The 72,089-nt window shown below is 44.9% G+C and overlaps 1 long non-coding RNA gene across 1 annotated transcript; it reads left to right on the top strand.

Moving 5' to 3' along the window:
* Window positions 1–24,912: 24,912 nt before the first annotated feature.
* Window positions 24,913–51,064, top strand: LOC140622394 (uncharacterized). Its single transcript, XR_012022164.1, has 3 exons — window positions 24,913–25,028; window positions 49,135–49,297; window positions 49,548–51,064. It is a non-coding gene; the product is annotated as an uncharacterized lncRNA (long non-coding RNA).
* Window positions 51,065–72,089: the final 21,025 nt, after the last annotated feature.

Here is a 72,089-nt window from a genome sequence, read left to right as displayed (position 1 = left end):
GGGAGGGAGGGGTGACAGTCTGTACCCCGGGCTCTTTGCAGCCTTTGGGAGCCTGAGCAGCAGCTGAGTGGGGGTCTGGTCTCAGGGACACCCTGGTGGCCCTGGGGGTCATGACCAGGAGAAGGCAGTGCCCCGTGGGGTCAGGCGTGGAGGAGGTGTCCTCTGGATCCTGAGGGGCCAGGCAGGGGGACCTGGGTCCAGGGTTGGGGGCCTCTGTTCTTACCCGCGGAGCCCAGGCATGCTGGTTAGACTATCTCCATCGAGGCCTCAGAGGGAGGACCTGAAGTCCCCATGGCGTCTCCGCGCAAGCCGGCCACTCCAGACGCCAATGCACAGTCAGCCTGTCCCCTGAACATGCTTTTGGTCGAAGCACGACTTTGAGGGGCACCTGGCCGCACCCCCCCACGTGCCCATGTTCCCTGGAGGACACCGCTCCAGTATCCTTCCTCCCAGCGCCTGTCCCAGCCCATTCCCCTCGGTCCACACCCAGGAACCAAGTGCAGTCACTGGGGTGCTGAGGGCAGCTGGGTGCCACACTGGGCGGCACCCCTCCCTCTCCTTCCCGCACACCCTGGGCACCACAGCCGTTCTGCACACAGCCTGGCGCTCCACAGCTCTGCTTCCTCCTCTGTTTAACCAGCCGCTTCCCAACGTTGCATTTCAATGTCACTGTTAAATGACACTGTTAAATGTCACTGTTAAAGAGAAAATTCTGGTGAATAGAACAAACATACTTGTCTTGAACCATTATTTAAAATAAATGACACACTCTCATGGATTTGCAGAGCCCAGTGTAGATAGAAGGCTGATTTCCTCACTTATTTGGCAGAGACCAAAGCTGGAGATGATCCCTGGGCGTCTAGGCATCCTGTCCCATGAGGGTGGGGGCTGAGTGTGGAGTCGTCCACGTAGCTCACGGACACGGACACTCACAGACCTGCCAGCAAGGCTGGATTCCTTGTTCTTTCTAGAAGTGCATCACCAAACACACGGAGGCTGTGGGGAGCTGGAGCAGAGCAGAAGAGGGCGAGAGCGGAGCACAGCGCTGTGGCTCCTGCCCAGGAGGATCTCAGGCTCCACCCAGCCCCGGAAGCCCGATTCTACCCCAGGCCGCAGTTCCTGCCACCCTGAGCCCAGCAGGTTCACATCGAGGGCCCGGGCCCCTGGGAGCCCCCTGCTTTTCCCCACTCAGGAGGCAGACTCTGCAGCTGCGTGAGGTGCTGCACGCCATCCTAAACCCGCCAGCTAAAGGAAGGCCGTTCCAAAGAGCTCAAAATCATCTAGGAGGTGGATTTTTCTTCAAAGTTAATGACAAACCAGAAGGAAATCAGCTAGGATTTGGGTAACTTACAAAGGCAAAGAAAAAAAAAATCAGTACAAAGAAAGACGAAATTATCTTGAAATTGCCCACGTGCATCAAGTCACTTATTGCACCCAGTTCCCTGAGACGCCCACGGCGTGGTCCAGGTTCACCCACGCTGCTGCCTGCGGCAAGACATCCTTCTTCTCCGACGTGGAACAGGGTTCCCCCATATACACGCCACATTTTCCAGGTCCACGCATCTGACAGTGGACTAGTCTGCTTCCGCATCTTAGCTGCTGGGAATCCTATTGCGGTGAACTCAGGGGTGCAGGTGACTCTTCGAGATCCTGATGCAAAGTAGTCACAGAGGGACAAACACTACGTGATGCCACTGACACGGGGTTTCTAAACCAGTCCAACCCGCAGAAACGGTGACTGGGATGGTGGCTGCCAGGGTGGGTGGGGAGTAATGGGAGTGCTGTCCATGGGGGATGACGGTCCGGTCATGCCCCGTCTAGAGACCTGCCACACAATGCTGTGCCTGTGATTAGCGTCACTGCACGTGCACGTAGAAGAGTTTGTCAGGACGGTAGATCTCTGGTAAGGTTTCTCACTCCATAACACATGCACACGCCCATCGCGGGCAGGTTCACAACCAGCTGAATCCACCCCAAGCTCTCCTCCTGGCAGGAGGACCGAGCGCGTCCACCCTGAAAGCCTGGTGTCCTGAAGGCAGGAGGCGCTTGCAGCTGGTCTGAGGGATGCTGCCCAGAGGCGCCGCAGTGGACGCAGGGGCAGCAGACAGGCTGGATTTGGCCCTGGCACCTGCCTTTTGTCCTGGGCAGGACTCGTTTCCCCAGAACTTTAGGGACTATTGCAGACTCTGCTGCTAAAGCCTGGGGTATCCGGGGTGCAGAAGACCCTTCCAGGGCAGAGGATCACTCTCCAAGGAACCAAGAGGTAGGAGCGCCTCAGTGTTCCCGGGGCCGTGGGGTGGGCGGCCAGGAGGGCCGTGCGGGGGACGCGTGCAGTCCAGGCTTCAAGGGAGGCCCGCGGGGATTCGGCGGGGGGAGGGGAGACACTCAGACGGCAGCTTTTCCAGACACCGGAGAGAAGCACGATGGGATGTCTAAAATTGGAGCGTGGCGGTAATTTTGGAATTCTTTCCAGATGCGCCCAGCCATCCAGTGACAGCTTCCAGCGAGGACAGCTCCTCTCCTGGAGCCGGTGCCCTGGGAAGTCTCAGGGCTGGGACACGGCCGGGAGGCACAGCCCCACTTGGCCCCTTCGCTTCCGGACAGCTGTCACTGCTGGGTCGCGAGGAAGGTCAAGTGATCTCTTGGCCAGGCTGTTGGGTGAGGACTCCAGCGTGTCGTGTGAACTCACTCCTGTGTGCATGGGACTGTCCTCGGGACTCTGCGTCCCCGTGACTGGCCCTGCGGGACTGCTTCTGGGTGCTCATTCCAGGTGAGGGAGCCTCCCTGGTGTCTCCTGGCTGCGTGATCAGTGCAGACATTTCACAGATGCCACCGGACCCCTGGCTCTCCTTTGGGCCCTGTCACTGCCGGTTCAGCTGGCCTGGGCACATGAATGCAGATGCCTTCCAGGGAGGAGAAAGAGGAAAAAGGGGGATCTTCTCTGCCTGGATGAAAAGATCCCTTGGGGAATGTCACACTAAATACGCATTGTAGACCCACAGAGAGGCAAAGTACAGACTAAACCCTCTACATTCCTTTACCATTTAAAAGGGTATTTTCACGTCTCGATGCCTCCTGACTGTCAGCTAGCACCAGACAGAATTAGGGGACCCCAGGAAGAAATCCTCCAAGGGCAGGCCGTCAGGGGGCCTTAAACTCTTGCGTCCCTGCGTCCTCGGGAGTTGACAGCCTGCGGTGACCTGGAATCACACGACTGCCCTACAAACCGCTCCAAGAACTAATTCCACGTTAACACACATCTAATTTATTATTTATGTAACAAATTATCTTCCTCCACAGCAAGCAGTGAATTTGCCAAATAGGCCACCACTGTGTCTTCTGGTTTTCTCTTTTTTGGCAGGCGGAGGAGGTTGGTAGTGGGGCACCCAGGGGCTGAAGACCTGGGTCTTGGGCACTTGGGCACCCTGGTCACTCTCAGTCCTAAGGGCCTGTCTCCTCTACATGCTATCTGCTCTGTGGACCTGCTTCCACGGCAGATCCTGCCCTCTGCTCTGCCTTGTGCCTGGTGGAGGCAGCCTTCAGCATCCCCGGAGACCTCCACACCATGCCCGGGTCAGGGGAGGTGCCAGCTGCCCTCCAAGCATCAGGAAAACAATGAAAACCCAAGGCCGATGGGCCTCACGAGCACTTCAAGAGAGCTTCTTGGTGCAGAACACTTTATTATTTGGGAAAAGACATGGGTTTTTTTTTTTAAAGGTTTTTTTTTTTAAAGATTTTATTTATTTATTCATTAGAGAGAGAGAGAGAGAGAGAGAGGCAGAGACACAGGCAGAGGGAGAAGCAGGCTCCATGCAGGGAGCCCGACGTGGGACTCGATCCTGGGTCTCCAGGGTCACGCCCTGGGCCAAAGGCAGGTACTTAACCCCTGAGCCACCCGGGCTGCCCAGACATGGTTTTAAATCTGTGTTACTGAGCGGCAAAGAATGATGGCAGAAGGATGCAAGGCTGCCGCTGGGTGGCCTGGGTGGGTGGGAAGGTAAGTGCTGTGTACCCCTCGCTGAGGGTGTTTTTGGCAGCCTTAGGGCAGAGGAAAGGAAAGTACTTACCCCACATTGGATGTGCACGGGGCTCCCTCAAGCATGGCTCCCAAGAAGGACGCACTTGCCAGGCGCCTTGTCTGTGGTCGAGTAACTGTCCTCCTTATTCCCACAGAAGCTAATTTATGTAATAGTGACCTCAACCTAGCCGAATGGCTTGGCCACTGGTGCACCTGCTTGCTCCAGCCATCTTTGGAAGGATAGAAGAGTCATCTTTGGTTTGGTCTGTGACTCAGGCCGTTGTTATAGGAAAAAATGAAAGCCAATAGACCTTCCATTGTGTGAATGTTCTGAAATCTTAAATCACCTTTGTAAACCTCTTCCAGCTTTACAGGCATAGGGTCTGTATGAATATATTAATACCTGGATGGTTCCCCTCTTTTGTTGAATGATTGATTTATGGCTTTCTGTGGATAGGACATTTCAAGAAAATTAGGAATGATTTATATTTCTAAGTTAAAATGGCAACAGAAAATGATATTTTCACTCCTTGAGGCCATCCTGGTATTATTTAATGACATTCAGCTCCAGGGAATTCGACATTATCTCCAGTCCCTAAGATAAATTCCCAACATTGGATCCAGTGACTTGGGTGGTGGATCTGGTGCAGGGGAGGTGGTGGTTTGGACAGGCAGCCTCATCCAGTTTGATGGACTGCTGGCAAGTACCTGCTCTGAGTGGCTTCTTGGCCAGGTGCTGGGATGCAGAGATCCTCATGCTTCTAGAAAAGTCTACCTGAAGGAAGATGGCAGCAGGGTCTTTGGGAAGAAGCTGCACTGAGCATGTGCACATCTCAGTGAGGCTGGGTGCTCATACCCACCGGCTGCCGTGTGGTCATTCTGCACTCTTGGATATGATTTGTGATTATCTTCTCCCATTCAGTAGGTGGTCTTTTCATCAGTGGTCATTCTGTACTCTGATTATTCAATCTGCAGGTTCCTCAGACCCCACTACTGTTGCCACTCGGGCCGCTGATTGGGGTCTGCTTTAGCACCTCTGAGGGAGGAGGGGTTGGGAATGATGGGTTCTGGGACAAGATTCTGGTGACAACTACATCATCCATCTGTGGTCGTTGACTTTATGTGTCACTTGGTTGGGCCATGGTGCTCAGCTTTGGGTCAAACATCATTCTGGGGACAAAATAGAGAGCCCAGAAACAAATCGGCATACATATGGTCATTTCATTTACCACTAAGGAACCAAGAATATACAGTGAGGGAAGGACTGTCTCTTTCATGAATCCTGCTGGAGAAACCAGACAGCCACATGCAGAAGACTGAAACTGGGCAACTATCTTACACTAGGCACAAAATTAACTCAAAATGGATTAAAGACTTGAGTGTAAGACCTGAATCCATGTAAGTCCTAGAAGAAAACACAGGCAGGAAGCTCCTGGATGTAGGTCTGGATGCTGGTTTTTAAAAATCTGACATAAAAACCAAAGTAATATAAGCAAAAAGAAACTATTGGGATGACAAAGCTTCTACATGGGGAAGGAAACCATCAATGAAATGAAAAGATGACCTACTGAATGGGAGAAAATAACCATAAATCATATCTGAGAGGAGGCTAACATCTGAAATATGTAAAGAACTGATACAACTCAATAGCAAGAAAATCCAACTGAACAATGGGCAGAAGACAGGAACAGACAAGTCTCCAAAGAAGATGTCCAGATGGCCAATAGACAGACGCGTGAGAAGATGCTCCATATCACTTATCGTCAGGAGACACAGAGAGAGAGGCAGAGACACAGGCAGAAGGAGAAGCAGACTTCCTGCGGGGAGCCTGATGTGGGACTCGATCCCAGGACCCTGGGATCACAACCTGGGCTGAAGGCAGATGCTCCACCACTGAGCCCCCAGGGGCCCCTATAAAGAGATTTGTGATGAGGAATTAGCTACACAAGGAAGGAGATGGATGGTCCTATGCTCTGCCTTCTGTGGCTGGAGACCCAGGGAGTGGCTGGTGCAGTTCTGGTCTGAGTCGAAGGGCAGGAAACACCGTCCCAGCACACAGGCACAAGAGATGGTGAATTCCTCCCTCCACATTTGCTCCTGAGGCCCCAAGGATGGAAAGACACCCTCACTCCAACTCCCTGGATTCACGTTCAAATGTCCTTGAAAAACACGCCCACAGACACACCCAGAGGGATATTCAGCAGGATGTCTGGGCACCTTGTGACCGCGGCAGGTTAACACACAAAATTTAGCACTACAAGGTGCAGGATCATTGTTTTCTCTTCAGTTTTCCAAAATTTAAAGAGCCTACAGTATTTTCCTTTTATCATAATGAAAAAAAAATCCAAACTTCTGAATTTATGCTTTTCCCACCTCATTGATGTCGAACTAGGCTGTTCTTGGCATAGGCTCCCTGGATTAGTGAGGGACATCCTAAGTGAGACCTGCAGGGTCTTCTCATTATTTGGGAAAGTCACCTGATGTCTTCAGACCTGTGCTTCCTCTTCTGTAAAGCAGGGGTGACAGGGACCCCGAGGCAAGTCATCTACCGTTTTCAGGAGGAAGACAGAGCAGGAGCAATAATAGGATATGACCCAGCATGCAGATCTCACCGTGCAGGAGACTCCTTCTCTGGAAGCCTTAAAGTTCATGCAAAAATGAAGTAAAGGAAGGTTCGTGGGAACAGCAAGGTCAACAGCATGTTTGCATTGATGCTACATGTGTCAGATGGCATGAAAGACACAAAAAAACATATGAAATAAAAACAAAAAAAATCGTAGAATGCTCAGGCACGGGCAATAGCAGCCCATATGAGCCATGGCAGCAGAGGACGCACCGTAAGGGGCAGACGCTACAGTGAGTGGGCTGGGTCAGAGGGCGGGGTCTCCAGGGGGGCAGCCAGGAGTACAGAGGGAAGGGCAGGCCAGGCCAGAGAGGTGAAGCTGTATAAAAATAATTTATTTAAAAATAGTCTTATTAAGTTGAACTTTGTAGGTTTTTTTTGTTGTTGGTGGTGGTGGTTTTTATTTTATTTTTATTTATTTATTTATTTATTTTATTTTTTTCAGACCTCCTCACATGCACCTGTGCTAACTCAGTGGCTGGGCACGAGATTGTGGCAGTCCTCGGGGCTGGTTCACTTGTGAACACGGCAGCAAGCTTCTTGCACGTGCCTGTGTTGGAGCCGCATGGGGGTGTGTTTGGTGCCTGCTTCTCCCTGCAGGGACCAGCCGCCCACGCTCTCATGAGGATGGTGAGCGTGATGGTGAAGGAGTTCAAGAGAGATACGCCAGCACCAAGCACTAGCCACCATTGGGGATCATGAAAGCTGCTGTACTGCAGTGTTTGATCTAAACTACAGATTCAGAGGGTCAATGCACCCCCATGTTTATAGCAGCGATGCCCACAATAGCCAAACTGTGGAAGCAGCCCAAGCTTCCCCGGACAGCTGAATGCATCAAGAAGACATGGTGTACTTGCAGAGGAATATTACTCAGCTGCCGGAAAGGATGAAATCTTGCCATTTGCAACCCTGTGGATAGACCTAGAAGGTATTAAGCTGAGTTACGTAAGTCAGAGAAAGACAGATACCGTATGATTTCACTCACATGTGGAATTAAAGAAATAAAACAGATGAACATTGGGGGGCGGGGAAAAAAGGACAGAGGGAAACAAACCACAAGAGACTCTTAACTCTGGGAACACACTGAGGGTCGCTGGAGGGGTGGTGGGAGGGTTGGGGTCACTGGGTGCCAGGCACTCAGGAGGGCGCATGATGGGATGAGCACTGGGTGTTGTACGAAACTGATGAGTCACTGACCTCTACTCCTGAGACCAACATCGTGGTGCATGTTAGCTAAAATTTAAATAAAAATAAGTTCAGTTCTGCTGGTTATTGATGTATTGGTATTGATTTTGTGTCTCTGTTTCCCTGTCTGTGTACCAGGGGTGTTAACGGCCTAGGTCCTCACCCCATCGTGGGCACTGCGAGAGCAGGGATAACCTCTGCGTTCAGGACTCTGTGCCTACGGAGCACGCGGGAACAGACTGTGGCAGGCACCTTCATGCCAATCCTTTTATAATCGGCTCTTACACAAGAGGCTGACTGCTCCAAAGGCATCTGGAGTAGCACTTGAGAGACCCAAGATTCTTTTGAGCTTTCCTAAGCACCAGCAGGAAACTTTTCTGGAGGCATCTTGGAAACATATAGTCCCTGGTCCGCAAAACTGGGGGCAAAACAGAGGGGCCCATGAGCACTGGCGTGTGGAAAGAGCACCTTTTTTTTTATTTTTTTTTTTTATTTTATTTTTTTATTTTATTTTATTTTTTTATTTTTATTTTTTGGAAAGAGCACCTTGACGCATCTCCAGAAGTGGTTATGAAACATCAGAACATACTTGTCTCCGTGAGAGTTCTGCTTTCTGATTATGGCCTGGGCAGCCCCTGGCAGGGAGCAGCTAGGTCTGAAGCACATCAGGGTTTGTTCACACCGTTGCAGGTGTACGGTGGCTCGGCTCCTGCCGCTGCTCTGTGCCAGCTGATGTGCTATCGGGAGGCCTCCGGGAGGGTGCAGGGGGCAGGTGACAGCCCGGGATGCCCCTCCGTCAATGCAGACAGGAATCTGCATTGTTTCTGGAGACAAATAGGATTCTGCTTGTTGAGGCAGGAGCCCCGGAAAGCAAGTGTGCAGCAAGTTTTCTAGGGGTGGTGGAGACTGAAGGTCAGGGCTCTCTTGAAAATGGATGACCAAACTTGGAACAAAGATAGGAAGAGATAAATGATGAGCTTGTCAATATAATTGGCCTGACAATTAATTATTGAAGTTGCCGGGCGGCTGCACATCACAGCTGAGTTGCAGGACCCCGGTCCCTCTGTCTGTCCATCTCCGGCTCTGAACTGCATTAGGAGGTGAGCAGAGGAGCACGGAGGGGTTCTAGGGTCATGCTGACCGACCCGTCTGGAGCTCCGGATCGGGAAAATGAGGATCCTGCTCCTGCCCCAATCCCGATCTTCCACATCTGTTCTCAGGCTCACACTCTCTGGGCTTCATGTCTCTGACGTGAACCCAGTTAACCTCCTTCCTTTGTCTCTCTCAAAGCTGGCCGCCCTGCTCTCCCTCCTGTGCTGGCCCCTCCCCTGCTCCCGCAGCCCATCCACGGGGTGATTCTGGACAATCGGGGGCACCCGTCTGCACTGACTTCACACTCTGTCCAGGAGGCCAGGCAGAGGCCAGGTACTTAGGGGGGCCTGCAGCTCGGCGCCGCCCCAGTGATTTCACGGGTCAGCAGGAGGCTCCCTCTCCGGTGGCCGCCCCAGGCAGACCCTGCTCCCTGGGTGCTCACGCCAGGCACTCACAGGGAGCCTCTGGGCAGCTCGTTACTCAGGGTTGCCGTCAGCCTGGCTGAGGCGGCCTCAGGAGAGTGGGGGAGGGAGACACAGACAGAGAGGGTGGGAGGCCCATGCTTTTCAGGGGCGACAGCATTGGAAACAGCGGTCATCCCCAGACCAGGCGTCAGCTTGGCCAGGCACGTCTGGGAGATGTTGTCTGTTTGCTCAATCCTGAATTTTCTGCATTTTCCATCCGGAATAGCTTGGCTCTCCCTAGGCTGTTACTCAAAGTAAAAGTTCTTGGTTTGTGTCACAAACACACTGGTCCCGAGCACTAAGGCTGAAGGGCTTAAAGAACACAGAAGGACAAGCAGGGCTGTGGGACCAGTCCCTTCTCGGGCTTTGGTGCTGGGTAGGGGCCTGGGGCCTGATTCTCCTGGTGGAAGATGTCAAACAGCCTCTCTCCAATTCAAGCAATTATAAAAGAATCTACCAGAATTTCTGCATTGTGAAGGCATTCTTGTGTTTAGTCAGCCCTCTCCCACAGGAAGAGTTTTGCTGAAAAGTTACTGAATTCGATTCCTGGCGACAGCTCTGAGTTGTCTGTGACACACAGGAATCACGAACACACATGCACGCTGAGGCCTGTGAGCGTCGTCCTTTCTAGCTCGGTGCTCCCTGGTCCTCCTGCAGTTGTCGGGAGCTTCAAAGAACAGACCTCTTTAGAGATCTCCTTTAAAGAAACCAGGTTTTTAAAAAAGTTATTATTCTAAGCACTGGTTTATTTACAGCAAATAGTCATGGGATACTTACACCGTTATTTCTCCTAATTGAGTCTCATACCATTCAAAATCACCAAGGTTGGTGATGACAATAAATTGTCATCCAAGACAATCTTGAGCTAGTTATTTAAAAACATAACCTCTTTGCACAGATGGCTGGGTAGTATTTTAGGCATTTTAAGTAACACACACAAGGTGAGAAACAAAAAGCAAAGCCAAAATTTACCCCCAGCCCTGCCAGAGCCCAGCGCCTGGGGTGGGGACACGCTGGTGGGCTGCCCTCCACAGATTTGTAGTAGCTTCTTTGTCCAGAATCCCTTCCTGACTCCTGGCATAGGCCAGCCTCCTTCCTCTGAGCATCTGGCTCCTTGGACACAGGACAGTTATGCCCACCAACCACCATGTTTTGTCCCTGTGGATCTGGTTGGTGGCTCTAGGGATTGAAAGCCCAGTCCGGCTGATCTGATTGTCTTTTACTTGGATTTTTCCATGATGAAGCACGTCCTAATGTTTTAATTTTGCCTACTTATTTGGCCTTTCGGGGTTACTCAGTGAGATGACATAAATCTGAACAAAAGCAGCCAGTTCTCTGTTGCGTGGGGAGAGCCCACTGCTGCTGGGGCAGGCGACTAAAGCGCAGAGAAGGGCTGGTGGCTGAGCCAGAGGAGAAGAGGGTTGCAGACCATGGGAAGCAGGTGGTGGCTGGGGCAGGTGGCCGGGGGTCTGCTCTGCACCCACCCTCTCCTGCTGCCATTCCTGTGTGAGCTCTGGTTGGGTTTCCGTCTCCTAGGGCTCGAAGGTGTGTGCAGGCTCTCATTTGGCTGCTGGCCTCGGGCAGCCCGCATGGCCTGGACCCCGGCCTTGCGTTGCTTTTGCTTCAGCATCAGCACTTATGAAGACGAGAGGCACTGGCTCCAGCGCAAGGTGGGCATGGTGGGTTCCTCGCTGCTCCTGACCATACATTTCTTTCCAGACCTGTCCGTGAGCCAAGCTGCCTCACCACCCAGCTCCACCTCCTCACCTCTGCGGATCCTGAAGGTCCTGCTCACCTATGTTGAGGAAACCCTTCCTTTTGTGGAAAGAGAGCAGAGATGTTTGGTCCTCAAGTTGCAGACATGCTGGCATCCACTCCTGGGTCCTCACACGGAGAGTCTGCAGAACCACATGCTTTACTTCCAGCACACACCCTTGTCCTGCCTTTGGCACCCTCTTTGCCCCGCCAGCAAGTTCTCACACTCACCCAGACCACTCAAGGGGGGTATGGAGACATTGGCTCAAGAAAACAAAAACAAAAACAAAAACATTCCTGGCTAATGGAAAGCAACTTGTGTGCATTTCTAAAACAGACTAAATGTGTTCCCTTGGAGAGCTTGCAGACCCGTCAACGCACAGACCAGATGGGCTCCGTGGGGCAGTCATCAGCCAGCCTCCCCTGTTCTTAGGTGCGGGCCTGGCACCCCTGCAGGGTCGGTCATTTAAGAGAGCTACCCACTTACCAGAAGAAACCAAAACACCCAGGAACTACAAAGTCCACAGAAAACACGAGGTGTCCACCTCCTTGGAGTACATTAGCACAAAGCCTGGGATTTTATTTCTAACAAGGCAATTAAATGCTAGCATATTACTGGCCATTACTAATGGTGATAGTAGTATTAATATTTCACTTTTATTTAGTGTTTTCCTCTTTTCAAGCTGTTTTACGAGAGCCCACTAGATCATGATAATCGTGTGATGTAGGGCAGCGGAAGCGTCGTGTTTTGTAAAATGTTCCTCTTTTATAAAGCTGGAGAACTTCGAGGGAAGTTTACTTTGTGGATGTCATAACATAAGATAGGAAGTTACTAATTATTTTAGGGCCACTGTGTAGAGAAACTGCTTAAATACACATAAAAATAGATCTTCATAGAGAATCCTGGTAATTCCATAAAAAACTCTTGCAAGTATATGGAAATTAAAAGTGGGGTTGGATTAATAGTTGTAGAGTTACACATTCTGGGGCTTTTAATCTTGGTTTCCTTTTTTCTTCTTTGTAATTACACTGCGACATGAAGATAAAGTATACTAATTTTGGTTATGATTATCTACCTCAAAGGAAGCAAATACAATCGCTTTCAGAGTGTCATCTTCTGGTTCTTACAGTGATTTTTATTCAGAAAGGTTTCTGATGCTGGACCCTTCCCAGCGCAGTCCAGGCTCCCGAGGCTGAAACTTTTCAGAGGCACAGAATGAGTCCACACCCACTGGTGAGATATATATGTGGGTAAGAGAGCACGTTTCTGAGTTAGTTCAACCCTCCAACACTTCTTTATAGGCACCTTTCATAAAAAATAGGCGTTTTGAAAAACGAGTCTAAGTTAAACCCTGCATTAATAACACCTCTGTCGGGAGGTGCCCTGGAGCTGGGCCACTGACGCCGGGGCTGCAAGCATCTGAAATCAATAGTATAATCGCCACCGTGGAATTGGATATGCGGTGATAGCTATCGACGTTTAGGACAGGTGGGAGCGTTAATCAAGCTGGAGTCTGAACTTGATGAATCGGTGCTGGAGGAGGAGGGGAGGTTGGAGCGCCGGCCGGGGTGCAGAGGGTGCACTGGGGCACAGGTGGGCACAGCTGGGTGCAGGGCTCAGGGTGCAGGGTGCAGCAGGGCGCAGGAGGGCCAGGGCCTCCCCCCTCACCCGACCGGGGCGCAGAGCACACACTGAAGAGAGCTGTCAGAGGGGTCCTCCACTTTCCATTTTCAGTACCTTTTCTACTCGTCTGTTTTATTCTCTTGGAAACTTCAATATTAGGAAAACAGCCCAGCATGCTCTGTCTAGGGACGCATGTGTCAGGATGGGGTTGTAGGTTGGCTGGGGACCTTGACTCTGGAAGGACTGGCCTCGGAATCCTGTGCAGAGACACTGACCCACAGGAGACGTGCCCAGCAATAAACACAAACTGGGACCCGCGGTCTTAGGTCTGGTGCAGCGCATGCTGTGTGAACACTAATAATTGCTGCAGGACGCGGCCAAGCCATCCACACTCACTTGTCTGCGGGGAGCATTTCAAGCTAAAATGGCATTCCTACTCTCAGAGCTCTTCTGGCATTCAGAACATTTTTTTCTCTTTTGAATGTATTCATTCTACATGGAATTAAAATTAAGTTGGTAAGCTTAGGGTTTTTTGTTGTTGTTGTTCTTGTTTTTCTTTTTTATTCTTTAAGTATCAGTTTACTTTAGCTTCTGAATAACCAGAAGTTGTTACAAATACAATCCAGTGCGAAAACACCTGCTACACTGACTGACAAGTACAAAGAATGTATGCTTGTTCCTTAAAGATGATTGGATTGTGTGAAAAACAATATTTAATGACATTGTTGGAAAGCATGAGATAATTCAGGTGCCTACGTCCAGAAGTTTTCCTTTATCTAAAGAAGCATGTTTTCGCAGCATCCTCGGTGACACGGGAGATGTGTTCTCTTCTCAGCACTCGAGCTGACTCTGGAGCCTCAGCCTCTCTTTGGGGAGGGCAGTGGGAGCCCTGTGGGCACGAGGCCTGACACGACTTTCCCTGTGAGCAATGAGGGGTCCTGGCCCCCAGTTTAGCGAGAGGTGTACTACAACCCAGCGCTGGTGTGGCATACCTGGCAGGGAGGGGGCTTTCCCCAGGAGGCAGGGGGCTGTCCCCGCAGGCTGCCACCTGCTCCTGCACCAGGATGGAGGACAAGCTTTGGCCAGGGTGGGCCAGGCCCAGGCAGGTCCACTTTGCTCTGTGAGGGTGCACGGGGTTGTGGGGAGCCTCAGCTGTGCTTCCCACCTCTGCAAGAAACTCCTTGCCCGACGTAGAACGTGGTATGTGAATCAGTCAGACCCATTCCCCCAACCCTGTAAGAGGGCATCCAGGCAGGAACACAGCTGGAATGAGACTGGATCCTTGGGCTTCAGCAGGACAGTGGGGCCAGAAGCCCCTCGGGGTATCAGGCTCAGCAGTAAGAACAGACGTGGGGACACACCGGGAGATCCCAGCAGGCTGCAGGGTGGAAGGAAGAGGTTGGGGAGATGCTGAAAGGAACTGATGGTTGTCCAGAGGGCTAGTTCAGCTTGTAAATAAAGAGAATATTCCAGAAAGAGGAAATGGAGCAGATGGACTTCGAGCCTGGGTAGGGGAGCCTGAGGCTGGACTGTGTCCCTCTGCTCGGCCTGCACACTGCATGTTCCCTCCTTGGCGGCCACCCCACCTCGCCAGCAGCACCTGCCCGCCTGTCTTCCTGTCCAGAAGCCTGGACACAATACTCAACATGCAGGCCTTGGACTCTGCATCCTTTTCCAGGAAACTCCCCGTGCCCGCTTCTGGGTGCTGGCTTCCCAGCAAAGATACTTACTCAGTTGGACCAGGAGGCCTAGATTGCGGGTGATCACATTTGTTGGGCGGTTGCCTTCTGGCAAGTCCTCTCTGGGGCTTACTACCAGACTCCAGGAATATGAGAGGCTGCTGGAGTTCCACATGTGAACTCCAGAGGACCCTGGGACACATGAGTTTATGCTCGGGTGTTCCCCAACATCCCAGGTTCTCTCTGGGCTAATTAGTTATCAAATGACTAGATATTTATTAAGAAGATTCGGACTGTATTAAGAAGAACCGACTGTAAAATCCTATGTAGGCTGCCAGTGGGGGCTGCAGAATTGTTGGGTTTAGGTGGGACCATGTGACTGATTCCACATGTAGGAATTGGGAGATGGCCACACAGGCCACTTCCAGGCCTGCTCTGTCCCTGTCCCCCTGCTCCAGCTCTTCCTTCTCCCTTCCCGGAGGAAAGCCAAGCGAGAATGCTGGGAACAGAGCTTGAAATTCAGGGGACTGCCCCTTTGCAGGAATTGGATCTCGGTGGGGGTTATGAATACAAAGTGTTTAGCAGATGCAGATCTGAAACACAACAAAACAAGTCTATTTTTTTAATTGGAATTCAATTTGCCAACATATAGCATAACACCCAGTGCTCATCCCACCAAATGCCTCCCCGGTGCCCGCCACCCAGTCACCCCAACTCCTCCCCACCTCCCTTTCCACCACCCCTTGTTCGTTTCCCAGAGTTAGGAGTCTCTCATGTTCAGTCTCCCTTTCTGATATTTCCCACTCATTTTTTCTCCTTTCCCCTTTATTCCCTTTTACTATTTTTTATATTCCCCAAATGAATGAGACCATATAATGTTTGTCCTTCTCCGATTGACTTATTTCACTCAGCATAATAGCCTCCAGTTCCACCCATGTCGAAGCAATGGTGGGTATTTGTTGTTTCTAATGGCTGAGTAATATTCCATCGTATACATAGACCACATCCTCTTTATCCATTCATCTTTCGATGGACACCGAGGCTCCTTCCACAGTTTGGCTATTGTGGACATTGCTGCTATAACAAAACAAGTCTTCAAAGAAAATGCTGAGCTGCCACTTGATCAGAAGAGAAGTGACAGTGATGCTGCCCAGGCGTTCCAGGCTACAACTCTTACACTCCCTGCTCCCTGGTTGATGGACGTGTGGGTTGTTTCAGTGTTTGGTTTTTGGGACTGGCCTGCTGGACATTTGGGCAAGTGTCACTGTGTGGTCACTCCTTTCACTTCCCTTCAGGTGGAGTTACTGGGTCCCACAGTGCATTTCATATTTCGTTTTTGAAGAACCTGACAGACAGTTCCCAAGCAGCTGCACCGGTCATGCTCCTACTAGCCATATGCGTGTGTTCCATCTTCATTGGACACGCGTGTCACTGCCCACCTTCCTGCTTGTAGCTGTTCTAGTGGGTGGGCGGTGGTATCTCGATGGAGAGCAACACAAGGATGTCCATTTTTGCCATCTCTATTCAATATTGTACTAGATGTTCTGGCCAGTGAAATCTGGTGAGAAAAGGAAATAAAGACATTCAGAAAGGGAAAAAGAAAAGATATCGTTATACACAGATGACATAACACTGTATGTGGGAAATTCCAAGTTCACCAAAAAGTCTACTAGAACTAATAATAAATGAGATCAAAATGGTAGCAGGGTCCTGAATCAATGTAGAAAATCAGTTGTGTTTCCGTCCACTCATCATGAACCCACCACAAACGATTTGCAATCCCTGATGGCTACTGATGTCGAGGATCTCTCTGTGAGCTTATCAAGCTCATCTATTTTCTTTGGTGAAAGTACATTTTCTTCAGTGAAATTTCTTTTTTTTTTTTTCTTCAGTGAAATTTCTATTTAAACATATTGCTCATTTCAATTGAGTTTTTGTTGTGGTTATTCCATTGTAATGGCTCTTTACATACCCTGGATATAGATCCCACATTGTATCTATGGTTCCCCTCAGCAGTGGGATGACTTTTCATTTCCTTGATAGCATCTTTTAATGGGTTTAATTTCCATAAGTCCAACTTACCAATATTTTTCTTTTATGCATCGTGGTTCTGGTGTCAGATCTATCACGTCCATGTTTTCTTCTAAAAATTTCCTAGTTTTAGCTCTTACATGTAGATCTATAATCTGTTGGCAGTCAATTATTGTAGGCGTTCAAGGTAAGGGTTTGAGTCCACTTGTTGCATGTGAATGTCCAGTGGTCTTGAATCATCCATAAAGAGAGTTGTCACTCCCTGAATTGTCTTAGCCCCATTGCTGAAAATCAAGGTTTATTTCTGGACTTCTAATTCTATTCCAAATGGTCTGCATCCTCACTGCTATGCGAGTCCACACAATGTTGATTACCTTTGATTTACGGTAAATTTTGAGATGGGGACATGGAAGTCTTCCCACTTTGCCTTGGTTATTCTGGATCCTTTGCATTTCCATATAAAATTCAGAATCAGTGTCTATTCCTGCATCGACAGACTGCTGGGATTTTATGGGAACTGTAGACTTCCAGGATGGTTTTGGGAGAAATGCCTTCCTAACAGGGCTGAGCTGTCTAATCCATGGGCATGGGATGCCTCCCCCCACTTTAAAGATCTTTAAATTCTCTCTGCAGTATTTCATTATTTTCAGTATAGGAGCCCTCCACTCCTTTGTTGAATTTCTCCTGAGTATTTTATTCTTTTTAATGCAATCATGAACAATTTTCTTAACTTCATTTGTGGTGGGTTCATGACGAGTGGATGGAAACACAATTGATTTTCTACATTGATTCAGGACCCTGCTACCATTTTGATCTCATTTATTATTAGTTCTAGTAGACTTTTTGGTGAACTTGGAATTTTCCACATACAGCATTATGTCATCTATGAATAAAGATATCTTTTCTTTTTCCCTTTCTGAAGAATGTCCTTATTTCCTTTTCTTGCCCGATTTCACCAGCCAGAACATCTAGTACAATATTGAATAGAAATGGCAAGAATGGACATCCTTGTATTGCTCTCCATCATGAGGAGAAAAGTATTCAGACTTTCTATACTGATGAGTTCCGTGTGCTTAATATTTTCTTGAGGATCTCTGAGTCCATGTTCATGAGAGATGCTGGTCTGCAGCTTTCTTTCCTTGTGGTGTCTTTATCTGGCTTTGGTTTTAGGGTAATACTGCTTTCATAGAATGAGTTGAGAAATTCCCCCCTGTTCTTCTGCTTTCTGGAAGAATTTGGAAAGACTGATATTATTTCCTCTTTAATGGTCTGATACAATTAGTGAGTAAGCCATCTATGTAAGGGCCTTCCTTTATGTGAAGATTTTTTTAAGACTTCTATTTTTTTTTTTTAGATTTTATTTATTTATTCATGAGAAAGAGACAGAGAGAGAGAGAGAGAGAGAGAGAGAGGCAGAGACACAGGCAGAGGGAGAAGCAGGCTCCATGCAGGCTCCAGACTCGGCCCCTGGTCTTCAGGATCAGGCCCTGGGCTGAAGGTGGCGCTAAACCACTGAGCCACCTGGGCTGCCCTTAAGACTTCTTTTTAAAGAGCAGTTTTAGATTTACAGTTTAAGTTTTCTTAAAATTAAGAAAAATATACAGAAAAAGATACAGGGGTATACTCATACCCCATGATCCCACTTATGCAGAGCTTCCCCCATCAACATCCCCTCGGAGTGGTACATTTGTGACAGTCGATGAACCTACAAAGCACATCATTATTGCCAAAGTCCATAGTTTACCTCTGGGTTCAACTTTGATGTCATACACTTTATGGGATTGGACAAGTGCATAGTGCCACGTATTCACCATCACGGTATCGCACTGTATATCCTACGTACTCACTGCCCCAAACATCCTGCGTGATCCACTCATTCATCTCTCCACCTCCACTCATCTTTTTACTGCCTCCACAGTTTTGCCTCTTCAAGTTGGAATCATACAGTATGTAACCTTTCCAGATTGGCTTCTTCCACAGAGTAATATGCATTTAAGCTTCCTCCATGTCTTTTTATGGCCTGGTAGCTTGTTTCTGTTTAGTGCTGAATAATACTCCATTGTCTGGGTGCACCAGTTTGTTCACCACCTGAAGGACATTCTGGTAGTTTCCAGGTTTAAACAATTATGAATAAAGCTGCTATAAACATCCTTGTGCAGATTTCTGTATGGACATGTGTTTTCACTCTATCGGGTAAATATCAAGAGCTATGATCATTAGATCATATGGTAAGAATATGTTTAGTTTTGTGAGAAACTGCCAAACTCTCCAAGCGACTGCACCATTTTACATTCCCACCAGCAATGAATAAAGAGCTTCTGTTGCTCCGTATCCTCACCACCATGTACTGTTGTCAGTGTTCCAGATTTCAGTCGTTTTAATAGGTGCATACTGGTATCTTATTGTTTTATTATTTATTTATTTATTTATTTATTTATTTATTTATTTATTTATATTTTTAAAATCTTAACAAATTTAAATTGAAGTTAGCTAACACTGTATTTTTGGTTTCAGGGGCAGAATTTAGTGGTTTGTTGGTTGCATGTAACAGTGCATATAACAATCGTGTCCTCCTGAATGGCGTCCCCCAATATTATTTTAAAACATATTTCCCTACTGAGGGTCTCTGAAGGGAGCTGGGTAACTGGGTGATGGGCATTCAGGAGGGCATGTGATGTGATGAGCACCAGGTGTACATAAGACTGATAAATCACTGAACTCTACCTCTGAAACCAAGAATACATTATATGTCAATTAACTGAATTTAAATGAAATTAAAACAAAAACAAAAACACATTTCCCTGATGGTATAAACTGTGGAGTGACTTTTTACACACTAATTAACCACCCCTATATCTTCTTCGGTTGGATGTCTGTGTCTTTGGCCCATTTTTAAATCAAGTTATTTGCTTTCTTATTGTTGAGTTTTAAGAGTTTTTTGTATATTTTGGGTAACAGTCCTTTATCAGATGTGTCTTTTGCAAATATTTTCTTCCAGTCTGACCTGTATTCTCATTCTCTGACATTGTCTTTCAAAGAGCAGAAGCTTTCAATTTTAGCAAGGTGCAGCTTCTCAGTTGTTTCATAGATCACATCTTTGGTGCCGCATCTAAAAAGTCGTCTCCATATCCAAGGTCTATGATTCATTTTTAGTTTACTTTTGTGAAGGGCGTAATGTCTCTATCTAGATTTTTTTTTTTGCATGTGGATATCCATTGTTTCAGCACCACTCTTTTTTTTTAAAATAAAGATTTGTTTATGTATGTATGTATGTATGGATGGATGGATGGATGTATTTGAAAGAGAGAGAGAGTATGCATGATTGGGAGAAGGGCAGAGGGAGAGAATCTCAAGCAGACTCCCCACTGAGTGCAACACTGGCCTGGGACTCAATCTTGAGACCCATGAGATCATGACCTGAGCTGTAACCAAGAGCTGGACACTCAACCCACTGAGCCACCCAATCATCCCCCAGCACTACTTGTTGAAGAGTTGAGCTTTGCTCCATTGTGCTTCTTTTGTTTTTTGTCAAAGATCAGTTGACTGTATTTATGTGGGTCTATTTGGGGTTCTTTATTATGTTCCAGTGATCTATTTGTCTGTTCTTTCCTCAATACTGTGTTGTCCTGATTACTGTAGATTTATACTGAGTCTTGACATAAGGTAGTATTGGTCTTCTAGCTTTGTTTTTCTCCATCAATACTGTGCTATCCTAAGTCTTATGAGAAAATGTTTAATTACTAATTAAGTTACTAATCAATATCTCTATTTGTAGTATGTTTACTCATATTTTCTCTTTCTCGTTGAGCCTTTTGGTAATTTGTACCCTTCTTAGGATTTGTCTATTTCTTGTAATTTGTCTAATTTGTTAGCATAAAGTTGTTCACAGTATTCCACTTATAATCCTTTAAATTGCTATGAAGTTACTGGTGATGTGCTCTCTTTTATGCTTCATTTTACTAATTTGTGTTTTTTTCCCCTCTGCATCAGTAAATTAAAGATTTGTTTAATTTATTGATCATTATAAGGAATCAATGTTTCCTTTTATTGATTATTACTCTATTTTGTCCTGTTTTTTTATTTTTTAAATTTTTTATAAATTTATTTTATATTGGTGTTCAATTTGCCAACATATAGAATAACACCCAGTGCTCATCCCATCAAGTGCCCCCCTCAGTGCCTGTCACCCAGTCACCCCCACCCCCTGCCCCCCTCCCCTTTTACCACCCCTAGTTCATTTCCCAGAGTTAGGAGTCTCTCATGTTCTGTCTCCCTTTCTGATATTTCCCACTCTTTTTTTCTCCTTTCCCCTTTATTCCCTTTTACTATTTTTTATATTCCCCAAATGAATGAGACCATATAATGTTTGTCCTTCTCTGATTGACTTATTTCACTCAGCATAATAGCCTCCAGTTCCATCCATGTTGAAGCAATGTGGGTATTTGTTGTTTCTCATGGTTGAGTAATATTCCATCGTATACATAAACCACATCTTCTTTATCCATTCATCTTTCGATGGACACCGAGGCTCCTTCCACAGTTTGGCCATTGTGTTGTCCTGCTTTTTAAAAAAATTTTGATTGATTTCCACTCTTATCTTTATTATTTGATTTCTTCTGGTTACTTTGGTTTAATTTTCTCTTTTTTAAAACATTTGTAAATGGAAGCTTAAGCTAACTGGTTTGGGACTTTTTTTCTTTTCTAATACAGACTGAAAGCTAGAAATTTCCCTCTAAGCACTGGTTTAGATGCATCCTGTAAATTTTGATATATTGTGTTTTCATTTTTATTCATTTAAAGAATATTTTCTAAATTCTTTTGAGATTCCTTCCTTGACACATGAGTTATTAAAAATGTATTGTTTAATTTCCAAATATTTTTGGATTTCATAAATTTCTTTTGTTGATTTCTAATGAAGCATAATTGTATTGTGGTCAGAGAGCATACTCTTAATCCTTTCAAACTGATTGTGTGTGTGTGGATGTTTTTCTTTTTTCTTTTTTGGCTTAGTATGTGATCTATATTAAAGACAATTCTATGTGTACTTGAAAGGATTATATATTCAGTTATTGCTGAGGGGAGAGTGTTTACTAGATGTTAGTTGGGTTAAGTTGGTTGATAATGTTGTTCAAGTCTTCTGTATCCTTGTTGATTTTCTATCTGGTTTTCTATCAATTATCCAGAGTGGGATATTAATGTGCCCAACTACTATTATGGAACTATTTATTTTTCTAATCTCGTTAGTTTTGCTATGTATTTTGGGCCTCCGTCGTTAGGTGTATATACATCTATAATTGTTATATCTTTTGGTAAATTGACTTTTTACTTCATAAAAATCCTTTTTCTTTAGTAACATGCTTTGTCTTAAAATTTACTTAATCTGATATTAGTATGGCTCCTCTAGTTTTTGTATGGTTCCTACTTGCATGGTATATTTTTAAGTCATCTACTTTAAAATTTTTTTAAAGTTTTATTTATTTATTCATGAGAAACAGAGAGAGAGAGAGAGAGAGAGAGAGAGAGAGAGACAGGCAGAGGGAGAAGCAGGCTCCATGCAGGGAGCCCAATGTGGGACTCAATCCTGGGACTCCAGGATCATGCTCTGGGCTGAAGGCAGGTGCTAAACTGCTGAGCCACCCAGGGATCCCTACTTTTAAATTTTTTTGTGTGTCTTTGAATCTAAAGTGTGTCTATTACAGAAAGCATAACATTGGATCTTGTTTTTCTTATCATTTTGCTTTTAACCTGGTCAATCTCTGCTTTCTGATTGGAGTATTTAATCCATTCATATTTATTGGATTTGTTAACATGGTTGGATTTATTTCTGCCACTTTGCTAAATGTTGTTTTTTATGTTCATGTTTTTCTTCCTCTGCTCTTCCTTTAGTGCTTTATTTTGTGCAAAATAGTAGCTTTCTAATGTACTATTTTTATTCCTTTTTAATGCCATTTTCTTAGGGACACACTACTTGAGGGACTGTAGCATACATATTTACTTATCACAATCTGCTTTATGTTAACACTAACTTAATTTTGGCAAATATGGACACTTTGCTCCAATATAGCTTCATTGCCTTTCACCTTTGTGCTGTGATTGTCCCACATACTATATTTATATATATTATAAAGCCACCAACACAGTTTTCAGTTATTACCTAGAGTCATTGTATTTTAAATAACTTTAGAAACGATGAAAAATATATTATTCCGTCTTTATATTTATGTACGTAAATTTATGACTTTAATGGCATTCTTTATTCGTGTTACCATCTGGTACCATTGCCTTTCAGCATGAAGGCCTTCCTTCAGTTGTTTCTTGTAAACAGATGTACTAGTAGCAAATATTCTCAATATCTGTTTACCTAAGAAAGATTTTTTTTAAATCTTTAAAGCATATTTTTGCTTATTATAGAATTCTTGGTTGACAGGTTCTTTCTTTCTTTCTTTCTTTCTTTCTTTCTTTCTTTCTTTCTTTCTTTCTTCTTTCCTTCTTTTTGACAAGTTTTTTTCTTTTAGTACTTTTAATGTTATCTCAATAGCTTCTTGCATGCATTCTTCCTTATGGGAAGTCAACTGTTAATCTCATTAATGTTCTCTTGTATGTAGTGAATTGTTTTTCTCTTGCTCCTTTCAAGATTTTTCTTTTTGGTTTCGGTTTTAACAATTTGCCTATGATGTGTCTAAATGTGGATCTCTATCTTATTTATAATCTATTGAGATTCTTGGGCAAATAGATTTTTCTTCAAATTTAGGAAGTTTTCAGCTATTATTTTTTTCAATAATATTTCAGGATTTCTCCAATTTTTTTTTTTTTTACTATTTCTTCAACATTCTCTGCTACTTTCTACCTCTTCTGTGAGTCCTATTAAATGTATATTGATATATTTGATGGTGTCCTATAGGTCTAAGAATATTTGTTTATTTTTTTTTTACTCTTTTTCACTTTTGCTTTTCAAGTTGCATATTTTCTTTTGATGTAGTTTTACGTTTGCTGATTCTCTATTTTATCAGTACAAATACTTTGGTGGGTGAGTTTTTCATTTTGGTTATTGTGCTCTTCAACTCCACAATATTTCTTCTAATTTGTCTTTTTAAGAATCTCTATCTCTTTGTTAATGACTCATTATCATTATATTTGTTTTTAATCTTTTCAATATGATTTTCTCAATTCTTTGAGCATATTTATAATAGCTGCTCCAAGGTCATTGTCTACTAGTTTCAACATCTGGGTCCTCTCAGAGATACTCTCCCCACCCCATGTATGAATCATATGTTACCATTTTCTTACCTGTCTTGTAATGGGTGCAGTAATGGGTGTTAAAAACTTGATATTTTAGGTGCTCTATTATAGCAACTCAGGGTTATGATTTCCCCTCTCCCTGGTTTTTATTGTTGTTGCTGGTTTTGTTTGTTCAGCAACTTAGACTGATTCTGCAAATTATGTCACACCTGAAGTTTGTTACTTCTTATATGTGTGTGTTCAGTTTTTAAAAGCTCTTGTTTTTATATTTAAGACTGTTTTCACAGGGGTCACTTCTGGCTACTATAGCTTACTAGTCAGACAAGGATTGGTGAGAGGTTGTCTCGAAGTACCTTGAGCTAATAAAGTTTCCATACTTAGCCAGTGATTCTGTGTGGGTTGGGTTGTGCATTTAAACATTTGGAAGTTTATAGGACTTGTTGCAATATTTACCTTTTTGTTTTTGTTATCGGTGTTGTTGGTTGGTTGTTGGTTTTGTTGCAGAGACAGCTATTCTATTCAATGCCACACACCATTCCAAGTGAAGTCAGTGCCTCCAATAGCCATGATGCTGGTCTCTACTGCCCACCCAACATAGGGAGAATGAGGAACCACCACGCTGTGAGAGCTCGTGGTATGGGGTTGAGGAAGCCCTATAAAGACACCATACACCCCAATGTTCTCACTTGAGGTACAGCAGTGTTTCTTAAATACATTTTTCTACTTTTGATATGCTTTTATTTAATTTCTAGAGTCTTGAAGCATTTTTTTTAGTTTACTGTCCAGTTTTGTCATTGCTTTTGCAGGAGATTTGTCTAGTATATCACTCCATCCTCTCAGATGTCCCACACATCTAGGATAAAATTCAAGATTAAAAATATGTGTTAGTATTTCTTAGTTGATATTGCCACCACACCAGAGAATTGGGGGAGAAATACTGATGCATTATTGTTTATTCTGAATCGTCTTATGACTTCTTGATGTTATTCCTCCTGGAAGTCCAGTTTTATCCAAGACCAGTTCTGGAAGTGTGATGTCATGTCTTAAAGCACCAAGATATAGAACATGCACAGCTCAGAATTCCTCAGGTATCACTATTATTTCTTGGAGAATGTGGCATTGTTAGAAGTTAGAAGTGTTGCCCTGGAAACAAGACATCAAGCAGAAGTTCTTATCAACCATCTCCAAACATTCTCAAGACATATGCTAAGAATCCCACAGCATTATTTCAAAACAGGATGACCTCAACATTGCCGAGACAATTCCCAGTTAGAAGAGCTGCTGCCATGTGTCCTGTGACGGCTGCATTTGCCTACTGGTAATAGACTTCTGTCATTTAATCACCCACATGCCTGATGCAGAACTCATTGTCACACTCAAAGTTATGTACAAATGCATTCATCCAACCTACAAGTGCATAGTGGGAAGAGCTGAATCAATTGTTTATTTCATCAAGGTACAATCTCATGTCCTTGGATTGCTCAGGGGGGTCCTCTAGGTCAGATTACACAGCAATGAGGCCCTTGCCCTCTCTTCACTGATACACAGAGTTGTAGGAAAAAACTATTTTAAGACAGAAGCTTTGTAGAAGTATGATTTCCCCTTGTTTATTTTACATCTGAATTCAAAATGCGGAAAATGAACTCTTTGTATATTCTTGAGTATTCTTATATTATTTTTGAATATTTAGAAATAGAAAAACAGGTGTTAATGTTTTCTTTTCAACTTAACTATTATTTATATTCCCCAAATGAATGAGACCATATAATGTTTGTCCTTCTCCGATTCACTTATTTCACTCAGCATAATACCCTCCAGTTCCATCCATGTCGAAGCAAATGGTGGGTATTTGTCATTTCTAATGACTGAGTAATATTCCATTGTATACATAAACCACATCTTCTTTATCCATTCATCTTTCGATGGACACCGAGGCTCCTTCCACAGTTTGGCTATTGTGGACATTGCTGCTGTAAACATCGGGGTGCAGGTGCCCCGGAGTTTCATTGCATCTGAATCTTTGAGGTAAATCCCCAGCAGTGCAATTGCTGGGTCGTAGGGCAGGTCTATTTTTAACTCTTTGAGGAACCTCTACACAGTTTTCCAGAGTGGCTGCACCATTTCACATTCCCATCAACAGTGTAAGAGGGTTCCCTTTTCTCCGCATCCTCTCCAACATTTGTGGTTTCCTGCCTTGTTAATTTGCCCCATTCTCACTGGTGTGAGGTGGTATCTCATTGTGGTTTTGATTTGTATTTCCCTGATGGCAAGTGATGCGGAGCATTTTCTCATGTGCATGTTGGCCATGTCTATGTCTTCCTCTGTGAGATTTCTGTTCATGTCTTTTGCCCATTTCATGATTGGATTGTTTGCTTCTTTGCTGTTGAGTTTAATAAGTTATTAATCCTTTTACTATCTTTTTATGTTTTTCTTATTTCAGAAATATTTTATCAATGTAAATAAATTCTGAAATTATAAATGAGCAAAGATGAAACTTAACATCAATGCTAATGTCAGCCCCAGAGGTAATTCCTGCTAATTCATTAAGGCATTTTCATAAGGCATTATAATGAGGTGGCAACAACATTTTAATCCGTAACTCAGATTTGTCCAGAATTTGACTTACAATGTTGTATTTTCTCCTAAGAATCTATCACAATCTCCTACAGTTTGCCTTTTTTTGTTTAGCTACTATTTTTCTGTTGGATTAATGCTTTTGTCCATGATAGTTTTCAGGACTTTTATAATTTTTAAAAAAGATTTTATTTATTTATTCATGAGAGAAACAGAGATAGAGAGGTAGAGATAGGCAGAGGCAGAAGAAGGCTCCATGCAGGGAGTCTGATGTGGGACTCGATCCCGGGATTCCAGGATCACAGCCTGAGCCACGACCTGGCTCAACTGCTGAGCCATCCAGGCGCCCCATAGCCCCCATATATCTTGCACTCTTTCCCCTATTATTAACATTTCCATTAGAATGTTACTTCTGTGGACATTGCTGCTAGAAACATCGGGGTGCAGGTGTCCCGGCGTTTCATTGCATCTGAATCTTTGGGGTAAATCCCCAGCAGTGCAATTGCTGGGTCGTAGGGCAGGCCTATTTTTTGAGGAACCTCCACACAGTTTTCCAGAGTGGCTGCACCAGTTCACACCAACAGTGTGAGAGGGTTCCCTTTTCTCCTCATCCTCTCCAACATTTGTGGAAGGAGCCTCAGTGTCCATCGAAAGATGAATGGATAAAGAAGATGTGGTTTATGTATACAATGGAATATTCCTCAGCCATTAGAAATGACAAATACCCACCATTTGCTTCAACGTGGATGGAACTGGAAGGTATTATGCTGAGTGAAATAAGTCAATCGGAGAAGGACAAACGTTGTATGTTCTCATTCATTTGGGGAATGTAAATAATAGTGAAAGGGAATATAAGGGAAGGGAGAAGAAATGTGTGGGAAATATCAGAAAGGGAGACAGAACATAAAGACTCCTAACTCTGGGAAACGAACTAGGGGTGATGGAAAGGGAGGGGTGGGGGTGGGGGTGAATGGGTGACAGGCGCTGAGGGGGGGCACTTGACGGGATGAGCACTGGGTGTTATTCTGTATGTTGGCAAATTGAACACCAATAAAAAATAAATTTATTATTAAAAAAATAGAATGTTACTTCTGTTACACTTAGTGAACTGACACTGACACATTTTTATTAACTAAAACCCGTATTGTATTCAGATTTCCTTAGTTTTTGTATAACTTCCTTTTTGCTGTTCTAGAAGCCCAGCCAACATTCCAGAGCACATTTTGTGAGCATATCTTAGCTCCTGTCATGAAGGATGAAATAGTTTCATCAACAAGAGGAAAGCTTATGGGAAGTTTTAGGAAAGGTCATAGATACATGTCTAGAAAATTGTTGTTAAATAAGATGTCTGGAGTAGATCTACACTGAGACTGAGCACACACACTCAGTCTGGTTTCTGGTATCTGCCCTGTGTGCTGCGGGACCATCTTCCTGGCCTCTACACCTGTGACACAGGTCCCTTGGAATCACCCCACCCAAGACCTTGAGGTGACAGTGATACCTAGCTCTTATCTCTCAGTTTGGGGAAGACTCAATGCTCTTTTGCATGTGAAAACAAAACAAATGAAATTATAATTTATAAAGGCAGGTAGGAGAGAAGACTCCCACAGTGATGGCTGGCCACATGGAAGTAGCAGAGGATGCGCCTGCATGTTGTCACCGTGTTTGCTCATAGTTCTGTCTCATTTGGAAAGTTGTAAAATCTTCAGTGAACATGAGCCATGCCCAAGAGTCTGGGTCCATGTGAGTATGAAGACAGAACCTAGGTCTTTCTTTTTTTAAGATTTTATTTATTTATTCATGAGAGACACACAGAGGGAGGCAGAGACAGAGGGATAAGAAGATTTCTCACAGGGAGCCCAATGCTGGACTGGATCCCTGGACCTGGGATCATGCCCTGAGCCAAAGGCAGATGCTCAACCACTGAGCCACCCAGGCATCCCAGAACCTAGGCCTTAGCAAACATGGTGATTCCCTGATACCTGCTTCTTCTGGAGAAGGGAGGGTGAACCTCAGAGAGGTGAGGTGGCTCCCCTGGGGCCACCCAGCAGCGACCTGCCCAACAAGGCTTCTGGCTCGATGCTCTTTCACATGTGAAAACAAAACAAATGAAATTATTGATTTCTAGAAATGACTCTTTGCCAACTCATTTTGGGTTGTACTTTATCCATGATGTTCATCCAGGTAATAGCAAATGATTGTGCTATGATTTGTATTAAAAGGTTACCAGGCACCAATATTAAGTAACCACTGAAGATCTAACAGGATTCTTACTGTTTGCTCAAAAAGGGAAAAAAGTATTATACTGTCCTCTTAGCCAACATCTTGGATTTCATCTGTCATGAGGATTTTCCAAAAGTACTGTTTAGAAGTTATGTAATGACATAAGCTAATTCCTAAAGGATTCTTGAATCAGAGATTAATATGTTGATTAAAAAATAGCCAGGAAATGTTTGTCCTATTGCTAAGACACAGCCTGTCTCTTCTCCTATCTGCCAACTACCGAGAATTCTCATCTGTTAAAGTCTCGACAGACCATTCCTGGCACACTCTCTTACCTCTGGGAAGAGAAGGGAAATGGAGCAATGATTTTTGTGGAAGTTAGGGGAGATTTTCACCCCTAGGGAAGTGCTGGGAAGAATTCTCGCCCTCACATAGAAGTGTGATGCAGCTTCTCCTTATTCTCTCCTGCACCTGGCTTGTACCAAGTCATTGGAAATGACTTTTAGCTGTGTTTCGACTGTTCCTCTCCCCCACAATGGCTGGGCTGCATGTGCCCTTTGGCTTCTGAACATGCAGTCTCCTGGTTTGCCCTTTCCTCCAGCCATGCCTGGGGCCTTCCAGTTTTCTACACAGGGTCATGCCTATCATTAACCTGCCTTCTACCTCCTCATACACTCGTGAATCAATCAGCTTCTTGTTCCCAGGATCCAACACAGTGGATGGTACATAGTAGGGCCCTGTTGTTCTTTTAAGACTGAACCACAATGGCACACATTATTGTGAGCATCACTGTACCAGACATGTAAGCCTATCATGTGAGTCAGCGTATTATTAAATCCTACCTGCAGTCCCAGATCATCACCCTCACTTTGCAGAGCGGGAGTGGAGGCTTTGCAAAGCTTCTGCCCTGGTCCACCTCTAGTATGAGCCCAACTGGAGGTAGTCAAGCCACTAAGTGTGATGCATCATGCTCTGCTTCCCCTTGGCTACATGATGGCCTGCTCATGTTCCTTTTAGACATCTGGGTCTTCACTCACATGCCCCAAGAGCAAACCATTCCTCAGGGCTCCCACACTCACTGTGCCATGTCTTTCTCTCCGGTGACCATCATTTGCATTTGGCTCAGGGTTACCATCCACTGCACTGTCCTCTATCCTGGCCCAGGTCAGCATCCACATGTCCTAACCTCCCCAAACTGTATCTCTGAGAGTTTTGTCTCATGAGTTGAAGACAACTCTTGATCTTAGTGGACCCGCCCATTCTGCAGTCTAGAGCCCATGTTCTGGGCTCAGCAACTCTCCTGTTCACATGTCATGTTCCCAGGTGCTCTTTATTTCCACCACAGCACTGACAAACCCCAGGACTGGCCAGACCCTAATACTTTTTTTTTTTTAATTTGGAATTGGAATTTTCTTGTCACAGACTACTTAGCATCATCCTTCTCCTACAACCTACTAAAATCAGCACTTCCAGAAGGTTCCAAAAGTTACAGTGCATACTGGGAAATATCTGATTTTAAGGTATTCTGAGAAAATAATGGATTCAGGAGGTGATATGGGATATGGGAAATATGCTGAATTCTATTGTCAGTAGAATGAATTAAGACTAAGATGATTAGAACAGCCTTAGAAAGGAGTACATTTTTAAAAGCATTCAAAATGAAAAACCCTGTATCTGCAGGTTCTTCTGGTGTTGAAGGCTCATGTGGCTGTCTTTCCAGGATGTAATTTTATTAATTGGCATTGGAGATACTCAGTAGATGTTCAGCCACGGCTTGCTCCTTCAAGCTAGGTTGCAATAGGCCCTCAGGCCCTCCAGAAGAAGGACCCAGGTCTGCACTGCAGAAGTCGGCTGCTCATGAGGAGTCCCACAGCAGGATGGCTGGGGTCCCGTCCTTGTTCAGGACCCTCTAGGCTTCCACGCTGCCCAGTGTTCCTCTCTGTTCTCATGACTGCTTGCCCCTCACCCTCAATTCTGCTATTTCCAACCCTCCCGCTTTCAGAGCCTACTCCCCACAGCACCCAGCATTGGCCTCATTTCCCAGTGTTGGAGATGACAGAGATCATCATCCTTTAACACCAAACAACTATGCTGCTCTCTGCTTTGTTCCTGATCCTGTAGAGAAGCTATGGCTTTCCCCACAGAAGTATCCCCTCCATCTGGTTGCAGATCCCACTCTCTCTTATTTGGGTGCCTTGTCCTGTGGATCATCCTCTTTAGCTCTTGACTATGCAGCCTGTCACTCTCCACGGTATCTGTCTGATTATGCTAAGACCTTTCCCACAGCGGTGGTGTTGAGGGGTGCTCCTCAGACCCACACCTCTTTCCTATCCCATTTCCCTCTCTTTCACAGAACATTTCTAAAACATATGCACGTGCTAACCTCTTTCCATTTTCTTATTTCACATTTACTTCTCCAATGAACTACATGTCTTTTAATTTTCAGCATTTTAAATTAGCTCTTAACATCCAGATGTCTTTTATGTTGGCCCTTTAGCTCCATAATCTTCCTGTTTGGTCTTCTTTTTAAAGCATACTGATTTTAAAGTTCTCCTAGATTATTTTATTATATCTATTTCCTCAGGAGTGAATTCTCCCATTTGCTGACTTTGTTTAATGGCTTTTCTTCTTAGTATGTTTATAAGTTCATTTTCAAGACTGTCCCTCTTGTTCTATCCTTCCAGGAAAATTTGTCTTGTGATTGGCTTCCTTTTTCTCCACAAGACCCCCAGTTCAAAGGCTATGTTTCAAGTGCACTTTCTCTTGGTCAAAAGGCCCCTAATCTAAACAGATCTGCTGCCCCACCCCCAGCACATCGCAGTGACACTGCGGGAGGAATGCCATGATAAACCCTCCTGCTCTGAAAAGGGAGAAGGAGGTGCTGGGAGCTACAGGAGACAGTGTTTCTGGATCCTGCCAGGCACATGTCATCACTTCCACAGAGTTCCCACTCCTGCCCCCGGGAAGGAGCCTCCACAGATCTTGTCAGTAAACTGTGTTAATTCATTTAAAAAGTCAGTGGAGTTTTATGTCTCAATTTACAATCCGTTCCATTAGACCAAAGCACTTTCACCGATCTAGTCCAGATAAATCCTTCTTTGCCTTGGCCACATGTGAGGCTGCAGAGAGCAATGTCCTGCAGGGTCTTTGAAGCACTGTTGTCCTTAGGGTTATTTTTGTTTAGTGGAGGCCTTTTTGTTTAATGGAGAGGGTGCATGATATTTTACCTTGAATTATTCTGATATCCTTTTGAAGGGTCTCACAGCTGTGTCCCCATTCAATGAGGCCATATTTTCCTGGCAGTGCCCTCAAATTGAACTTTGCCTTTATTGTGAATCCTTTGCTGGCTGCAAAGACTATCCTGGATGCTTTACATTTTATGCTCACTCTTCTAAAAAACTAAGCACGTTGTCTTCATTCCATCTCTCCCCCACCCCATCTTTTTATAGGCAGCCGGGAGGTGAGGGGTACTTTAAATATTCTCCCTAGAGATTTCCTTAGAAAGAGCATAATGATAATTATGTACATTTCCTACATCCTGTGTTACCACAGGCAATGATGTTGCCAAGTCTGTGCCATCGCATAACAGGGGTTCTTTTTCTTGGTTCCAGTCCCACCTTCCTCACCTCCCTCAAGGTGGGTCCAACAGCCTCATCAAGGCCATTCAAACTTCCGTTGGTATCTAGTCTCAAAACCCAATGCCATGTGACAGGTTTTGTTCTGGCAGCATCTGCCCCCCACCCCAGGTCCATATTCTGTCCTAGTTCTCTATTACTGTGTAGCAAAATGCCCAACATTTGGTGCATTTAAAGCAACAAAAAGTTATTACGGCCACAGACTCTGTGGATCAGGAGTTCTGGAAGGGCTTGGCTCGATGCTTCTCATTCTGGGCTGCTCATGTGCTGTGGGCAGGTGCAGGCTGGAGTGCAGGCATCTGAAAGCTCGGTTGGACTGGGTCTCTATGGTGGCCCAAGGCTGGAAGGTGATGCTGGCTGCTGTGGGAGAGCCAGGTTCATCTGGTGCCTGGAGTGCCCTCAGTGATGTACTTGGGCTGCTCTCAGTGTAGTGGCTGAGTCCAAAAGGGAGCCTCCTGAGCAGAAGCACCTGGGAGTGACTAGAGACAGAGGCAGCAGCTGCACCCTTTCCTCACCCGGACTTGGGAGTCATAGTGTTATCTCTGCAGGTACTTTTTGTTGTGGCGAGAGCCTGGGGCTAGCCTCCAATAAGAGGAAAAGACTTAGACCACAGCTTTTGATAAGAGTTTGTGGCCCTCCTGAATCCATCCATCATAGCTCAGCTCAGCTGTCCCTTCCTAGGGAAGTTGTCTCTGACATGCCTGGGCAGGTGGCATCCGCCATCATGTGCCTGGTGCCCCACATGCTCCCAAGCCCCCAAAGAGCACAGGTGTAATTTTACATGCATTTGGGTGATTGATGACACCATCAGCGTCCCCATCAGACTACCTCCTTGAAGGCCACCACCTTTACTTTCCCCTGACATTCGGGGTCTCAGCTCCCAGCAGGGTGCTCAGCAAGTGTTCAATATGTAAGAAGCATTTGCCGAAGAATGGATGGATGTGCTTGGAAATATGTAGGAGAAGTTCTGAAAATGTTCCTTCCACTCCACTGTGCTTGACTCCTGTCTCTGTCACCACTTCCTGTTTTGAGTGATCACTGGTCCACATCTTAGCCATCACTGTCCTGGTTCCTAGCACCGTGCCTGAAACCTTCAATAGACACTGGCTGAACCTATACCTAAAAAGTGGCTGCATAATACTCCACTCCCTTACACTGTTCAATTTGTGGAGCATTCTCTAAAGAACAGTGCTCTTTCTCCCTACTATTTGTGTCTGGTTTCCCTATTTGCCTTTGGGTAAGTTAAAGTCTTGACTCATCTTACTTGTGAGTACAAAGACGTGAAGTCGTGGTGCCCCCAGAGTACTTTGCAGGTTCATCTTGCTTCCCACCCACCTGCCACGAGCCCACACACACATGCCCACAGACTCCAGGCTGGACCCACTGTTCTTCTCTGTCCACATTTCTATCTCTACTTAACAGGTACAGTGTCATGGTGCAGCACTGGGGTTTTAAACAAATTTGTTGTGAACTCCCATTATTTCCTTTCGGTTAATCTCTTAATAATACTTTATTGTGATTACTTCTCTTGTTGCAGTGACTTCTTTTTCTTGGTATCTGAATGTTATCTTTGCATATCCACTAAGTTTACTAAGGTTTCCATCTATCTGTAGAATATCTCTTTGTTCCTAATATTAGATACGCTAGGCTATAGATGGAAACTTTTGTCTGTTCCCCTCACACTGTCCTAGGAAACATACAGTAACAATATCATCTGATGCTGGGCTGTTTCATAGACTTCCCTCACCAGATTCTGTCTGACCCATTGCTGTGTTGGGAGGGCTGGACAGTGCTTGTCCCCTTTACTTGTTTAAGGGGTGCAGGAGATGCTATTAAGAATGCCATGGCATTCATTAATTGTTGTTGACACTTAAAACCCGATGTTATCTGCAAAATCCAGTTAAGTCATTGAATTTTAGCCTTATATGGAGGTTCCCCTAATAAAGCATAGTGTTCCCTTTTCCTTACCCTATCTCATTCCAGCCCTGAACTTAGGCTATCCTTCCATAATATTATGATATTATGATTCATAATATTATGATATATATGTATATTATGTTTTTATTTATATATAATATGAAATATATATATTCTGTTAATAGCCCTACTTATTATATATAACCTGAAATACATATATAATCCCTAGTTTTTTTACCTATATATTTATAGGTAGTATATTTAAAATCATATAATGAAAAACAATAATATTATATGTGAATAATTAGTATTACATATGTAATAATTAGTATTACATTATTATTATTATCTATTATTATGTATATATATAGAAAACAGTAGAATTTCTCTTGCTTTTATGCACTCTTCACATTTATACAGCTAGGATGTCCCCTGATATGTTTTTGTGAGTTATAAATGAGGTGTGTTTTCTCATTAAACGGCTAGGTGTATTTAGCTCATGCGTACAAAGTTGCACAAACCAAAGATATACCAATAAACATGAACTACTGGAAAACAGTTGCGGACCATAGTGAGAGATATGACCCCTGTAATGCAAACCCTGCTTTATGTAGTGACAGGAAGGGAAGGCCATGTGTCATACTGAGGGCAAGGGGACGTGACAGGAAGCCATCACTGTCCTTGAAATGAAAGTGTGCCGTGGCATTTTGTATTTGTGCATTTAAAACATCTATCTTCTGTTTATATTAATAGGATGTCAGCAGCTATAATTAGAGCCTTCTTTCATGTTTTGGTGGTACACATATTTCACGATAAAACACATATATATAAATATATATAAATATAAATATATTTATTTTCCCCCCCTGAAGAAATGAATGCTAGAGAACCTCAAGTTACATCCATCACACATCCTAGGAGTTGAGGTGGGAGCCGTGTTGCTCCATTTTGTGTGGGTCCCAGCCCTCCTTTTAATTAGAATGTGTGCACTAACTTGTGAGCACAACTGTGCCTCCTGGTCACCCTCCTCGGTATTTAGGAGGCAGAGTTAAGACAAAGAAGAAAGGATGACATCTGGCAAAATTAGTTATAAAAAGTATTGTTTGTAAATCTGAATTCCAAGTAGTTCTTCATACCTATGACCAACCCAAGTAGTTTACACAAATATCTTGTAGCTTACATGGATTTTAAAGATGCATTCATTAAAAAGATTAAAAATAAATGTACATAGGAAAAAAACGAGACACGTGTTATTATTTATTTAATGTCTTCCCCGTGAAAATGATCCATGCTAGTCACACCTGGACCTTGAGGAAAACACCAGCTAATTTAATAAAAATATTACATTATAAAGAAATTAAGTTTAGAAATTCTGCAGCATTCAAATAGGCGGCAGGCAGCGGTCCCGCTCCCAGGGCAGGCTCAGGCCTGGACTCCGCCTCGTGCATCCTCCTCCTCGGGGTGGGCTGGAGCCAGGCCCCCGCCCCCGCACCCCCTGGCCCTCCGGTCCGGTCGGGAACCAGACCCCCGCCCCGCCCGCCTCTCCCCGCCTCTCCCCTCCCCGCCTCTCCCCGCCTCTCCCCGCTCGTGCAGTGCGGGCGCCGCGCCAACAGGTGGCACAAACGCATTTGGCTCGCGCAGCTCGCCGCTCTGCAGCCGCCCGCACCCCGCACCCCGCACCCCGCACCCCACCCCACCCCCACCCCGCACCCGGACTCCCGCCCGGCGGCCACGCTCCCCGTCACTCCGCGGGGTCCGGGTCCCGGTCCGAGTTCCGAGTTGGGGTGGGGTCGGGGTCCGGGGGCGGGGCGGGCTGCAGAGTCCGGGCGGCTCCGGGAGGCGCGCCCTCTGCTGGCCACCTGCGGACTCCGCGGCCTGGGCGGGCGCCGCTCCCCTCGCCGGCGGGGCTGGGGGCTGAGAGCGCCGGGCGGGGGCGGGGGCGGGGCGGGGCGGGGCGGGCAGGCAGATGTGCGGCCCGGTGGGGTGGTGGGGTGAGGGCTCAGCAGGTGCGGGGCTGGGAAGGCACCAGGGCTGGGCAGGGCCAGGCTTGGGTTGGGAAGGATTGATCGTGGGCTGGACCTTGGCTCTGTAGCTCTGGGCGGGGGCTGTACCCCAGGAATTCCTGTAGGAGCCCCACCACTGACCAAGGATCCAGAATCAGAAGCTCCTGGTTATTCTTGTAATTATTTGCGGATTCAGTTAAACAGCTGCCCAGTCTCTCCTGGTAGTACAGGGAGCTCCGAGAACACAGCATTCCAGGAGAGCCCCCACCGGCCCCTCCCCGTCTCCTCTCTCTGGAAGGCTCCTGTCTGAGCCAGCATGTGCGGGAGGGAAGGCAGGCCTGTCACTTCAGAGGTTCCAACTCACTGGAGAGGAGCCTCGCTTGAACCTGTTTTTAATGTGTCAAATCACAAAGTCACTTCCCGGCAATAAGGTGGGAAGGGGTTACAGCCTCCCTGGGGTCCTCCAGGCAGCTGTGCCGCTGGAGTGACAGGTTTGTTTCCAGCACACCAGGCAGCCCGCAGCCGCCTGGGCTACCCCTGTCTTTGTCACTGTTAGCAATGCCTCCCGTTTGGAGGGCACTTCGCGGTTCACGATGTCCCCTCCTCTGCCTGGCCCCGACAGCCTGCCATCCTGAGGGGTGTCCTGCAGCCTTTCGAATGCCCCAGGTATGCGCCTGTCCCCTGGCTCACGCCCAGCAGGTTATGCCTGGTCCTGTGGTGGTGTGACGGAGCAGGACCTAAATTTAGACCGGTTCATTTTCTGGCTCTTATTGTCAGAAACACATTTGTCCCTGAGTAGACTGCAGTGTCATCCATCTGCTGGTGGGCAGCGAGCACTGAGAGGTCCTGAGGGAAGAGAGGGACACCGCCCCCTCTGGCCCTAAGCTCCCAGGTCACCTGCATAATAACCCAGGCCTTCACAGCTGATCCAATGCTTCTCTTGTTGGCCTTGTTCTATGGAGGAGGAAATGGAGTCTTGGAGGTGCTGGTTTACCTGGAGCTGCGTGGAGCTGCCGGTGTGGGGGTGTTCACAGCAGATGCCAGGCAGGCAAGAGGCTGGATGTCCCCCCGGAAGAAGAAGGGAGGGGTCAGTCTCACTAGCCTCACGCCGGGTGCACAGGACCCAGGATACTTAAATTCCATCCTGTAGCCAGGAATGAACACCTACCTTCTCCAATGGAGATGAGTCCCCAGGGCCACTGTGGGATTCCCCTTGGTTCCCATCCTGTGGGCTTCCAGAACCTCTGCCGGGAGTGGAGGACCTTTGAAGAAAGTGCACGGTTCACAGCCCCTGATTCCGAGGCACAGATGGAGGCAGTTATTTTAGGAAGAAAGATCTACTCTGGGCATCTATTAAATAAACCTTCAGAGACTAAAAAAATCATTCTTGATTTCTGTCTGCACCAAAATTGTAAGTGCTTTTTATATTTTAACTCTGAATTACTGGATTTGGAAAAAAAAAAGTGGATGAGGAGAATTTAAAGAGGGCAAAGAGAATTTGAAGTTTCATCATTGCCTGTAAACACTGACAAGGACTGAATGTGGTTCTTTGTGGAGCGGTAGCTCAAGGACCCCACGTCATCACGGCTAAGTGAGTATCTGTTGAGTGGTGATCGGCACCTGGTTTTGTCTGAAGGGGTGAATTTATGAGCTTGACATTTTAAGAAGTCAAAATTTTAGCTCATTTCAAAACCGGTGGAACATATCTAAAACTGCATTGCCTTCTGGTGGCGGTCCATTCAGCCTGAAGTCTGACTTTGAAGTAGCTCTGACCTTTTAAACGTCTCTGGAAAATGCAGCGTATGAGGCCTGGGGAAAGCACAGAGTCAAATCTTTTCCCTCATTAACTGAGACCATTTCAAAAATGGTATGCAAGAACTAGAACATTAATTCCAATTATTTTCATAGAAATTGGTGAGAAAAACATGAGATCCAAGTGGAAGATGTAGGAACAATCTAATCAAGAAAAGAAATTCAGAACACCCAATATGCTTTTGAAAAATGTCCTGTGTCATGGTGAGCAAAAGACATACAAATTAATACAACTGGATGGGGGGAAAAGGCCGATTTTCACCCATTTCCTTGATAGGCACCGAGCGTTGTGATGGCAGCGAGTGTTGGCAGCAGTGCCATGAGAATGGCCCTTTCGTGGGTGAGTGGGTGGTGGATGCAGAGGTCATTTCAGCTCCACAGAGAGCACTGTGGCTGCGCTCAGCCGGAGCACTCGGTTGAGTTGCTTTGACCTTGTGATGCTCCTTCTAGGAAAAAAAGTCCCAAGGGAACCAGAAAGCCCCACAAACATTTACGGAACTCCGACAGTATAATCTGCCTCAGGGGAGATACTAGAAAAGACTCAGTCCTGTAAGAGGAGGTGTTGCTAAACTAGACAGGGCAGGTGCACCAGATGACGGGGTGGTCCCAGGGCATCGCGACAGTGTTTTCGCGGCTGTTCAGAGACCAGAGACCATCCAATGCTGGGATGTTAAATGAGAAAAACAAGACAGTAAATTGTATAAACAGGCCGCTAAAAAAACTTACAAAAACCACATATGCATACACATGTATTTATCTACATATACACAGTTGCACATGGGTTTTATAAATTTATGTGTTCTATTCATATATAAGAAAAATGTAGACACATATGCTTAATATATACATATTTTCAGAGGCTGAGAAGGAGAATAAGACAATGTACTAGACATGGAGGCGGGGGTGCCTTTGTGAGGAGGCTTACTGTAATGGTCGATTTTGGAAGATTTATTATTATTATTTAAAGATTTTATTTATTTATTCATGAGAGAGAGAGAGAGAGAGAGGCAGAGGCAGAGGCAGAGGCAGAGGGAGAAGCAGGCTCCATGCAGGGAGGCCGATGTGGGACTCGATCCCAGGTCTCCAGGATCACGCCCTGGGTGGAAGGCGGCGTTAAACCACTGAGCCACCCAGGCTGCCTAGGAAGATTTATTATTTTATGTGTCCCAGACTTTCTGAAGATACACTTTGCTTTCATAATCACGAAACACACTGACAGTGTTTGACCAAAAAGCAACCTGCCCCCTGTTGCACCTGCCCTGACAGTGTCATTGGGAACTGGTGTGCTTTAAAGATCGCTATAGACGAAGCGGCCAACGTGCCGCCCCCCCCCCCATCCCCCAAGCAGCAGCTCACTTGGCACCACCCAGCCCCTGAAGGGCTCCTCGCCCAGATGGCTGCCTTTCCCCGGACGCACTCGGGGGGCCGTGACGGGCAGGTCCCCGCCAGCTGACACGGTTCAGAGCGTGCCTCTGTCAGTACAGGAGCACCTGGAAATTGGCCGGATCAATCACAGAGCCGCGGGCCCTTGTAACATTTCGGAGAGTTCCGACTTCTAGAAGGGGAACAGCACGGTGTCTGGTGGCTGGCCGGGCGTGGCCATCTGAACTGAAAGGTTGACCGAGAGGTCATCTTTGGAGGGAGGAAGACAAGCAAATGTATTTAGCTGACCTACCAGAGCAGGCTTATTTTAACGTACGTCGGGGGTTATGTGTTTGCCTGCTGGGGTGCTCTGCACGGGTGTGCAAATGTAGACACTGCACTGAGACGTCTGTGTCCTGAAACCGAGAGCAAGCAGCCAGAGAAACGCGGTCCTCCTCCCGCCCCTGGAGGAGGAATCACTGATGCGGTTCATGTCCATCCAGGGACTCACGCCACGGAGAAGGAAGGGAAGGTGCGGGCATGGCCGGGCCTCGGCTGGGTCTTTGCTGACACCCACCTGCCTCCACCTGCAGGGTGGGGATGTCTGTGCCCCGGGCTGCCTGTGGGAACCGAATGAGAGAATGTTCAGGAGGACGAAGCCCAGCGCCTGGGCCCCCTCCAGGCCCCATGCACACCCTGTGGCTGCCCTTGTGCCCTAGTCCACTGTCACCGGCTTGCATTCCAGTGACCCATAGGTTCCATGAGGGCAGTGTTCACATCCCGTTTGGCTAGCACTCTCACGTAGTAATGTAATTCCTGACCCACTCAGTAGTGACTCTGTAAATGTTTGCTGACAGCCCTGGGGCAGGAGGGCCCCTGTCCACCTGACTTGCTGTGGGGTTCGTTGAGTCTACAAGTGCGGGGGGCCATCCCAAGCATAGGCAGATGCCCCATTCTATCCACTGCAGGCTCCACGTATGAAGTAAATGAGTGAGTGAGTCTGTGTCTTCCTGGGTAACAAGTACTGGCTTTTCCCCTAAAGTTCTGTGGGAAACTGAAATACAAGCCAGGAAAAGAAAACCATGCATGGGGCTTGGAAAAAGAATTGAGGCAAAATTGAAGAAAGATTGAAATCTGTGTGTGTTACCGTTTAACCATGCTTTTTGTTTAATAAATAGAGACTCCTGAGACTTCCCTGGGCCAGTTATGCGTCCCTCCGTGAGTCAGGCTGCTTCCCACTGGAGGGATTAGTAGTCATGCTATGAAATTGCACTGGCCGGGCTCAAGCCTGCCTCAGCCATCTAGAGCACATACAATATTTAATGGCTCTGAACCTCAACCGGGAAACACGGTGTTAACGTTGTACCCAACTTTCTCTGACATCTGGGCTGGTTTCTGGAGTCAATTGAATATAGCTAAGGAGCAGAATTATAATAACAAACATGTTAAACATTTCATTTCCATTTTAAACAAATTTTTGGCACCAACCTGCTAATCTTTCAGTGTGGAGCCCAGGATTTTTCTCTGAGAATAACTTTACCGACCAAAGTTGACCATATTTTTCTCCCGTCTTTTATACATATGTGTAGTATATTGACTTCAGTTTAGAGGTTGGGTTTTCTCCAACTGGGTTGAGAACATGAAAATATTTTGTACAACAACTTGAGGGAAGAATCCTTCTAGATTCCTAAGAGATTCTTCTGATCTTTCATGGCTATATTATCCAATATTAATTTCATAGGAATTATTACATAAGTCACTTTTCTTGCTAACAAATATTTCCCTAGCATTTAACTTGGTTTTCATATTCATCAGATTGCATGACATTTAATTAATTTATGTATTTATGATAGAAATATGAGTGGCATAAGCAAATTTTGGAAAAAATATGCCTTTTGGAATGTGTACAAGGCAAGTGGTGGTAGCAGATGGACATGTGCATGACAAAGCAGCCTTTCAGCTGAGACACAGTCCTAGGTGGGGTTGCAGAGTATGAACGGCTATATCTGAGATCTGGTGTGAGAAAATGAGCCAAGAAGGTATAATGGTTGGATTGTGTTCCCCTCAAAATAGATGTTGAAGTCCTAACCTCCAGGACCTCAGAATGTGACCTTATCTGAAAACAGGGTCTTCATAGAGGTAGTAAGATGAAGTTACTTGGGTGAGCCCTAATCCAATATGGATGATGTCCTTAGAAGAAGGGGCATTTAAACACAGAGACAGAGACACAGAGAAGGGACAATGTGAAGAGACACAGGGAGAATGCCTTGTGAGTGAAGGTGGAGGGTTGGGGGCCTGGGTGCATCTGCAACCATGTATTGTCAGCAGACAGCCAGAAGCTATGAGAGAAACCTAGAACAGACATGCTCACAGACCCAGGAGAAACCAGCTATGCAGATGCCTCCATCTAAGATTTCTGCTCCAAGACTAGGAGGGGATAAATTTCTGTCACTTTCAGCTGCCCAATCTCACTGGTTCCTCTTTAGTCCTCAAGACTGGGTTCTTGGATCTCTTCTCTTTGTCTATACCCTTCCTCTCTCAAAGATTTCATTTGGTCTCATGGTTTAAATAACATCTAGGGACCAATAACTCAGGCAGCCATGCTTCCAGTTCAGACCTTGCTCCAAAATAAGACCCATATAACCAACTGCCTGTTTGACACCCTTGCTTGTTTTTTGTTTTGTTTTGTTTTGTTTTGTTTTTTTACTTTCTTCCCCTTGCTTGGAGTTCTGATAAGCGTCTCACTGAACATGGCCAACTCTGAGTAGATTTCTCCCCACATCCACTCTTCCACAAAGAATTAAGGGAAATAGGGGGATAATTAGAGTCAGAACTCAAATGTGTAGAAGTTGGTGCTTCACAGAAAAATATGTCTTCACTCTGGCACTTTGTAGTTTCCTAGTGTAATGACTGGTTCATAACCAACTCAGTCTAATGTGAAGTCTGCTGGTTGGTGAGCCCTGCTTGTGTGTAACGTAATCTAGGAAATAGAGCAGCTTGGCTATGGAAAAGAGAAACAATGTAGAGAACACAAGAAAACATTGATAATAGCTCTAATATTCTCAGAAAAATGAAAGAAGATATTGCATCTTTTAACTAATTAAGAAGCGGGGGGGGATCCCTAGGTGGCGCAGCGGTTTGGCGCCTGCCTTTGGCCTAGGGCGCGATCCTGGAGACCCAGGATCGAATCCCACATCGGGCTCCCGGTGCATGGAGCCTGCTTCTCCCTCTGCCTGTGTCTCTGCTTCTCTCTCTCTCTCTCTCTCTCTCTCTCTCTCTCTCTCTGTGACTATCATAAAAAAAAAAAAAAAGAAGCGGGGAACTTATGCTAGAATGCAGTGACCATGAACCTCAAATTTCCACGAGAATATTTTCCATCTAGAATTGTGTACCTGTGGAGGCAGACCCCTGCGTGCCCTCCTATATTCTTCTGCAATGAACTTTCCTGAGTAGATTGATGCTTCCTAGTGTGACAGTTGCAAATCTTTGCCAAAGGGCTTTCTCTGGTTGAAGGAGCCAGTCTGCAGGTTGGAAGTTCCAGGCATTTAACACTCTCGGGAGAAGCCCTCTCATTATGCCTGATAGGGTTCTTTTGGCTTATTACTCTGATTGAGATAACTTGAAGGATGTACCCATCAAACAGTCTCCCAGAGGTGCTCACTTGCTCAAGTGGTAACATACGTATTAAGGCACATGGTGCAAGTTTGTTTTTTCTTCTCTTCTTTACTTTCCTACCTCCATACCAGAGCTTCCTGGGAGTACCTCCCAAACAAACTGCTCGCAGTTAATGCCTGTATCAGGCTCACAAGTCTTAGATATAAGTCAAACTAACTATGAAAATAGTATAAGTGAAGTGTAAATGTGTAAGCCTTCATTGCCTATGTCCCATGCACTAATCCTTTGTTAGGATATTACTGGAGGAGGTACTCCAACACAATAATGTGGAAATCAAGAGGACAGTCAAGAAGACATGGATTGGGGAGAACAATGAATACCACTCAGAACACTGAGAAATGTAAGTCCCAGGAAGATAGACCTAGATAGTAATAAGCCCCAGAGAACAGAGGTCTCCGGGAGGGAAGTCCTTGGGGAGAAAAAAATCATGATGGTGGGAGAGTTCATTGATTTGATACTTCCCTTAAAATATTAGATTTTAAGGACAAGGGAAAAGCAATTGATGCAAGAAAAACAAGGCAATGAGAAACTCCAGAGAAACCAAAGAGCTATAAAAGGAAGGGAATACAATTACAACATATGATTCCAATTTGCGATTAGTAATGCACAAAGTTCATAATGTAATGTGGTTCAATGATCTCTAAGGTTTGGAATCAATCAGACAGAAATCCAAAGATACGTCATTATGATTATGGAATAGAATGTCAATGCATGAAACTTGACAATATAAAAGAAAATATAAAGAGAATTTAGGAGCTGGAAGGGAGGCATGATGGGTAAATGGAAATATAGGAGGTGTTACAATCTTGTGTTATGAGGTAAGGAAACATTTTCTCTGTATTTAATGGAACAAGAAGTAGAATTCCAATTATACAGTCTAAAGTGACAAAAAGTAATTAACATGGGAGCTGAAAATAGATGTAGAAAGGGAGAGACCGGGTGAGGGAGCTAAAATCCTATCTTCCACAATGGGAAGTCAATAGACAATACCAAAAAATGGATATTTCAATAAATGTGCTATAAACATATTATTAAGAGATATGGAGGTAAAAATAGCCAGAAGAACTAATAACAGAAATCATTAGAAGTGACATTTTTCAGGGAATGTGTGGTTGGGTTGTGGAGTGAGAGCTTTGTTGCTTTTTGACTATTTAATTTAAAAATCAACATATTTGAGTGTTGTTTTTATAATAGTTTACAAACACAATTTAAAATTTTAGTAATTGAATAACCTACAAGATATCTTTTTCCTGTTTTCACTGTGCAGTTCATTTTAAAGCTAAATGTACATTGTTTTTAATTGCCTGTCAGTCGGGTTCACTCCTGCCACTGACCTTCTCTTGTGATGGATAATTGAGAACTGACTCTGTAAAGGGACAGAGAGCTTAAAATAACTGTTGTACAAGTGAATGGCACAGCATCATGACGGGTTGGCTAATTCCCAATACAGAATACTTTCACAATGACATTTCCCCCCGACACCTGCTTTTCAGTGACAAGGAGGTATCTAAAAGGGGAGTAAGTGGCTCATGGAGTGGTTGGTGACATGTCCTGCCCCGTCTGTTGTCACTGAAAGTCCCCCGTGCTGGAGTCTGCCTGCTGTGTGGACCATGCCCCTCCACAGCACAACTTTACATGATTAAACCTGACCAGAATTACCCTCATTATGAACCATCTCCTGATAACTTCCAAGCTGCTTGGTTTCGAGGATCCTGTTGTAACAAGGGGGTCCTGTTCTATATTTGGCTTTTAACAAATGAGGCACTTTTCCCAAATTGCAGAAATAGACAAATAAAAAGCACAGGCACAGATTAATCCAGAAGTAGAGACTAGAAAAGATAATTGAGAAAAGCACATACTTTTAATTTTGTAGTATGAACCTGAGTAACATATACTAGCACCTAGGTAACTTTGTAATTTGAGTTTGTGCAATCTCCAAGATAATTAATTAGGTGAAGGTAGCCATTTTTCATCAAAGATAGGATAGTGCTTGGAACATCACAGAATCAGAGCAGGAAAATAACTTTGAGGTCCTCGGCCCCCCAGCCTAGTTTCTGAATGTGATATCAGGACCTGCAGAGTTAAGTTAGTTGAGCTTTCAACCCATCCCCATGACTGCAGATAACTTTGCTTGCATTATGTCACTGCAGCTGCTTGGAATTTTACTACTTGTTTAAAAATTGTGTTGTTAGAAAGTCAGACAAGATGTTTGAAAATGGTTTATGCTTTCAGCTGTGCTCTTCCAAGAAGTCAAGTAACTACAACGGCTATAAATGCTAGGAGCAAAGGGTTTCCCCTCCTCTGCAACATGGTGTTTTGTGCACCAGTAGTGAACAGCAAACTGGATACTTTCATAAAGTCAGAGAATGTGTATTTTGGAGATGCAGCACAACTGTGTTGTGACTCCCACAGAGCTGGAAGCCAGAGAGACCCACCGCCGACTTGCATTTGGCTTGTGAGTCTCATACATGAGCCTTACCTTGCAGCCTTGCTGTGAGGGCAGCATTAGAAGGTGCTGGAAGACACCCCTATGGTCCTGGCACTTCACTGGATCTCAGAAGTGCTGGTTGGATGTTGGAGACTTTGGTTCATGTTTAAGTAGAGTGAAAGCATTGCCCAGACTGCACTGCCCCAGGGGAAGCTGAGTGTAATGATGGACAGCTTTGGATAGACACGAAGCTATGGATGCTAAGGTCTTGTTAGGTGCCCTGCTGAAGACCACCCCCAGCATCTAGAATCTAGACTGCGGAGTGGGAAATGCACACATGAGGTGTCACACCTGGGACTGGCCAGGGCATCCTGGAGCTCATTCTGGGAAGATTGAGGCTGGGGTTAGTCCCTATTTCACTCCCATGAGGACGTGGGCGAGTACAAGGCAGGCAGTGTCAGCTGCCACCTACTGTTCCCCATGAGGTGCTGGCCTTGCTGAACACAACCTCACAACCACTGTCCTCCCAGAAGGATGATTAGAAGATGAGTCAGAGCATCTACCTATAAGTCACCTCCCAATCCAGCAAACCACATGCAAATAGGCCAGGAGATTAAAGAACTCCCTCCTGGCACTGTCTGGGGCTGAAAAGAAAAATCTGGGACTCCCAGCATGTTCTGAAAAAAGGCTTTCCCTTTATTATTTTATTGTTTAAAATAATTATTTGCCTTTATTATTCAAGGAATACACGTCTATTATAGAAAATTGAGAAAACACAAAGTTACTGAAACCAACATGTCCTTTTTAAAAAATTTTTTATTTAAATTCAATGTAGTTAGCATTTAACATATCATTCAGTTTCAGAAGTAGAGTTCAATGATTCATCAGTTGCAAATAACACCCAGTGCTCATCCCATCGCATGCCCTCCTTCATGCCCATCACCCAGTTACCCCATCCCTCCTCCCCCCTCCCCTCCAGTGACCCTGTTTGTTTCCCAAAGTTAAGAGTCTCTTGTGGTTTGCCTCCATCTCTGATTTCATCTTATTTTGTTTTTCCTTCCCTTCCCTTATGTTCATCTGTTTTGTTTCTTAAATTCCACAAAGGCGTGATATCATACGACAATTGTCTTATTCTGACTGACTTATTTCACTGAGCATAATATCTTCTAGTTCCATCCGTGTCCTTGCAAATGGCAAGATTTCCTCCTTTCTAATGGCTGATAGGATTCCATTGTATATACAGACCACCTCTTCTTTATCTGTTCATCTGTTTATGGACATCTGGGCTCTCTTCATAGTTTGGCTATTGTGGACACTGCTGCTATAAACATTGGGGTGCAGGTGCCCCTTCAAATGAGTATTTTTGTATCATTTGGGTAAATACCTACTAGTGCGATTCCTGGGTAATAGGGTAGCTCTATTTTTAACTTTTTGAGATCTGGTATCCAAAATCTATAAAGAATTTATCAAACTCAACACCCAAAAAGACAAAAAAAAATCTAGTCAAGAAATGGGAAGAGGATGTGAACAAATGTTTCTCCAAAGAAGAAACCAACATGTTCTTAAGAAATATTGAACACTAGCATCCTTCTGAGTTATTGGTAAGATTTTAACACCAAGGGTATTAATGGAGGCATCGTGAAATAACTGAAGATTTCCCTCTGTCCTGATTCTGCCAACCATGGAAATTCTGTGCTCCTTAAATGCTTGAAATAATACAATAGGGAAAAACCCACGACAATTTCTTCCTTTTTTTTCAAATAATAAAAGCACTTAAATATTTATATTTTCTCTGAATTCAGCTATTGCCACATCCTGTTGGTTTTCATATGTCGGGCTCATTTCGTTTTTTAAATCAATCTTTAATTTCTCTTTGAATAGTGATTAGGATTTTATTCTTCAAGTTGCATAATTGGATTTTATTTTAAACTCCTGTTATTTGTTTTTAATTTTCTTTTATTGTCCTTAAACCATGGTACAAATGCATCATCCAATAAAGTCACTAACGATTTCTTTGAAAATCAGCATACGATTATTTTCTATAAATGTTTGATTATTATTCTGAGCGACAGTTTGCTATACAGCTATTAATTTACAATTTATTTATTACATTTCACAGACCCTGTTGTATTTCTTCACTTTATCTGTCCAAGGCTGAGAGATGTGTTCACCTCTGATAACTCTTGATGCACATTTAAATCTCTCCTTGTATTTCTAACAATTTCCTTACTATATCTAGCTAACTAAAGTTTATGACAGCGGTTTCTTCACTGCACACCACTGATCTTGTCAGTTTAAAAGGCCCTTTTTTAGCACTGGATGTATGGAGATCAGACCACAGCCCCCAGTTCTCCACAACCTCACAGTCCTGGACTTTTTTCCTTTTTAAACTTGTGGCAGCATCCCATCCTGTGGCTCCCACAGGGTCAGTGAAGACACTTTCAGGCCCAAGGATGGGGCTCTGATGGGCTCAGCCCATGATGAGCTCTGGATGCTGAAGCTTACATGGAGTTCCAATTGCACGGAGCTGACCAGGCTCAACCCATAGTCTGAAGCAGAACCAGCTGACCCACAGACCCTATACAAGATGTACGTGCTTATTGTTCCAACTGCTGAAATTTCAAGGGTGTCTAATAACATCATCTCAGCAAAAGTCTTAGGCATGATATGTTCATATTATTTGAAAGACCTTTGCAACAGAATGCCCAAATATTTAGGTAAGTTTTCTTGCTAGGAGAGTAAGTTCCCCCAGATTCAGAGCTTATGTGAAAGAGCCCCAGACACATTGAATTGATAGCTGTGCTGTTTCAGGGGTGTGTGTCTGTGTGTGTGTGTGCATGTGTGTGTGTTTAACTCATTGACCACTTTATAAATTAAACTAGTGTTGAAGACAATCAGTTGGTTTAACTTGAATTACATCAACTAATAAAAGAACAACAGAAGGATGCCTAATTCTTCAAGACTTGTACACGTTATAATGGTGGCTGCAAATCAGACTTGAATCCACAGTGACATTCAAGATTTCACATCCATAGCTTTCATGTATTAAATACTCCTTTAAACCAAATAACTGTAAACTGCACATTCTGTGCACAGAAGCCACCCTCTGAAGGCAACATATCCACCTGCCTCCACTCAGAAGAAGACAGGACGTGTGTCTGGGCTGCGGCAGTGGACACGCCAGGACAGGACACACGTGGTCAGTGGTGCTCCCTCACACCATTGTGGGGGTGGCCATGGGAAGGGGTGGCAGGGTCCTCTCCCCGCTATTTCTGTGGAGTCTGACACTTACACGTGGGCTCACTGACAAATGCTGGCAGTGGTCCCTTGTGTCGAGGTGGGTAAGGGAACAGCAGTGGACACTCTGACTTTCCCTTCATTTTATTTTATTTTTTATTTTTTCCTGACCCTCGTGGGGCTGGCAGTCTGAAACCCTGACGCATCCCATGAGACTCAGCAGCTGGATGATGAAGGAGAGCGTTGTAAAACCACCAACAGGAAAGGAAGACTTTGGCTGGTGTACAATTAACTAATTAATTAATTATATTTATTTTTTATTGTAGTTCGATTTGCCAACATATAGTATAACACCCAGTGCTCATCCCATCAAGGGCCCCCCTCAGTGCCCGTCACCCAGTCACTCCATCCTCCCGCCCACCTCTCCTTCTGCAGCCCTTTGTTCATTTCCCAGGGTTAGGGGTCTCTCATGGTTTGTCTCTCCCTCTCTAATTTTTCCCACTCACTTCCCCTCCTTTCCCTTATAATCCCTTCCACTATTTCTTATATTCCCCGTAGGAGTGAAACCATATGATGAGCGTCCTTCTCTGATTGACTTACTTGACTCAGCAAAACACCCTCCAGTTCCATCCATGTCGAAGCAAATGGTGGGTATCCGTCCTTTCTGATAGCTGAGGAATATTCCATTGTATACATAGACCACACCGTCTTTATCCATTTGGTAAGTATTTTGAGGCTACTCTTATGGCCTTATCCAGCTGGTGCTTATAAAGGCAAGAGCAATAGCCTGCCACAATATATGAATGAAAGACAGACTTTTAGCGTAAGTTCACTTGAAAATAATTTTAAGTGGGTTACCTGTCCCTGACACTTAGCTAAATTGTCTCACTGAGCCGCGGCAGGTCTGGCTGAGTCTCCGACCGGGGCCTGCCCACGTCATCTCATGCTTGTTTTTCTCCTTCTTTTTTCAGCTGGAGGTGAGTCCAGAGCCCAAAGAAGCGAGTCCTCTGGGTAGGCCTCAGCCTGCCCTCCGTGCGGCTCTTTTACCACACTCCAGGCACCGATGCTGCACACGTGGGTTTTCCCATACCCAGCGCTTCCGGGACACCAGCTGGGGGTCCTAGATGAACTCACTTTCGACACCGTCTACCTGGAGCTGGTGTGGGATCCCCCAGATTCCGGGCTCTGTCCCAGGAGACATCCCCGTGTCAGATGCCAATCACATGTAGTGGGTCCCCCGCTTACTCGAGACTTGTATCCGACTTGGTTACACATCAGAGGCCCCAAGATGCCTCTTTAGGTTGGATTAACTTGTTGGAGGGGCTCACAAGACACAGAGGGGCAGTGACTCATATTTACCAGCTTAGGAAAGGATGTGATGGAGGACAGAAGAGCAGCCAGGTGAAGAGACACATAGGGTGAGCTCTGGGAGGTCCCGAGCGCAGGAGCTTCTGTCCCTGGGAACTGGGGCACACAACCGTCTCGGGGTGGATGCGTTCACCCCTGGGAGCTCCCTGGACCCTGTACTATTGGGATCATGGAGACTTCCTCACGGAGGCGTGATCGTTACCGACTCCACGTCCAGCCCCGGCTTCTGTCTGGAGGATGGAGGTGGTGCCCAACAGTCTTTCTGGCCACCACCCTGTCCAGGAGCCATGCAGGAGCCCCCAGAGTCCCCGCATTCAAACATGAGATGCCCCGAGGGCTCTCATCACGTGGGGACTTGCAAGGATTTCAGGAGCCCCTTGCCAGGAACCAGGGTATGCATTCTGCCCCCGTCCACCTTCACAATGAGTTTGCTCGTCCCCAGGGGCTCGTCCCCAATGATCCCCTGGCTCCTCACAGTGGCTTTGGTGTTTCAAGCCTTGCTTCTGCTTTTTAAAGTATTTCCCCCAAAAACGCTTATTAGTAATTCCCTTTGACAACATAGACCATTGAGCAAAACAACTTCCTTGGCCACAAAGCGAATCACAGTTTCTTAGCAAAGGTCAGTGAAAAAACAAATTTAAGATTTAATAACACGAGCCAAATTCAGACGCTGGTATGAAAATCATAATCGTGGACCCATTTTTAAGAGCTAATAATATAAAAGATTCAAAATATTAAAACAGATATGTCATCGTCAAGTAAGGGGTAGGGAAAGGGAAGAATAATTATCCTATGAGTGTTATTTTGAGGAATAGATTTTTGTTTTTAAAGTAACGTTATTTTTTCTTAATAAAACTATCATTAAGGAAAAATACCGACAAGTGCTAGGCTTCAGCCTCCGTATGTAAGACACAGAGATTGCATGCCTGTGTGTATGGAAGTTTTTGTATAAATCTTTAATCTAAGGTTAGCATTAAATAATGTAGGAAAATACAGTATTTTGTTCAAGTAATCACATGATACAAACAATACAAACACAATAATAAATACAAACAAAAGCCTTGTGAACCAACACGCCACATATTGTCCTTGTTGCAAACATCCATCTGCGGTATGTAATTTTGACACGAGATATTGAGATAAGCAGTTTTCCTGAGAGACATGAAGGAGGACCTGGGAAGAGATAGGACCTGCGAGCGCATGTTTCTGGGAAGCTTCCATCAGCAGGTGCTGAGATGGCATCCTGACCAGTTTTTGCAAAGATTCTTGGCTCTCCCTCCTAAGCAGGGTGGACATTTAACTCCCGTTACAGGGAACTAATATTCTATTTTGTCCTTTCGTGCCTCTGCTAAAGACCCGAAAAGAGATCATGAGAGGGAAATATCTCCTGTCAGGTACTCTAACCACCGGTATGCAGAGTGCTAACTTCTGGAGTAGTCGAACTGGAAAAACTTACAAACTGGTTGTCGAAGGCACTGGTGAGTTTTAGGGTCCAATACAAAGTTAGTGGAGGAAAGACACTGGGCGAAGCTGTGACCTTGGCAGGTGTGTTTGTCCAGCACGTGTGCCTCTGTCCTGGAACGGAATGAAGATGGTCCAGTTGGCACTGGAGGTGGGTGGGGCCAGGAGAAATAGGTTTATCCTCCAAAGCATATTTCAAGTTAAATTCTACTTCTAATAAACCTGGGAGAGATCAGTCACTTTTTAAAAGCTGCATTTCTTCCTTCCTAAGTCTTACTATGTGTGGGAGGATCAAATAGATAAGGTTTCTCCTGCCTCTGTTTTTCCTTCTGTCCTCCTGGATCATCATCTGCCCACTCAGATGTGGATGGGCATCCCTGGTTTAAGTCAAGATGCAAGGGTGTGCAGTGCACCTGTTTGGGCACAACCGTCTCTGACCCATGCCGGCTGTGGGAAGGGCTGTGTTGTGTAGGGTCCTCTGCCCTCAGTTCTGTGGGGTGTGCGGCCTGCGGCTCCTCATCCCTGGCGGGCAGGACGGGGCTTGCCGTGTTCTTGCTGGCTGTCAAATGGGGACCGCCTGCATTCCATGACTCAGGACACTCGTCCCCATCTTCAAAGCAAGCAATGGTGGCTGGAGATCCTCTTCTATTTTGAATCCCTCCTTCTTCTTCCGTGCAATGTCTGACTCCTCTGCTCTTAGAGACTCATGCAGCAAGGTCAGGTGAGGCTGACTGAGAAAGTCCAGGGCAATGCCCTATTTTAAGGTGAGCTGGTTAGCAACTCTACATCCACCTGCGCACTTCATTCTTTTATACCACATAGCATAACACATTCGCACGTCCTGGGGTTGGCGTCAGGACAAGGACATCTTTGGGGCACCATTGTTCTGCCTGCCACACTACGCAACCCTCAGGCAAATGATGGAATAAATGAAAATGCAGTCAGGCCCAGAGAAGGGAACCAGAAGACAGGGAACAGTACCCTTTTGTAAACTAATTTGGCTCTCTGTTCCCTACTGTCTCCATCAAGGAAACTGCTGTGTGACCTTCAGCAAGTTACTTCTTGATTTTTCTCTATTTTCTTCTGTTTTCAGTTTCATTGCTTTTTACTCTCTATGATTTCCTTCCTTTTGCTTGCATTGGGCTTGTCTTGCTTTTCTTTTCCAAATTGTTGAAGTGAGAGCTTATGTTACTGACTTGGGACTCTTCTTTCCTGGTGGGGGCATTAGCCCTACATATTTTTTTCTCAGCACTGCTGTAACTTTTTTCCACAAATTTTGATTATTTGTATTTTTATTTTCATTCAGTTCAATTTTTCGTCTCTAAATATATGTATATATTTATTATTTATTTAAATTGTACCCAGTTAGCATACAGTGCCATTTTGGTTTCTGGAGTAGATTCAGGGATTCATCACTTACATACAACACCCAGTGCTCCACATGACAGGTGCCTCCATCATGCCCAACCCCATCTAGTCCTTCCCCCATCAATCTCCCTCCATCAACCCCCATTTTATTCTCTATTGTTATGAGTCTCTTATGGCTTGTTTCCCTCTTTCCTTTCTCCCTTTCCCTATGTTCATCTGTTTTATTTCTTAAATTCCACATATGAGTGAGATCATATGATAATTGTCTTTCTCCAATTAATTTATTTCACTTAACATAATACCCTCTCATTCCATCCATGTGGTTGCAAATGGCAAGCATTCAGTCCTTTCTGATCACTGAGTAATATTTCATTGTGTATATATGCCACATCTTCTTTATCCATTCATCTGTTACTGGACATCTGGGCTCTCTCCCTAATTTGGCTATTGTATATAATGCTGCTATAAACACTGGGGTGCAGGTGTGCCTTCAAATCAGTATTTTTGTATCCTTTGGGTAAATACCAGTAGTGCAATTGCTGGGTCATAGTGTAGCTATATTTCTAACTTTTTGAGGACCCTCTTTCCAGAGTGGCTACACCAGCTTGTATTCCCACCACAGTGCATGAGGGTTCCCCTTTCTCCACCTCCTCGCCAGCATCTATTGTTTCCTGTCTTGTTAATTTTAGCTATTCTGACAGGTGTGAAGTGGTATCTCATTGTGATTTTGATTTGTATTTCCCTGATTTGTACTGATGAGTGATGTTGAACATCTCTTCATGTGTGTGTTGGCCATCTGATGTCTTCTTTGGAAAAGTGTCTGTTCATGTCTTCTGCCCATTTCTTACCTACATTATTTGTTTTTTTGGGGGTGTTGAATTTGATTTGTTCTTCATATACCTAGAAAACTAACTCTTTATCCGATATGTCATTTGCAAATACCTTCTCCCATTCTGAAGGCTGTCTTTTAGTTTTATTATTTCTTTTGTTGTGCAGAAGCTTTTTATCTTGATGAGGTCCCAGTAGTTCATTTTTGCTTTTATTTCCCTTTCCTCCAGGGCTGTGTCTAGTAAGAAGTTTCTGTGGGTGAGATCAAAGAGCTTGATGCCTGTGTTCCCCTCTAATATATTGATGGTATCCTGCCTCACATTTAGGTCTTTCATCCGTTTTGAATCTATTTTTATTTACGGTGTAAGAAAGTGGTCCAGTTCATTCCTCTGCCTTTTGCTGTCCAGTTTTCCAATACCATTTGTTGAACAGACTCTTTTTTGCCATTGGATAGTCTTTCTTTTTGTCAAAGATAAATTGATCATATCGTAGTGGGTTAATTTCTGGGTTCTCTATTCTGTTCCATTGATCTATGGGTCTGTTTTTGTGCCAGTACCATACTGTCTGGATGATCACAGCTTTGTAATAGAGCTTGAAATCTGGAACCTGTAGACACCTGCAGATGGAAGTGAGGAGATAGAGAACCATCTATCATGAAAATGGATGTCAAAAGAAATCCAGAGTAGCCATAATTGTGTCAGATAGCTATATTTTAAAACACAGATTATAACGAGATGAAGGACACTACATCATAATTAAGGGGTCTATCAATGGAACTGGAGGGTATTATGCTGAGTGAAATAAGTCATTTGGAGAAGGACAAAAATTATATGGTCTCATTCATTTGGGGAATATAAAAAATAGTGAAAGGGAATAAAGGGGAAAGGAGAAAAAATAAGTGGGAAATATCAGAAAGGTAGACAGAACATGAAAGACTCCTAACTCTGGGAAACGAACTAGGGGTGGTGGAAGGGGAGGTGGGGAGGGTGGGGGTGACTGGGTGGCAGGCACTGAAGTGGACACTTGACGGGATGAGCACTGGGTATTATTCTGTATGTTGACAAATTGAACACCAAAAAAATAAATTTATTAAAAAAAGAAAGATCTAATGATTGTAAGTATTTATGCCCTCAAAGCAAAAATGAACAACTGGGACCTCATCAAGATAAAAAGCTTCTGCACAACAAAAGAATGCCCTAATGGGGATTGTAAATATTTATGCCTCAATATTATGCCCACAATGCCACCCAAATATATGTCAATTAATAATAAACATAAAGAAATTCATGGATAATAATACAATAATAGTAGGGGACTTCAATACCCCATTCACAACAATAGATAGATTATCTAAGCAGAAGATCAACAAGGAAACAAGGGCTTTGAATGACACATTGGACCAGATGGACTTCACAGATATATTTAGAGTATATCATCCTAGAGTAGTTGAATACACATTCTTTTTGAGAATGCACAAGACATTCTCCAGAATAGATCACATACTGGGTCACAGTTCAGGTCTCAACTGGTATGAAAAGATTGAGATCAGACTGTGCATATTTTCTGACCACAATGCTATGAAACTGGAAGTCAACTGCAAGAAAAAAAATCTGATAAGACCACAAATACATGGAGGTTAAAGAGCATCCTACTAAAGAATGAATGGGCCAACTAGGAAATTAAAGAAGAATTTAAAAAATACATGGAAACCAATTAAAATGAAAACATGACTGTTCAGAACCTATTGCGTGGAGCAAAGTTGGTCTTGAGAGGGAGGTACATAGTGAGACAGGCCTTCCTCAGAAACAGAACAGTCTCAAACACACTTTTCAAATACTTCATACCTAACGGAGCTAGAAAAGGAACAACAAATAAAGCTTAAAGGCAGCAAAAGAAGAGAAATAATAAAAACCAGAGCAGAAATAAATAATATAGAAACAAACAAACAAAACAATAGAACAGATTAATGTAGCTAGGAGCTGGGTCTCCAAAAGAATTAATAAAATTGACAAACCCCTAGCCTGACTCATGAAAAAAAAAAAAAAAAAAAGAAAAAAGAGAGAAGGGATCCAAATAGATAAAATCGCAGATGAAAGAGGAGAGATCACAGCCAACACCACAGAAATACAAACCATCATAAGAGAATATTATGAGCGATTGTATGCCATCAAATTGGACACTCTGGAAGAAATGGATAAATTCTTATAAATCTACAAACTACCAAAACTGAAACAGGAAGAAATAGAAAAACCTGAACAAACCCATAACCAGCAAAGAAATTGAATCAGTAATAAAAAAATCTCCCAACGAACGAAAGTCCAGCTCCAGATGGCTTCCCAGGAGAATTCTACTAGACGTTTAAGGAACAGTTAATACCCATTCTTCTCAAAGTGTTTCAGAAAATAGAAATGGGAGGAAAACTTCCAAACATTCTACAAAGCCAGTTCCATTTTTCAAAGACTGTTCTCTTGAGCAATTTATGAAAAACATGAAGCAACATGATGAGTGGGGTTTAACCCAATAATGTAAGGTTGGTTTTTACTTGAAAACCAGTTAATATAAGTCACTATCTTCACAGAAAAAAAGATCATGAAGAATATGATATTCTCAATAGATGTAGAAAAGGCCTTCCACAGAATCCAGCTGCTATTTCTGTTATACGCAGCCAGCTAGCTAAGACTGGAAAGGAACTTCGTCAATCTGATGAAGGGCATCTCTAAAATAAACATGCATCATGATTAGAGGTGAAACGGGAATGGTTGCCACTCCAAAGCTGGGAATGGGGCGACAGTGTCTGCCCTCAGCACTGCTTACACTGCTGGTTACGAGGTGTGCAGAGACAGCACACAGCGATCCGCAAGCGTAGGATCAGCTTAAAGATGGAGAAGTGAGACAGTGCAACAGAACAGCGAGGCCAGAAACAGACACATACTCATGGAGCCAACTTATTATTTGACAACGATACTAATGTAATCCAGTGACGTCGAACTAAGGGCCTCTTTGCCTGGATAAAAATGAGACTTGATTGTGCTTCACATCATGAATATGAATTGAGATTGATCATAGATCTAAACTGAGAAGCTATATAATTTCTAGAGGATATCTTAAGAGAATTATCTTCATGACCTGAATGTGTGTAAAAATTTCCTGGAGAAAGGGGCCGCCCAGGTGGCTCAGCGGTTTAGCGCCGCCTTCAGCCTGGGGTGTGATCCTGGAGACCCTGGATCGAGTTGCACATCGGGCTCCCTGCATGGAGCCTGCTTCTCCCTCTGCCTCTGCTTCTCCCTCTCCTTCTCTCTCTCTCTCTCTCTCTTTGTGTCTGTCATGAATAAATAAATAAAATCTTTTTAAAAAATTTCCTGGAAAAGACACCAAAATAAGAAACAAAAAATTACGTAAAGTTATAATACACCAAAATTTAAAAAAAACCCTGTCTCATCAAAATGTACCATAAACAGAATCAATAAGTAGGGCAGAGACCAGGAAAAATACGTGCATGACATACATCAGATAAGAGGCCAGTTTCTATAACCTGGAAGGAATTTCCACAACATAACAATAAAAAGACAAATACCTAATAAAAAAAATTACACTATTTGAAATGACACTTTGCAATCATCACTTGGCAAATGATTTCATGGAATGATATTCAACATCACTTTTTTTTTTTTTAATCAGGGAGATGCAAATTATAATCTTGACTTTAGCAAAACTTGCAGAAAAAAAGACAACCCTGCATGCAGGAGCAACCACAGATCTCCTGCTCCGCTCTCGGGAGTGTGAGGTTGTGCACCCTTGTGCAAACATTTTGGCAGTTCCAGTAAAACTCACTATACACTCAGCAGCAACACTGCTACATATTTATCCACGAGAAGGAAATGTCTATTTTCACAAAAGGGCTCACACAAAGTTCACTACAGTTGATTCACAATAGCCTCTAACAGAAACAACCCAAATGTGCATAAAGAGAGTGGCAGGCAGACCGACTGCATGTATTCATACACTGGAGTGACAAAGTGACAGCAAGGCAGCAACCTGCTCCTGAGGCAGAAACGTGGGTGAGGCTGACAGACACTGATGGGCACACACCCCAAACCCATTATGCGAGTCCCCCAAAATGTAAGACTAATCCATGGTGACAAAAATCAGAGAAGTTTGCCTTGTGCAGGAGGAGGGTTGACAGTGAAGCATATAAGGGAATTTTCGGAGGTGCCAGGTTGCTCAATATTTTTATGGGTTCACGGGTGCATGCAGCTGTCCAATTCCATCAAATTATACACTTAGGATTTGTGCATTTCACTGTATGTAAATTGTAAGCAAAAACAAAAAAGCCTGCAAATATTGAACTTTGGGCACAGGCTTGCTTTTATCACTTTTATGGGTAACATATCTGAGACTCTTTTTCGTGTCTGTTCTAGGCCTCAGCAAAGGAACAGCTATCTTGAGAGTCTTGGAAACCCAGGCTTCTCTCTGTTGGGGAAAGAAGCTATAAAAATTGAGAAGGAAAAGACTAGGATGTTTCCTATGTTTTGAGACTGGAATTACAGGCATTATCAGCAAACCCATGATTGTATTTTTACAGTTGGAGAACAGCAGATAGGTATTCTTGCACCTGTTTCCATGATCTGTCTACTTCTTTCCTGGTGTTGTCTGCAGAGTGTGACAGTGGTGACACATCCATTCATATCAATGAACACTCCTGCCACCAGATCTCAATTTTCCATCACCTTTCTCCCCTGAAAAGAAACAAAGACTTGTAGAACAGACTGATCCAGCCTGAGGCCAGGAAGGGCCAGAGCACCTTGTCTTCCAGAAAGTCCAAAATGGCCTCCAATATAGAAGGGCTCCTCCAATCATGCATTGCTCCATAATGAATCACCTTGAATCTTAGTTGCCTACAGAGACAGCTGGTTATCACGTCCCATGTTCTGTGGTGACTGGCTGGATGGGAAGGTTCTCACTTGAGGTCTTTGATAAGACAGCAAGGAGTTGTTGCCCGGGTTGGAGATGGTTTGTTTCCAAGTTCTACAAACAGCTTTGGATTTCATCCTCATACTGGTGGACTGATGGCCGGTAGACAGTGGCCAAAGCTGCAGGACTCACATCCATGCTTGAAGGGAAGGCAGGGGAAGGGACGTGCCCATGAGCTTGTACCTATCCCTCTTCTCAGAGGAAGTGGGGCAACTGGGAAGCCCCACAGCATTCTTCTGTCATAGCTTGGCCACAACTGGTATCATGGAGACTTGCAGCTGAGAGAAATGTTGGGTCTTTGAAGGTTTCTCTTCCATGGGGCAGGGAGGAGAGAAGGAAGTATCATAAGTGGCATCAGGGGTAACCAAGCAATGGCGAATAGCTGAAGACGGTAGTCATGTCGATAATATTGTGACAACATGGATGAACCTGAGGGTCAATGTGTTAAGTGAAATATGCCAGACACAGAAGGACAAATGCTGCATGAACCAACTTCTCTGAGTTGGAAAGCAGTCGGACTTGGAAGCACATAATGAGCAGAATGGGGCCAGGCCTGGGGCCGGAGGTGCTGGTCGAGGGCACACAGGTGCAGTTGTGCGGGAAGGACTCATCCTGTGGTTCTCAGCATTGTCCCTGAGCTTAAACATTTGCAGAGGGGAGACTTTCCTTAAGAGGCTTAGTTATACACATAGTAGTAACAATAATGGCAACAGCTCGGCAGGAAGAAACGGGCGCAGGTGACGGGTGCATTCATGGAATAGATTATGGCGCTGGTTTCATGCATGTAGGCTATCTCCAGACTGACCAAGTGCTGTACATGAAATGTGGGCAGTTTTTTGTATTTCAATCATCCCTCAATAAAATTTTTTTTTTAAAAGCCTCATGAATTTCTCATGATTCAAGTATAGGTGGTGTCAGTGAGCACTTCCCCCCGCCTCCGGGGGCCAAGTCAGGCAGCAGCTGTAGGACCCGACTCCCTGGATGCTGCCCACCTTTTGGGTGCTGTGTAATGTGTCTCTCCTGGAGTCGAGTCTGATTTCAGCCAGCGCCTCTGATCCGAACACAGATTCACTGGAGAGACGCACTGAAACCCATGTCTACAGGCCACTCGCCTCTCTCCTCCCTCAGCTCCTCTGCTTTGATGCTTGGTGAACCGTAACATTTTGACATTAAAAACTCTTTTTTTTTAAATGGCATTTTTAAAAGATTTTTATTTATTTATTCACGAGAGGCACAGGGAGAGAGAGACAGAGACACAGGCAGAGGGAGAAGCAGGCTCCATGCAGGGAGCCCGACATGGGACTCGATCTCGGGTCTCCAGGATCACACCCCAGGCTGAAGGTAGATGCTCAACCACTTAGGAACCCAGGCGTCTGACATTAAAGACTCTTGTTAGGACAGGTCATGAATTAAAAACAAAACAAAAAGCCCATTTAAGAAGTGTGTCGTCCTTCCTAAGAGTGTGGACTCCTCTCTCCCAACATGCATCCTGGGGTCTTGCAGAGGAAAGCAATTGCTGTTTTTTGACTATTACTAATTTTAATGCCTGACACATACTTGGCTGCCTTCTTGTCAGTACTCCTCCTAATACCCTGAGCTGTCTAGAGGGAGGTTTTGTGGAAGTGAGGAGGAGGAGTGAAGTGAGGGGCCCTCAGGGTTTGTGGGAGTCCAACCATCTCACTCTGGTTGTGCGTGGGTCTGACGCCACACCTGCCTGCAGTCAGGAAGCCGAGCCAGCAACGCCTTGAGTGACCCAAGGGGCTGTGAGGTCCCACCTGCTGACCTCGCAGCATCGCCCTTGATGGGTTCTGCACCTGCAACAAGGCCTTTGCTGTGTCCTCTCCCAGTGCGTGTGGCAGGGCCTAGAACTCTGCACCGCAAAGCATATGCTCACCTGCTGGATACGGGTGAAACAGCAGTATCGGCAACACAGAGTGTGCACAGGTGGAGGAAGCCAGATTTAAAAGTAATAGCCACTTAACAAGGATTAGTTTTCTTTTGTTTATCCGAGTGGAAATCTTTTCCACTTGGGCGTATTATTTTTAATTTTCATGTTTTTCTTTTTCAAAAGAAAAATCTGTTATGTGGAATTTGCAGTTTGATAGATTTTTCGGCTTATGCCAAGCAGCTGGCGGAAGACAGTGTCCTGACTTGGGCCCCGCAGGGCCTGGGGCCCCTGCGAGGCAGCTTGAGAAGGATTGTCAGGTTTCCCACCAGATCCGAGCTAAGCCTGGAGATTTCCCAGACTGATAACTTCGCCAAAGATTACAGGGCCCTGCTCCGGGGAGCCTTGCTGGCCGGCTCTGCTCTGAGTGACGTGTGTCAGCCAAGTCTGGGACTAGCTGGTGTCCTGCGCCCACATGCCCACCCTGCTTGCCAGGGGCAGGGGTGTCTGCATGCCAGCACCCTGGTATGCCAATCCAGGATTCTCTCCAACGGCATCTGCTGGGTTTTCTGTTGGGAGCAAGTTTGTTTTCCGATTTCAATCTGGCAGCACATTTACATCCTGCACATCCAAATTCGATAGACTTTGGAGATGAACATGGGTTTGCTCTTTTCAGACAAGTTTTAAAGGGTATCTGGGGAGGCCTCCTGTCTTCTTCCTTTTACTTATTTTTTTTTCTCTGCCCATAAAAGGACAACAGAAAAATTCAAATTAAAGAAAAAAGAAAAGCAGAAAAAAAAAGCAGAAAAAGAGGCTTCTGGACGCTGTCATCAGTGACAATTGAACATCTCCCTTGGTGTGGGGCCATTGATGGTGGAGCGGAGCACCTGGGGAAGGGGGCTTCCCCTTGCCCTGGCCTCCCTCTGAGGGTTCCTGGGAGCTCAATCCCCCAGTAGGGACCCCTCCCCATGCTCCCTGCCAGGAAAAATCATTGAGCCAGATAAGAAGTGAGATTCAACTCTATGGTATCTGCAGTAAACACATTTTTTTCAAAACAGAAAGATACTGAAGAGTTGAAAAGACACCAATAGAAAGATACATGAAATACAAAAGTACTAATTTTACAGCAGGTGGTGTGGTGATGATGACACAACACAAACTACGGAACGAGGTAAAGATGCAGAGGACTTGGCTAACCAAGAGGACAACACAACCCTAAATGTCCACACAGTTCACAACGAGCTTCACAAGGCACGAGCCCCAAACTGTCGGAGCTGAAGAAGCAGACACGTCACATTTATTTTTGGAAATTTCAACATTCTTCTCTCAGTGATTAGTGGAATAGGTGGACGGGAGTGGTTGCAGAGCAGCCCTTTGAGAAGACTCGATTCACTCATAAGGACACTCCTTACAGCACAGGAGCTCATGTTCCTGCCGGATGGTGACCACAGGCCACAAATAGGCCTCACCGATTGCTGGAGGGTTAGACCTTATGGAATACATGCTTGGACTCAGGGGACGTCAATTAGAGATTCTTACAACTCAATAAGATGACAAAAACAAATCCCATTAGAATGGGCAAATATTCGCAAAGGTATTTTACAAAAATGTCTTAATGCCCCATGTGCTCAGAAGATAAAATGGTCAATTGTTTAGAAATGTCAATTCCAGCAATAAGGTCAGACATCCAGTAAGGAGTCAGAGACCGAGGTGACTGCAGCACAAGCTGGTGAGGAAGGGCCGCCAGCGCCTTCGCGTTCAGAGTGGTTTCGCGGCTCCGTCCGCAGCTCAGCACAGGCTTAGCAGATGATGCAGTAATTCTATTGTAGATACTTACCCCAAAACAATGCAAACACAGGTCCTCACAAAGGCTTATGCACGGATCTTCCTAAAACTTTCAGTTCTAATTATCAAAACCTGGACACAACTCAAATGTTCTTTAGGAGACGAGTAAACTGACCACGGTAGAGACAGACTGGAACACTACCGAGCAATAGGGAGACGAGCTGTTGATACAGGCGGGAGAACAGATCGATCTCAAAATCTTTACATTGAGTGAACAAAGCCAACCACACCCTTCAAAGAGTCCACATAAAATTGGGGAGAATGTGGTGTAGTTGTGGGATGTGAATCAGTGGATGGTTTCCTTGGGCTGGGGGGGCTTGGGGAGTTTTGTGGGGGGAGTGGTAGGGCATCATTGTCCTGCTAAAATTGGGAACATTTGCTGTATGCAAGTTATACCTCAGTGAATAATAACTTCAGTGAAGTTTTGTTGTTTGAATCAGTAATGAGAACAGGAGTCAGACAGGCAGGTGCTCCCTAGCGCAGAAGAGTGGGGGTGACGCAGCTGCAGCAGGAACCGGGGTGGGTCAGCGACCGTCTCTGTCACTCGCTTGGGTTACTTTTGTGGAGTCCTTTCGATACTTCAGAACTAGAAGAAACCAAAGAAGAGCTGTAATACATTTCTTCATATTTTCCTCTGATCAAAAGCCTTCAACCAGCTTGATCTCAGTTCTGTGGGCGAGTGTTCTTTCCTCGATTCCAAAGCCCTGAGAGGAGAGACGCCTGATTAGGAGTTGAAGGGACCCAGACCCCGGGAGCCAGCGCTCGAAGATCTGTCTTTCTGGAGTGAAGGGTCAACATAAGGCAAGTGGACCTGAGTTCAGGCTTTTCATGGCTGGTGGATGCAGTGGGTGCACCTCTGCCCCTGACATGGGACGTGGGGACGCACCGGCCAGAGGAGCCTGGCCAGGGGCGCAGGCACGTGGCTCAGGACGCCGGGTGCTGAGTGGGTGCTGTCCGTGCCCAGGGCCTTGGAGCACTGACTCCAGCTGACCAGGTGGCGCCCACACACCTGCCTGCTCCGTGCCCGCGTGTCTGCCGCTGGCTAGTGCTGTTGGTGGGCCAGATGCCCAGCGGTCTAACTGGTCGGTTTGCCACCGTCCCCGTGAGGACCAGGCTTGGGGCCTGCCACCCTGTGCCACCAGGGCTTTCAGATGCGAGAACTCACCCCTAACAGAACTTGGGGAGGTCCTGAATAATGACCATTTGCTTTGAATTTCCCGCGGGGTAAATGGGGGCAGTGACTATTTCTTACAACTGTGGGATGAGCTTGTAAGCCTGTCAACAAAGGTGTCAACTACGCACAGGGATTCCCTGGGGGCTCAGCGGTTGAGCATCTGCGTTCGGCCCGGGGCGTGATCCTGGAGTCCTGGGATCAAGTCACATGTCGGGCTCCCTGCATGGAGCCTGCTTCTCCCTCTGCCTGTGTCTCTGCCTCTTTCTGTGTCTCTGTCTCTCCCATGAATAAATAAATAAAATCTTTAAAAAAATTACGCACAGACACGACTTAGCACAGGCTGGAAAAGCTGGCACCCCCTCAGCCCTCTGCCCAGCACGCCGTGCCCCCAGCAACCAGGCTCCCACCCGCCCCAACCTTGTCATCACAGGCTCCTGGCCAACCCCCTCGGTCCTTGGGGAGGAACAGGAAGTGTTTGACAAGGAACCGGAGCAGGTCCCCAGGAAGCTTCTTTCGACAAAGGCTTTCTTTTCCTCCTTGAGATCTCACCTCATTAACTTATCTGTTTCCACAATTTCATTTAAGAAGCTGTCTTGGAAAAGTGATGTCATGACCGAGGATCCCACCTACTGGCCATGCCTTTGTTGACACTCCTCCCATAAGGGCCCTGAACAGGACGCATGGGACACCCTCAGGATGTAGTGATGTGGCTGCTGGACTCATGAGCCCCAAGGAGAGCCCCTGAACGTGCTCCATGGGAGGTGATGTTTATATCCTCACATCTCATCAGCGATGGTGGAAAACCAGCCCCTACAGTGGAGGTGCTGACATCGCTCCCTGGAGGTCCCGAGAAGCCTGCCTGTGCTGGACACGGGGTGTCTGCAGCACAGCCCTCACACCTTGCCGACACTGTCCACTTAGCATCCAGCTGCTCCCAACCCCACCAATGCGTACCTTTGGGGAGTCCCAGAGGCTCCCTCCTGGCTGTTACCTGCCCGTGATTGATGGCCTCTGTCTCAATGCCCTGAGGTCATCTTGTTAGGACCCAGAAGCTGGATCTGGTGCGCCACACAGAGATGGGAGCTGTCCTGGGGTCAACAGACACAACTGCCCCCCATTTATCTCCCAGGACCCGGACCTGTCATCAGCTGCCGCAGCTCTGAGCGCATCCCCCCAGCCCTTAGTAAGAACAGGAAACACTTCCCACCGTCTCCGCTGTGTCAGACCTACTCGTGCATCCCCTCAGCCCTCACTCGTGCCTACATCTGAACATCTACTCCAGCCTCTTGCTCATTTCCTAATTCTTGAAGTTCCTAACCTGCCATGTAGCTAATAATACCTGCTGGATAAGCACTGATTGCTCAGAATTGGAGATTTGTGCTTAGAGAAATGATAGACTCCAGCTCTCTTTGCTGGACCATGGCTTTTTAAAAAGATTTTATTTATTTATTAGTGGGGTGGAGAGAGACAGAGAATGAGCAGGGTGGAGGGCCAGAGGGAGAGGGAGGAGCAGGATCCCCACTGAGCAGGGAGGCCAACACAGAACTCTATCCCAGGACTCGGGATCTTGACCTGATCTGAAGGCAGACGCTTCACCAATGGAGTCACCCAGGTGTCCCTGGACCACAATTTGATGGTTATCAACCATACTGGCTTTTCCAGAGAGAGTGGCACATGCCCCCAGTGCTGTGCATCCTCCCGTCACTGAAGACCCCAAGATAAGCTGTTGTCACCACTGGTCTGTGAGCCCTGCAGTACCTGCTGGCTTCCGAATGGGTCTGCCCACACCTGCTTCCCTGCTGGCCCTGCCATTACATGGAGTGTACCTGCTGCCTTGTCTCCCACATGTCAGTCACTCACCAGGGAGGCAGCTGGTTTTCTCAAAACAGGTGTGTTCTGGAGCTTTCCAGAACACAGAGGCCATACTAGCCAAATCCAGCAAGTGTTGAGAGCTCAGTGCATCACCTCTTGCTGCCCTGCCTACTCTGGTGCTTGAGGACACTGGCTTGGCCATCAGCAGACATTGGGCCCTGAGGCTCAGCCCATCCCTGTGGCTGCAAGGATCACGTGGGTCACCATGCACAATGGGCCTGAAACAGCAAGCACCCAGGGAGCTTTGTGATAAGTGACTTTCTGCTCGGGGTGGGGGTCCCCGAGGAGGAGAGACCCTCCGCTCCTGGATCCCCTCCTGGAGTGTCCCCTGTTTCATCAGGAATCCACACAAACACACTGCAGGTGAATCAGAGCTGGAGCGAGTGTCATCTCGGTGGCTGTGCTCAGGCACATGTGTGGGAGTCCGGCTGGGAAACGCGCTGTGTGAGGAAGGCATGCTCACATCGCCTGAGTGTCTCCTGGAGGAAAGGTGACGGAGGCCCAGAAACGTAGCAGGAAGGTCCCTGTCTGGTCAGGGCAGAGCAGGATCAGAGCCAGCTTCTCAGCTCCTCTCATTGCTCAGCTGCCTGGATGCCACCCACGGTGGCCGGCAGAGGCTTTTGGGGAGAAATTTAGCCATAGGTATGTCCTGCTTGCGGCTGATGCTGGGTCCTCCCCTGGACTGTGCCAGGGGATGAGGTCTGGCTGTGGCTGAAGGCGGGGGTCCCGGGGTGGCCAGCCTGGGGTCAGGGAAGGCCGGCAGACAGAAGCAGACAGATGAGCAGAGGGGACCATGGGCAGGACCCGCCTGGCTAATTGGAATGGTCCAGGCCACAGACATGTCCCCCTGGGCTGCTTGTTCCAGCTCCAAGGCTCTGAGGTCCTGACCTCTTCCATCCGGATGGCCTCAGGTTTACATTGTTCTCCTCTGCCCCCAAAGCCCTGACTCCTTCCTCCAGCCTCCAGGAAGACAGACGGTCTGCTGTCCTGGGTCCCTGCCAGCCCGGTGCACAGCTGGGATGGCCTGCCCTGCACCCCCACTGCCCGCAGCCCCTTCTCTGCCTCAACTTACTGCCTCACTCACGTGATTCCACCACTGTCCGTGAACAGCCTGCAGCCTTGGTCCATGTGGGCGTCCGTGTGGGCGTCTGTGTGAGCTTCCATGTGGGAATCTATGGCCTGACTTGTAGGCCCAGAGGCCGTACAGTGCTTCCACCGGGCACCACACTCAGGGTCTGCCTTGACTGCTGTCCCTCAGGCAGCTCTTGCTGGCCAGTTCCTTCTCATAGTGATGGGCACACAGGCACATTTTTAATAATAACTTCACGATTCACAAAATTCCACAATGTATTCTCCATTTCAAATATATAAAACTATGCTATATTTAATAAGACACAGTTGTTGGGTATTTCTGGTGGCTAACATCCCATCCCAAGCTTCAGTTGAATCTCTATAAGATATAGTTTAACAACCTCCTACTGAGTATCCATGTGGAACAGGCATATGGATGATTAGGCCCAGTCCTAAACCCTCAGAGAAATACTGTATTAACTACAAGAATGTTTGCTTCCCTTCAGGATAAAAAAATTCAAGATGATATACTGGTTTTGGGATGCCACCTTCATAGTTTTTCAGGGAAACATGGCTTATTTTTCAACAAATGAGATTTTTAAAATTTCATAAGGGTTTAAAAAGTAATATATACCTTTTTTTTAAATATATACATTTTTGTATGAAAAATATGCTCCTTAGAAGTGAAACTTTGCTGGGATAGCTTTCTGACCTCATTGCAGGGGCCAGTGAGACTTAATGCACTGGCTGTCTCTCCTGCACTTGGGGCGGGGGACACCTTTCTGCTTCTCTGGATACGAAGGAGCCACATGTATAAGGCCATGCAAACAGATGTGAGGATGCTGTGTAGAGGAGACTGGGATCTGGGGTTCTGGATGTATCTCCCACTAGGCCAGGGGAAGGTTGTACTCTAGCCCCCTGGAACCATGCCTGGGGCATCTGAAACATGACAGAGACCTCACCCTCATGTGGTAACCAAGTTGCTAACCCACTGATAGGAGACAGTCTCCAAAGCAGCCAGAGGATAGAGGTGCCTTGTGTATGGAAGAACATGGGTAGTGTGATGGAGAAAACTCACAAGTCAGAAGACAATGGAAGGCTATCCTTCGCATGCTCAAAGGCAAACAATCTGTCAACAGAGAAAGCTTATTCCAAAAATGGAGGAGATGTGCTGAAAATGCATGAAGTGACCTCACAAGAGAGGGAAGGAAAAGGAGCTGACCTGAGCAACTTTGGTAGTGAGTATCTGTGTGGCTAAAACCAAATGGAGTATGCACAGCACTGTCCTCTTGCTAATAAGGTTGTCACCACAGGGACACCAGTTAACAGTCCTGGTGCTACCACATGTGCATGCTGGAAGTTAACAACTACTTAAATGGTTGGCAAATGACGGGAGTCACATTTCTCCTGGAGAGTTTACAGATGGAAGAGGCTAGGTTGATCCACCTAGCAATCAATTAGAGGTAGAGATGCAGTGTAAACTTGTGGTTAAGCTTCATATAGATACATAGAGTTACATATAGAAGCATTTACAGATATGTGTACATAAATGGGTTAGTTCATACTGGTAAATTTCCTTTTTCATCAGTTGAGAGGGCCTAAAAGCAAGATCAATCCAGGAGCAATGTGAACAACTGAAGCCCAAATCTTTGTAATACTGTTGTCCAGTAAAAGCAACCACAGTTTCTTGGAGAAGTGACTGATTCATGAACTGTGTCACAAAATACAGGATGAGCCTAGAGCATCTTGTAGTCCCAAAAAATAAGGAAGTGTTAAAAAACACAGACATTCCTTAAACTCCAAAATCCTAGAATGATGGGAATATGTCAAAGAGACATAGGAACCAACTGAATGAGCCCCCAATGGACAAAATGAAATATTTTGAGCAATACAATAAAGGAGCATTGCATATAACTCAAAGTGCAAAATAAATGAGTCTATATTGATAAAAGTAATGATTGCATCAGCAAGTAAATAATGGGAGGAGAGACAAATCTCCATGCAGAAGAATTCAAAATAATATATTTGGATACTTTCCCTCATGAAGGTGAATACAATGCCCTCTCCTTAAGTATGGGGTGTGTGTAGTGACCTCTTTCTAAAGACTAAGTTAAAGAAAGATGAAAAGCAAGTAACTTTACAGTGCAGGGATTGGACAAACACCACTGCAGCCAGGTGGTCAAGGTCAACATCAGCAGTGATGAGTTATGTGAGAAAGTGCATGCTTGATACAACTGTTGGAAATGGCCACTTTCCTCTGTGGTCTTTCCCCAAAAAACCCATAACCTCAGTTTAATTATGAAAACTCAAGGACACCTGGGTGGCTCAGTGGTTGAGCATCTGCCTTCAGCTTGGGTCGTGGTCCTGGGGTCCTGGGACTGAGTTCTGCATTGAGCTCCATGCAGGGGGCCTGCTTCTCCCTCTGCCTGTGTCTGTCTCTCTTTTTCTGTCTCTCATGAATAAATAAAATCTTAAAAAAAAGAAAACTCAAAACAGATCTCAGTAGAAGGACAATCCATAGAGTACTTGCCAAGTACTCCTCAAGGCTGCTAAGGTCATTGCAAACAAGCAAAGTTTGAGATACCATCACAGGAGCAAGAGAAGCCTGAAGAGAGATGACAACTAAATGTATATGGCATCTGAAAGGGATCATGGAGCAGTAAAAAATCATTGTTTGAAAAAAGAGGAAATCTGGATAAAGCACAGTTTAGTTAGTAACAAGGTGTCAATATTGGTTCATTAGTGAAGATGACTGTACCATGCTACTGTATGATGCTATTGACATGAGAACCTTGGTGTGAGGTAGAGGAGAACTCTGTGTTATCTTCATAATTTTCTGTTAATCTAAAATTGTTTTAAAATAAAACATTAACTTTTAAAAAAGAAAGGGAGATTCCTACTTCCTGTCAAGGGGGAATGATATAAACTAGATCTTATGCTTGGAAAAAAAAAAAAGCAGAGAAAACATATGAAATAGATGTTTTCAAAGCACAGTGAAGAACACTGACCACTGGGATATGGGAAACAGATGAAGGAGCCCTATGATTGCTTTTGCTTAGTGTCCAAACAGTTCCTGTTTTGTGGCACCTGGATGAGGAAGAGCTCACTAGACTCGCCAGGTTGAAGGACGGAGATGAGGGTTCGCAGATAGAGATTGAAGGACAGAGTATCAGAGAGCTAGCTAGATAAAGAATGAGAGAAAGGGAGAGGGAGAGTCAGAGGGAAAAAAGAAGGGAAAGATGGGAAGATGGAGGGAGAGAGAGAGAGAACTGTGCAGATAGTGAAAGTCATCCTTAAATAACGATAGTAAGCAGAATATAATAATGTATATGGACTTGTGTAAGGATATTATTGAAGACTAGGTGAAGTGCTAAGAGAGTTAGAGGGGATAGTGATCGTTGAGATATGGGATGTTCCCACCAGGTAGAGAACAAAACCTAATTTCATAGGACATGAAGTAGAAGAGTCAGAGTTGTGTGCTCCCACCAGTGGGGAATAGTTACACTTAGAGTGCCATAGTCCTGCTTAACATAGCTTAAAAGAAGGCCTGAAAGGAGGAATCTTCCAAAGGAATTTAAGAAGGTCTGACAGCAAAGTCCAACAGTATTTTTAGCAATACAGAAATATTCAGCACCTAACAAACTGAAATTCACAATAGTTGGCACCCAATAAAAAAATGACCAAGCATACAATGAAGAAGAAAAATAAAACCTAATTAATCCATTGAAACCAACATGGGCAGACACAGAAGTTAGAATTAACAGATAAGGATATTAAGCAGTTAAAACTGTATTCCAATGGTTCAAAAATCAAGTAGAGACAGGAATAGTATTAAAAAGATAAAAATGAATCTTCTGGATATGAAAAATATAATGTCTAAGTTGAAAAATACATAGAGGTGGAATCAACATCAGATTAGACATTTCAGAAGAAAAGATTAGTAAATGTAAAGACAGCAACTGAAGCTACCTAAAATAAAATATAATGAAACAAAAACTTATAGTGAGAGTAACAGAGTGTTAGTGAACTCTAGAACAAATTCAAACAGCCTAATATAAGCAGATATTAGTCTAATATACAAGCCTGTGAAGGAAGGAAAAAATGGGGGGTAGAAATATATGTTAAGAAATTGCTACCAAAATATTCCAAATGTAAAGAAAATTATAAACATGCAGTATTAAGAAGTTCAGCAGACTATTATTACAAGAAACATGAAAGTAACGGTACAAAAACACATCAAAATAAAAACAATAGCAGTCATAAGAACAAAACCTTAAGAGTGGTCAACAAAAAAGACAAATCATGAACAAAGAAGCCATGATAAGGAAGACTGCAGAGTTCTCTGTTGGCAATAATGCAATCAGGAAGACAATGAAGCAAATCTTTATAATTCTGAAAGAAAGATAAATTAATCTACAATTCTATACCAAGTAAAAATATCTTTCAAAATAAAGGTGAGATAAAGTTTTAGATAGAAAATTTGAAAAAGTTTTATCATCAGCAGACTTGAAATGAAAATAAAAAAGTTAAAACAAGTCCTTTCAACAGTAGGAAATGATACCAGCTGGCAATATGTATCTACACAAAGGGATGGATGGGAATAAAGGGACATGGTAACTATATTGGTAAATATATAAGATCTTTTCTTATCATTTAAATCTCTTGAAAAAATTATTTATGTAAAACAAAATAATGGCAATGTATGTGGGTTAATCTATGTGAGTAAAATGCATGAAAGCAATGTAACACAGTTTGAAAGGCAAGAAATGAAAGTATACTGTCATAAGATTCTTATATGCTGAATGGTATGATATAATCTAAAGGTAGGCTTTAATAAAGTAAACTGTATACTGGAAGCCAAGTGACCAAAACCAAAACCAAAAGTAAATACTAAAAGATATAGCTAATAAGGAAAGGAGGAGGTAAAATAAATCATAAAAGTTTTTGATTAATCTAAAAGAAGGCATAAAAAGAGATGGGAAAGAATATAGATAGGATAAATAGAAACCAAGGTGAAGAGGATAGACTTAATTATATGAATAAACATATTAAATATAAATGGTCTAAATAACCCAATTAAAATGCAATGTTTGTATTGGATAAAAAAGAAACACATCTATGCTCCCTAAAGAAACCATTATAAATGTCAGAGCACATATAGGTTAAAAGTTAAAGTACATAAAATACATACCACAATAAGCATTTTAAAAATTAACAGTCCTGCTGTGGCTTCAGTACATTAGACAAAGTAGATTTCAGAACAAAGAACATTACTACTTCATAAGGATAAGAGGTATCAATCCATCAAATGGACATAATAATCCTAAACCACGGTGTATATAATAACAGTGCTTCAAAATGGAAGAAGAAAAAGCTAATAGAACTGAAAAAACAAGTAGAAAAATCCACAAATACAGAAAATGATTCCAGTGCTTCTGTCTAAATAATTGATAGTAACAGCAGACAGATTATCTCTGAGGATATAGAAGAACTGAAAAATACTTTGATTTAATTTACTTAATTTATGTTTACAGAGCCTTCTACAAAACAATATAGCAGGATACATATTTTTCTCAAGCATACCAGAAATTTACCAAGGCAGACCAAACTCTAAGCCATCAAGCAAATTTTGGTAATTTAAAGATGTTTCTAGTCAAAAAATTATCTTCT

The sequence above is a fragment of the Canis lupus genome, chromosome 31 (genome assembly GCF_048164855.1).
Source record: "Canis lupus baileyi chromosome 31, mCanLup2.hap1, whole genome shotgun sequence".
Lineage (NCBI taxonomy): Eukaryota > Metazoa > Chordata > Mammalia > Carnivora > Canidae > Canis > Canis lupus.
The sequence above is the reverse complement of the archived record's forward strand: the minus strand, read 5'-3'. Positions and strand labels throughout refer to the sequence as shown.